This window comes from Condylura cristata, unplaced genomic scaffold (assembly GCF_000260355.1).
Source record: "Condylura cristata isolate star-nosed mole 26May11 unplaced genomic scaffold, ConCri1.0 scaffold00006, whole genome shotgun sequence".
Classification (NCBI taxonomy): Eukaryota; Metazoa; Chordata; class Mammalia; order Eulipotyphla; family Talpidae; genus Condylura; species Condylura cristata.
In genome coordinates, this window is record NW_004567107.1 from 23,504,806 (window position 1) to 23,576,894 (window position 72,089).

General features: G+C 37.3%; 2 protein-coding genes across 3 annotated transcripts in view; one reads left to right on the forward strand and one right to left on the reverse strand.

The window, feature by feature from the left end:
- The window catches only part of ERP44 (endoplasmic reticulum protein 44), a 64,600-nt gene extending 50,795 nt beyond the window's left edge, over positions 1–13,805 (forward strand). Inside the window, exons 8-12 of the mRNA XM_004677479.2 lie at positions 1,198–1,314; positions 4,809–4,920; positions 6,071–6,212; positions 11,523–11,625; positions 13,225–13,805. Of these exons, the coding sequence (XP_004677536.1) occupies positions 1,198–1,314; positions 4,809–4,920; positions 6,071–6,212; positions 11,523–11,625; positions 13,225–13,326 (576 nt within the window). The 3' untranslated portion in view covers positions 13,327–13,805. The remainder of the gene's footprint in view (positions 1–1,197; positions 1,315–4,808; positions 4,921–6,070; positions 6,213–11,522; positions 11,626–13,224) is intronic.
- An 11,143-nt stretch (positions 13,806–24,948) lies between these two features.
- STX17 (syntaxin 17) lies at positions 24,949–56,286 on the reverse strand. Of its 2 annotated transcripts, none has more exons than XM_012721129.1 (8): positions 56,257–56,286; positions 50,662–50,785; positions 46,855–46,920; positions 40,803–41,028; positions 32,067–32,182; positions 31,923–31,973; positions 27,247–27,333; positions 24,949–26,558 (listed from the first exon to the last, which is right to left on the reverse strand). In XM_012721129.1, the coding sequence occupies exons 2-8, from the start codon at positions 50,782–50,784 to the stop codon at positions 26,319–26,321; spliced, it is 909 nt and encodes a 302-aa protein (XP_012576583.1). In that variant the 5' UTR covers position 50,785; positions 56,257–56,286; the 3' UTR covers positions 24,949–26,318. The 2 variants fall into 2 exon arrangements, with proteins under 2 accessions (XP_012576583.1, XP_004677537.1); XM_004677480.2 differs by having other exon boundaries at positions 50,662–50,847.
- Between the last annotated feature and the right edge of the window lie 15,803 nt (positions 56,287–72,089).

A 72,089-nucleotide genomic window follows, 5' to 3' on the forward strand; every position in this document is an offset into this window, starting at 1 on the left:
ACTTAAATCAGACCAGCTACACTTCTAGATCTTGGAATTAAACTACACTGGTATTTGCCAGTAAATAAGGAAGAAGCTAGTTTGCTTTTCATCCTTGGGACAAGAAGTTAAATATATTTCTTAGATGGAACTGCTTAGGGCCAGACACTGGTAGCCACAACATTAGGAGGCAAAAACATCACTGTGTTTGTTATCCTGAATTGACCTAATAGCCTGTCATTGTAGTTACACACACACCCACACCTACGTGCACACAGATTTTTTTTTAATTCATAATTTTCATTTTAATGTTTGTAAGTTTTTGACACACTGAAATTTTTTATTTTATGTAGTCAGATGATGAATTTTTTACTTAAGTCATTTCCTATTCTGAATTCAGACAAATACCATCTACAAATGCATTTCCTTAATAGTAGCTGACATAGTGTTACCATCTGAGATTATCAAATCTTGTACCATGTCTCACCATGTAGTGTGGTCATTACATAGATTGAAAATGACTTTTAATGTCAGAGTTGCTACCTTCCTAGCTATGTAACCCTGGGAAAGATTTTTAGCTTCTTTGTGCTTCAGTTTGTTAATTGAGCATATAAAACTAGCCTCAATAATAATAGTACCTGCTTTATAAGAATGTTTCAAGGATTAAATAACACATGCGTTACTTATGATAGTGCTCAGACAGTAAATTTATTCAATGTTAGCTATTTTAATCATCATTTTAGGTTCTTTATATTGATTTTGAGTGAATTTGAAAAGATACTATAGAAAATTAATATTAGAGAAAGTCATGTCTTATATTATATACAGTATCTTGTATTTTCCCAGTCAGTCTCACTGGAAGTCTCCAGTATTTCTGCTAACATTTTCAACTCTAAGGGATTGCTAAATAAGAATTCTTTTGGATAGTTTCCCCCTCATAGTGCATGTAGCATACCATTGGTGTAGATACACGTTACTTGACCCAAATTCAAGAAAAACAGAAGGCTCAGGCATCATAGTTAGGTAATCAAGTTCCTGATAATAACATAATAATTAACTTTGTTACATCTGTGGCCCTCTTTCTAAGCAATTCACCATTTTTGTTTCTTTGGTTCTTTTGTATCCCCTGTAGATTATCTGAGTTCATAAATGGCTATAAAAATGCACTTACAGTAATACAGGTAAAAAAAAAAATTTTTTTTTTTTTTTTTGTAACAGCATTCTGCTCCAGATATGGTATACTTGGGATCAATGACAAATTTTGATGGGACTTACAATTGGATTCAAGATAAATGTGTTCCTCTTGTTCGGGAAATAACATTTGAAAATGGAGAGGTATGAGCCTTCTGATAAGTGTTACTGTAAATTCAGATTTCTGAAAGAGCAAAATTCCTCTGCCTCCCTGACTATTTTACCACAGATTTTTCTAAAATTATTTGACTCTACTCTCTTTCCCCCAAATTTTATTTCTAGAACTGAATAGTGTTGACAGCATTTCATTCTCATATCACAGTTTAACATTTTAGGACATGCATAGTGACCTGAATATTTTTCTGTTTAATAATATTATGTTGGGTGTTTTCATTGTTGATTTAGAACTTGCTTCCTAAAATAGTTATTTTCCTTTATTTAGGATTCTAAGTCCTTACTGCTCTTTAAACTGCCATCTTGAAACCCATTGTACTTGTCTTATATATGCAGTTTTGTGAAGCTGTCTAGCTCCCCATCTGAGCAGATAAAAGCAGCCCACTCTATGCTTCTGTGAATGTCTTTCTCAGTAGTGTGTTATTACCATCCTTGCCATACTGGAAGATACAGGACTTAGCCAAAAATATGCATTTTTTTATTGCAAGGCACAGTAGAAAAAAAATGTTCTCTAATATATACTGATAATCAAAAATTTCATGAAATAATACTTATCTTTGTTTTTAATATACAGTTAACTGTACATTATTGTGAATAAAAACTTTGTTTTCTTCCCTTTTTTAATGCTTGTTACAGGTTGGAACTATCACACATAATCTAGTCTCATGTCCAATTGTTATCACTTGGTACTAAAAAATAAACTCTTAGAAGTAGGTACATCCATAGAATTTGAGTACTACTACTACAATTTGAGTGTTTGGCCACTAGGTGTTGATGATGTGCCATAGTCTAAGTATAAGAAATCTGGAAGAGAATGGGAGGTTAAGCTTTTTTATGCACATTCATAATTAGGGCTTAAACTTTTAAACAACATTTATTAATAGAATAGTTACAAATAATGTTTTAATGGGCCTTTAAGCCAAAGGTTTAAAAAGTAAACATTTGAAGATATTTGTGTCTTTATACTTGAATTGTTATCATTCTTAGTCTTTTCTGTTTGATCTTATACTTACTTTCAAAAGAGAGAGTAGATTAGAGTTTTCTGCTTACAATTTATTGAATGAAAATATTACTTTTCTCAGTTATCTCTCAGACTTCAGGTGTGTTTAACTCAATTACTTACATTTTTATTGCATTAGTTCATTTAGTCTTCAGAAGCACAGGCCATTTCACCTGCTTTGACATTTCTTGCAGGAATAGTTTCAAATACAGAATTTAAAAGTATAGACATGGAAAAATCTTAAGCAATTAAACAGTTCTCCACATATTCTCCCCCAGTTGGCACACTTAATCATTCCTTAGATTTATTACATGTTGTAACCAACCACTCATAAATCATTTAAACTATGAGGAAAGATTTGTTAACTTGTAAATTCGGGTGTCTTGATAATACTTCTCTTGAATCTTTTAATACCTGCTTGGTAAAGAGTATGTTATGTGATATAGGGAAACTTGGACCCAAGCAGCATAAATTACCAGCCACTATGTTAATGTATTTAAATTTATTTAGCAAACCAGTTGACATACTTTCAAAACAATGAAGGTTTATTACTTCTCATGTTTTTGATTCATCCATATTTTTGTTAAATATAACAAAAAGTAATATATTAAATGTGTTTCTACTTTCAGCTTTCTAACTTTTAAATTTTCTAAAAGGTGTTTGCTGAGTCTTCTTTAGTATATATTCAGCAACATTGGTGTTTTCATTTATTTAGTCATAAGTTAATTGTACATTATTGTATATAAAAAGTCTGTAAGCAAAACCATAAAATATGATTCTTTATCTTAAGGAATTTTCATTTTAGTAGTTCACAGATACAGATAATACAGCATTAATTCATGCCCCACCACATGAGGGGAACTGAGAAAATGTTCTGGTAGTTCAGAGGAGAGAATTCACTTCTACCTTGGGAAGAATTATCAAGTTAATAAAAAAGATTTTTAGAAACAGAAGGACTAAAAGAAAAATACTCAGAAAATGGGGAAGAAAAAAGGTTAAAAGTGAGGGAGTTGTACACTAATGTTCCACGAACTGGTTTTATTTTGAAATGGAGAAATTAAATAGAAAATTTGAAATGTAGGCTTGGATTTTAGGTAGGAGCTGGACTTAGAGATACAGTAAGAGGTTATTGAGATGGGTGATAGTTGATATTGGCAGGCTAGTGCACAGAAGTCCAAAGACAGAACCATGGTGAGTAGCAGCAGTAGGGAGTTGGGGACTATGAGCCCCAGAGATAAAAAGAGAGAAGCAACAACTTTTAAGTAAGCTTGCAAGGTGCCACTGGGAAGGAAGATGGGGAAATCACTGCTAACAAATACGGGGTTTCCTTTTGCTGTGATGAATATTTTGGAGGATTAGATAGTACTGGTAGTTTCAAACTTGTGAATAAAAGCCATCAAATTGTATAGGCTAAAATGGAGGATTTTATGGGGTGCAAATTAATATTTCGATTTTAAGAAGAGAACTATGATAATAAGCTTAATAACATATATGAGTGAAATGGGCTTTAACATGAAGATAGGGACTGGGGGGGGTGGCGCGGGGAGGGTACCTTCTATAGGATAGGTTCCAGTTTCCATTTGTTTTGTTTTTTGTTTGTTTTTTTAGATAAAGGACAATAGTGCTTTCTGCTGAGGCAGTTCCTAAATTACAGGGAGACACTTGGAAATAATTTGATTATTCAGTCCTTTTCAGACATTTTCTTATGAACCAGAACTTACCATTTGTCAGGGAGATTAAATGATTAAAATCACTACTACTTAACCTATTTTTTATTTATTATTCTCTGAAAACAATTTTAAAAAGCACTTTAATTTTCAAGGTGCTTTTGTATATGTATGTGTGTGTGTGTGTATATATATATACACACACAATGTATATATATAAAAATACACATGTAATTGTAAATATTTGATAATGATACTGATAAATTATGTATTGGTGGAAAACTGTTGGGCAATTGTTATCTTTTGCTCTGAATCACACACTTTTCACCTTTGGGTGTAGGTCACTTGTAAGTGAAGTTGATTTTGCAGTAAATTTTAGAATACACACACATTTACAAATCATATTTTTTAAAATCGTTGGTCTACTCAGTTTTTGTGAAAACTGAAAATGGTAATCATGTTTGCCTCGCTCTAAAATCAAGATCTTGGTAAACAGCATAGTTTTCCCCTTCAGCAACTCATTTTCTAAAACTGGATGTCCCTTGGTACCCCATGTGCAGTACCAGCTAACACATCAGACAAGGCAGATCAAGTCTCACTATAAAGCTTTCGGTGGGAACAATGAATTCTTTTTTCAGTTAAGGCTACTGTCTATTAACACAACTGGACCTTCATTTCCTGGGATGTTGCAAGTGTTACATGTTACATGGTTTAGATTCAGATTTATTTGTACCTGGAAGATAGCTAGAATTGAATGGAAAGGTCTAATGATTCTTACTGAGTATTTCTCTATATAGGAATTGACAGAAGAAGGACTGCCTTTTCTCATACTCTTCCACATGAAAGAAGATACAGAAAGTTTAGAAATATTCCAGAATGAAGTAGCCCGACAGTTAATAAGTGAAAAAGGTAGTCGGCTTAAGGTGTTGATTTTCATCCTTTCTTTCTCTTTGTTTCTTTCTCCTCCTTCCCTACACTATTAATGTTATAGTCACATAAAGATATTGGTATTAAAAACTTAAGATACTATAATTCTTCTTGCCCCCAAATTTGCATAGAAATATGGAAGTGGGGAGTACTAGTAGAGAGGAACTATGAAGTAGTGGCTTAAAAAAAAAAAAGCCATGACTGGACCTCCCTAGTGGTGTAGGGGTTAAGTCTCAGCATTATCATCCTTGCAGCCTAAGTTTGATCCCAGCCAGGGAGCTGACTCACATATAGCACAGCAGATCTCGCCTTGTCTCGTCTGCTGCTCCCCTCAGCAGTGTATTTCAACAAATCTACCTGTTCTGCTCCCCATTCTGTCTCTGGTGAATCCACCACTTCCCCCACCTTTGGCCTACAGCCCACTTCTGTGCATAGATGAGTCAGTTATCAGTCTTAAAAAACAAAAATCCATGATTGTTTTAGTTCCCTAAAGTCAAATAACCCATAAAATCCAATATTATAAAAGTTGAAATCCTTGATGTAGCATCTTCTAGCATCTTGATATATTTGTCTGGTTCCTTTCTAATAAATAGTATTTTATTTCTAAATGAAAGAAAATTGAGTAGTTTTTTTCCACACTACTAAGTGTCAAAAGGAATTTGAGGTATCACCAGCTTTTTTTCTATGGTTAGAAATTAAGGTCAAACAAAATAAACTAAAGGCATTGGGATCAAGCTATGCCCAAAGTATAGTAAGTATTTGCGACTTGAATTAGGTTAAGCAGCCAGTAGGAACTGGAAGGGCATTCCTGATGAAATGAAGATGATGACATAAAGAATCTCTGTCAGTTTCAGGAATTTATTCCCCAGATCTGTGTAATCTGCAAAGCAGACAATAGCTGTCACTATAGCATTTGAATTTAGTTTGAATTTATATAGTTTCTAAGGTGAAGTTATGCTCTGCCCTAAGAGCTAAAAGCTACCTCCTGTCAGTGTTGTAATATTGAGGTGTTAGTTTTTGTGATCTTTTACTCTAAAGTATGCTGAACTTTTTAAGTGTGTCACTTCTTATGAACTGAGGACATGGTGAAGGAAATTGTAATCTAGCTATCCAAATTCTATTTCTTTTAAAGGTACAATAAACTTTTTACATGCTGACTGTGACAAATTTAGACATCCTCTTCTGCACATACAGAAAACGCCAGCAGATTGCCCAGTAATAGCTATTGACAGCTTTAGGCATATGTATGTGTTTGAAGACTTCAGGGATGTATTGTAAGTATTCATTTCTTTAATTACAGTTTTATATATCTCAAAAACTTAAAACAATTGTTTGAGTATTTGAAATAGTACTGTGTTGGAACAGTAATTCTTTTCTATTTGGATGGAAAAGTTTTTTTTTTTTTCACTCTACAATATGGTATGATTGACTACAAGAATTATTGGATATATCCTTATAGAAACATTTGTAAAAGGTGATTTTAATGGCTAGGGATTCATCTCTGAAAGAAACATTCTAGCCTATGAGAAATTAGTCCTGAGTTGAGTTTATTTATCAGTACATCAAACCAGTTATAATCCTAGGAATGGGAAGTAGTCCCCTCATATCCTGCAAGTGTGTAGGGAGTTGGGAGGGTGGTAAGAGAAGTGACTATATTTGAAGCTCTTTGAAAGAAATTAATTTTTACCTTAGGTGTCTGTTTCTGTTCCTAGGCACTGTTCTTCTAATATTTTTTAATTGTAAGGAGGGCACATGCTGTGTGAACTACAAACTGAGCATGTGTGATAGAAGTTAGTGTTAAAAATCAAATCATTCATCAATGTGAATCTGACACATTTAATGTCTTGCATAATTGTTATTGTGCTGCATGGTAATTAAGGCTTAAATGATAAGCAGTTTCCATAAATTACTGTGATTTCTATTATTTTTACTTAGTAACTCAGTATTTCTAGGGTCAACTGGAGGAAGTATGTGGTTGTGGTGAGGAAAGAAAGCAGATTTGCTGTCTCCTACCATGCCAGAGGTGGGCATTGATGCGGGGTGTAGGGGAAGGGTGCAGTCAGTGTTCTATTTGCCTATTCCCTATTTCAGAGAAACTTGAGACTTACAAAGGTAAAATAACCAGCTAGGCCACACGACTAAATAGTGGCAGGGCTACGATTCATATCAGAGTATATTTAAACCCAGAATCCTAAACTTAAAGCATTAATACCAAAAAAGTAATGTTTTCAGTACATATGAAAACCAGTGTGTTGTGATGTGACTTTTTCAGCACCCAGTGCAAGTATAAGATTTTAACTACTGTGAATGTATCTAACTGTTTACTTGGAATCTTTCCTAGTATATATCAACTATGGACCTGTGGAAGAACTGAACTCTCGTATACTGTTCATTTTTGCACAATGTATGATTTCTCCTCTCAGGTGTGGCCACCGTGGTTTCCCCACCACCAAAGCACCCACAGTCCATCACCATATTCCTTTGTGCTCATATTCTTGTTTTCACCCCTTCTCATTCCTTTCCTTAGCTTCTAGCATTTATCTTTGACCATTTGTTTGGTTTTTCTATATTCCACATATAATTGAAAACACCCAATGTTAATCTTTTCCCTTCTGATTTAATTATCTAGGATTAGCCCTTCCAGCTCTATCCATGGTGCTGCAAATGGCATGAGTTTATCTTTTTTTTTTTAATTGCTAAGTGATGTTCCATTGTGTATATATACTACAAAAAATGCCATTCTTATGGTCAAATACTATATCATTCCATTGCCATGGTTACACAGTATATGATTGATTCCAGTATATGAGACTTTAGATAAGGGAAACTATAGGAATAGAGAACAGGTCTGTAGTTGGCAGGAGTGTGGTAAAGAGGAGGGTCTAGTTCAGAAAAGGGGGTCTGATAGAACTTTTTTGTGTCCTGTTTTTGGAGGTAGCATGTATAGGCATATGTTAAAAATCCACAAACTGTAATTTTAAGAGTTGAAGTCTGTATTTAAAGTTAAAAAATTGTACTTCTCTTTTGGGGATCGGCCTCAACACACAGGGGGAGCGCAAGAGTTTCAGAGATGTGAAGTGTGTGCAAGCCATTTTGGGGGGGCGGGGGAGCAGGAATGAGGAGACAGGGAGTCTAGGGTGCAAGTGTCTCCTGCCTCTGGTCTCAGCAGGACTTTATTTATACATTACAAGCAAGCAGTGGGATAACATTAGCATATGAATTAAGCAGAAAGATCACAATCATCCCCTTTTTTCTAACAGTTTGGGGTCATTTTGACCTTCAGCTAAGATTATAACATTTATTATTCTTAAAGTCAATCTATTAAAGTTAGAACAGGCACATAAATTCATAAAATTTAAGACTAACATTCCTATATTTACCACAATGAAAGATTTGCTAAAATGAAGCCCATTTAACCCTAGGTACTATTTAATGACCTACATTCTCTTTGAGACATCCTATAGGTGAAAAGAGATGAAGTAAAGCCAAGGGCTGTGGTGGAAAAGTTTCTTGTGAATCCACCACTAAGAGAGATATAGTAGAGCTCCTCATTTAAAGACCAAACAATAGAAAGCTTAAGTAAAATTACTCATTTAAAGACTGAACAATAGAAAGCTTAAGATAGTAGAGTGATGGGATTTGGGTTATCGGTTCTGGGCAGAAAAAGGAGTTCTGGGTTATTTTTTTTACCATGTTCTTAGTGCTGCCTTGTTTTACAATGCTGATTTTACTATAACAGCCAATTGCTTTTATTAAACAGCAAATTGTAAAATTATTTTTTACTTCATCAGATGCATTTGAATGAAGAAGTTTTTACAATTACAGGAGTGGCAAAAAACAAAATAGAGGGGCCCAACAGGAGCCAGCTTTGGGGCCCCCTAACATTTTAAGAATGTGTCCCCACAAGCTCGGACCTTGTCAGACAGCATGTGTTAGCTGGCCTGCACCACTTCTCAACTTACATACATTTGTCACAACTCATTTAATAATACAGTAAATATTTTTGCATTTCACTGTGTCTAAATTTTTCATCAAAATAAAGATGGTAAATAAGACCAAATAGTGTTTAGAGAATGGGAAATATCTAAGTGTTCTAATTACAAAACTCAAACCTTAATATGTGAAAATATAATTGAATTTATTATGGCTCACGTCCATTTATTTTTCTTTTTAGCAAGTAAGCTTGTTGTCTGTTTTCCTCACATTGTTGATTTCACTGATTGTTACTGATGGATAGTTTCTGACGGCCAGCTAGTTAGCTGAGTTTTTTTTTTGGTTTTGTTTTGTTTTGTTTTCAGATAAAAGAGTTTTAATCCTCATCTTTCTCTTCTCCCAGATTAAACCAGATACTTCCTGTCTCCCTTGTCTTTGACTTTTATTCACAATTCTTTCACTCCTCTCATCTTTTGACTCAGGAAAAATCTGTTTTGAATATTCTCCATAAATTTATTACAGTTAAAATTTAATTGTAAATTATTTCTTGACTAACAGAATCAATTCTCACTGTATTAGTTGTGATCACCTTTGGATTTTCTACAAATTAGCAAGGCTTTATCTTACAGATAAACCATTTGCAATTCTTTGGGTTGAATGGATATGTTTTAGCCACTTTGCTGTGGGTGATTGTAGATGATGTCAGATTAAATTTAAATTGATCTCTCACTGTTTATCTCTGGTGTTTGTGCAATTTCTTCAGCACCAAAGAACCTTTCTGAGGCATTCTGTCAATAGAGCTACCTGACAGTCATTTGTATTTGTAAACTGTGCATTTGGCACCTGCTGATCTCTGTTGCATTGGAGCTAGTGGGGAGCCAAAATGGGTGTACAATGAAGTTATTGGTTGGTACATCTCAGTAGGAGTTATTGAAAGGAAGAAACAGCACTTGCAGGACCTGGGAGAGAATAAAAGAAAAAAGAAACTGGTAATATTAACACAAGCCAGCTATTCTTTGCTACCAAAAAAATAATGATTTTTAAGTCAGTCAATTGTATTGAAATTAAAGTAGACCTGATTTTAATTGTTGTAACAGATATGAAAAACAGAGGGTTTCCACTTAAAACATATAATGAACCTTAAAATTACCAAGATCTCAGTGACATGTGGGCAATCCAAGCAAAAATATAAATTAAAATAAGCAATAGAAAAATACTGCTACCTTCCAAAGAGTAAATTAAAATGCACTAGTCTTTTGTCAAATTAACAAAACAAATTTTAATAATAAACAGTGCTGGTGAGACTTCAAAGAATAAACATGTAGACAATAGTAGCAAAAAATGATGTTTTGTAGGTGCAATTTGCCTACACTTTGTTGAAAAGTTCACATTCTATTTTATCAGATACAACTCATAGGAAGAATAAAAGGAAAAGAGGCTGATGCATAAATTACTTAGCACAGGATGGTCTGTACTGCATGTGTCTACTATTGACCTATGAATACATGATTGGTAATCAGAGAAATGAAGTGAGTTGTGTTATTTTCCTCAGAATGTTTTGAAGCCGTCAAGGGAAATTTTCATCATGAAAGAGAATGCCGCAGTGGTATAAGAAGACCTCAAAAACAAAACAAAACACTACTTTCAAAGCCTTGAGCAGTACTTTGCTTTTAACAGTGTTAAGCTATCCAGTGTAGGTATGCATGATTGAAGAAATTATAAAGAAATTTCCCTGTGTTTAAAAAGAAAAATAAAATGCTACACCGTAGTTTAGATTATTTTGATACAACTATCTCTACATGCAATGAATGCCTTCAAGGACCTGTGTCTCAAAAAAGGACTTGTAAATTCCCAAGTTAAGGCTATACAGGGTCACTTGGTTAGTGAGACTCAAATGCTAACAGAAGCTGAATAGTACTAATATATACTTCAGACTCTTAGTAGCACTCTGGTCACAAAGCTACCAAGTTTTTGTAATGGTTGGCCACTAACACTGTTTTCCCCTTGAGCATTGTTATTTTTTAATGTGGTTTTGCAGAAACATACTGGTTTTTGGTGGTGGTTATTCCATATGATAAGTAAGGAGAATATATAAATGCCCAACAATAAGGAATGATTAAGTAAGTTTTAGGACAGCATCATTGTAGTCTCTAATGTATCTGTTAAAATAACCATAGAGGGCCCTCCCTTGTGGCGCAGTGGGGTAAAGCACAGCACTAAGAAGCTTAAGCCACTTGCACATGAGTTCGATTCCCACCTGCCCCGGAGGAGATCCACATGGCGTGGCAGACCTCTCCTGACCCGCCTGCTGCTCCCCTCAGCAGTGTACTTCGTCGATCTGCCTGTTCTACTCCCTGCTCTGTCTCTGGTGAATCCTCTCACCCTCCGCATTTCTGTCCTGTACCCCAGTTCTATATGAATAAATAAATCTTTAAAAAAAAAAAAACCATAGAGAAATTTCTTTGAAACAAGTGTGTGAATTAGACCTCATGATTCAGCTGTATAAAAATGTTCATCATGTATCTGGTCTGTGATAGCTATGAGAAGATGGTGGAGGTTACAAGTAAAAAAAAGAATGACGTCAAGTTGGTAAAAAAAAGAGCTAAGTCTATTTTAATAATTTAATCTAAATTTTTTTTGGACCATTTTAGAATTCCTGGAAAACTCAAACAGTTTGTATTTGACTTACATTCTGGAAAACTGCACAGAGAGTTCCATCATGGGCCTGACCCAACTGATACAGCCCCAGGGCAGGTAGGTCTCTTGTTTTCTAGAGGGAGTTTTGTTTTTCTAGTTTGTCTTGAAGAGGAGCTAAAGCTCTTACATAGACTTAGAGCTTCTGCTCCTGAATGTCATTGTAAAGAAATTCTGAACAGACTCTAGAATATACAAATTTTCTGTTAAGATTCATTAAAATTGTTTTAGAACTTCAGAGAACTTGCAAGAATGTTACAGTATAGTTTCTTGATCATATAAGTTGAGGTGGTCTGGATATGTATGTCGTCTGTAGACTATCATCATAAAAGGGTTAAACACAGTTGCTTTAAAAAAGAAGTAAGGGGTAGAATTTGGAAGCTGACAGATGAGTGAAGAAATCTGTGGATTCCATTAATTGCTCAAGCCTTGTTTGTGATTGATATGTTGACCACACTGGAGAAAGAAAATGATTTGGTATTCCTGCTAATTACCTGATAAGTCTTCACTAATACAGTATTAATAATGTTAGAAACTTAACAGTTTAATACAACATTTCCACTTGAAATTTAGAATGCTTTACAATAAAGCCAGTATTTTCTATTTGCTCTTTAAATAAGTATATATATATATATATATATATATACTCACACATATATAAGCTATATAATATAGATATATTTACCTGAGAATTTTATCTTTACCTGGTAACTTCTAGTAAAATTAGGTTCAGAGTCAAGCGTTCCCTTTAGAAATCTGATGACACTCTTTTTTTCCTTGGAATGTGAGTTCAGATTTTCTTTGATAATTAGGCAGCTATAAAAGCAGGTGAACTTTTGTTGTCCTCAGAAATGTAGGCCTGCTTAGCACTTTATCTGATTCAGGAAAGATGTAGCTTGTCATTGTTCTTATTTGCTTCGACCTATCTATTAGACAGATTAACCGGATGTATTATCTCAGTAAACAATAAAAAATGTTTTGGGGGAGGGGAACATGTGCCATTACATGTAGTGTGTTGTGTGCCTGAGTTTAACACAGTCATATTTCTCATCAGGAACTTGGGTGGAGATAGGACTACATTCTTTGAAATTTTGGGAAGTCATTCTTAGATAGTTCCACTGTATTTTTGCTCACTGTTAGTACCCAAGTAAACTACTACAGAAATTAATTTCTTGTAGCATTGAAGTACTTGTTTTATGTCCATTAAGCTTTAAAATTTCTGGTATACAGGTAATTGCTAGGTCAGAGCTCTAGCTGCAGAGAAGTAGGTATTTCATTCTCTTACAAATGACTGTTACAAATTAGAGAACTAAGAGTTTGGGCTAACTTTGACAGGGTTGTACTGCATCTACAGAATATTCTAGAAAGTATTCAGGTGAGGCCTCTTTTGTTTTTTCCCACCATGTCTCAGAAACTGTCAATAAATCCATAATTAATTACTCTATATGACAGCCCTGTTCTGGAGAATGTGACCTTGTAAGGGTATTGAAAATGGGGACAGCCAATTTTCAAACTTAATTCTTGTCTTTGGCATAACTAACTTACCAATTATTATGCAAATAATTATAAGGTAACAGCCATTCATCTCAAGTTCTTACTAAAATACAATGACAATCTAAAATATGTTGAAATAAAGATGTTTTATTCTTTCTTTTGTAGCCAGGTGAAGATGTAGCAAGCAGTCCACCGGAGAGCTCCTTCCAGAAACTAGCACCCAGTGAATATAGGTATACTTTATTGAGGGATCGAGATGAGCTTTAAAAACTTGAAAAACAATTTGCAAGCCTTTCAAACAGCAGCATCAACTTACGTGGTGGAAATAGTAAACCTATATTTTCATAATTCTATGTGTATTTTTATTTTGAATAAACTGAAAGACGTTTTGGGTTTTTAATTTTCTTTCTCCCCCTGACTCAAAATACAATGTCAGTTAATATAGCCTCTTTTTAAAAAGCCTAGGGTTAAAAAAAAACAACAAAAACAGAGGCCTATCTTTGCTTTAAATCTGTCCTGTAAAATTTTTATAAATCAAGTGAAAGGTGACATTGCCAGAAACATACCATTAACTTGCACTACTAGGTTAGAGGACTTAGGGCTGTTTCCCATGTAGTATGTGCTTTTCTTTCTTTTCTTTACATATGATCAATTCTGTCGGTATTTTCATTATCACATTTCTCAAAGCTAAAGGGTATATATTATGGATACTTGGAAAGGGAATAAATTAAAATTTTCACACTGTGTACTGTGTTTTACTGATTGGTCGGATATTGCTTATGAAAATTCCATAGTGGTATTTTTTTGATTCGTAAAATGTGTAACTTAAACATACTATGAAGAGGAGGAGAGCCATAAGCCTGAACATTTGGCAGGAATTGTCCTTATGAATTAAGAAAAAGAAAATGAAAAGCATTATTAATTTTCTGTGAGTTTGTCTGACAACGTGGCATTTGGATGGCATTTAAAACTGAATTTTACCTAACTCTGGGAGATGGAGAGGCTATTGAACTAGATGACTTTTAAGGCTCCTCCTATCATAACACATCAGTTTCCAAAGAAAAAAACCAGCAGAGAAATTGTACTTCAATAATTCTAACCTTCTTATGTCTTGTAGAGTCTTGTTACAGTTGTATAGATAAAAACAATAAGGCACATATGTTTTCCTTTCTTTTCCACTGTAAAAATTGCTAGAATACCCTAACCTCTAGAGGTCCCTGATTTCCCAGGCCTGCAGTGTACAGTCGAATGGGTCCCTGTGCCAAGCCACAATACTGCCAGGGAACAAAACCAGAGGGAAAGGACCCTCGTGTCATATCAGGAAGCCCATGGCCAAAGGACAGACAAGTTCATAATTGGCTTTCCTCTGGGCCTGGGTTGGTGCTATAGGCCAAGAGTCGTTTTATACTTGGAGTCTAAGTCAATCCCAGTTTGGGAAAAGATTATTTTTAAGCTTAAAAGACTGACATGTGCCATTATATGTAGTATGTAATATATGTAACATCTTCCAATTCTTTTAAAATAAAGTGAATATTTATAATGGATATTTAATGATTGTTATTTTTAAAATCAGCTTAGAATTCTTAGTTATGCATGACTTATCTGTCATTTCATTCAGAATAATGAATGTTGCTAATAAGATGGTAAGGGGCATGTTTAGTATATTTTACCAGATTATTAACTAGAAATAAAGGAGAGAACTTCCTAAAGGTTGGGCCTAATTCTGTTCTCTTCATTGTTTGTAATCAATAAGTTGAATAAAGTCAGAATTGTATTTTCAAGGTCTTAAATTGGACCAAGTCTGAGGCAATCAGAATGAAAATACATAAACATTCAGCAAGCTGGCACACAGGACATGCAATTAATTGGAATAAATGTGTTACCAGCTTTAAAATTAATAAAAGATAATACTTACTAGTTTAAGGAGAATTGGCCTGAGGGTAGTTTTCCAGAAGACCTTGAGGAGCATGTTCCATGTGTCCAAAGATAATGGAATGGCTATTAAAATTGAATGGATTGAGGCTGTGTTATTTAGCATTTGCGCATATTGAAACTCAGGCTGTAGTCCTGTCCTGCCCCTATCATCTCGATTGCAAAGCTAGTGAGGAAAGCAAGAATAGGACTAAGGCTGTTTTGTTTGAAGACTTGGATCTATGAGCAGTCTTGGTGTTTGAAGGACTGTAATTGTCTAGATTCTGAGGTGGAAGTAGGATTGGAGGAAGTCAGGAAATTTCATCTGACATTTGTTCAGTGCAAGTTTTTTGGTGGTGCTGTTTATGATTTATACAAAAATAAATAAGCATATTTCCTTCCCTAGAGTTCCTTATGGTCTCACTAGGTAACTAGATCTGTAAACAACAAATGTAACAAGGGTTATAGCTGTAAAGAAAGAAGAAAACAGTGGCTAATGGTGCATAAAGGAGCAATTAGTTTCAAAGATTTCAGTGTGACTTTTTATGATGAGCTTTTAGTAGCTAATAGGTGTTTTTCAGGAGGAAGGGTCTAGGTGGAGAGAATAAATCTAGGCAGATATGAAACAACAAAATGCAGTTGAGAAAAGTTCTTGCCATAGGGCTAGTGTATGGGGAGAGTAGGGAGGCCTGTGGCTAGGGAAATGAGAAAGTTAGAGAAAGAAGTGGGAACTGATTATGCAGGACCTGTACACCAAGTTGGGATGGGGCTTGGACTATATCTTACAGGCAGTAGAGCTCCATCAACAGATTTTAAGCAGGAAACAGGTTTATTTTTAAATTTGAGAAAGAATACTTTGGAAGCAGATGTAGGTGTGCTAAAGTAAGTCCAGAAGAGGTGAGATAATGGCCTAACACTGACAGTGATAGAGAATGCAAAGAACAGACACGGAAAAGGTGTAGATTCTACAGGAAATTTGTCACTTCCTGGATATATAGAGAGAACTTCAGAATCAAGAACTCACAATTTAGACTTCCCCTCTGAACGAGGAGTCTCAGAATATTACAGGTAGTGTCTTCTCATTTTACCCAGTTCACCCTGGACCTCGGCTCCTCAGCTGTGGAGAGAGGGGGTACAAGACTAGACTGAAGGACACAGTTGAGTCACAAAATGAAAATCAGACGCAAACTTTTGGCTTATCAGCTCACTACATTTTCTATTTTTTTAAAAAGTGTTCTAGCAATGATGGGGACCAAAAGAATATATACTTTTTTCTAGGGGAACGTTTTTTAAAAAAGGTAAAATGGACCTAGAGAACAAGCTAGAGAATGGGTGTCCAGATCATCTCATAGAGAGCTCTGATGAAGTCAGGTTGTCCAAGATTGGATAGGAGAAAACTGGTACGATGAAGGCCAATCAAGGACAGTGAAATAGAAAACAATGCTGGAAATTAAAAGCTGAGAAGCATGACCTTAAATTTTCAGAAAATGGTGAAGTTGCCAAAAAGTCTTCCCAAAAACCCTGAGTTAAGGCAAAAAGAAAATGGGTAAATGAGTGTAATGGATTAACAAATTAGGGAAATGGAGTAACTCTGTTGTCTAACTTTGCAAAAAGAAAATGATAAAACATGCAAAATTGAGAAGTAAAAAATAAACCTTAAATAATTTAGGGCAATTAGGCCCAAACTTTGAAGTCCCAGAGAGCTGCTGGAAATTGCAAATGCTCTCTCACCAACTACTGGAAATGATTTCAAGAAACCATGGAAGACAGAAGGTGAGAGTAGACTAGAAATGGATAAAGATCATTCCAGTTCTCAAAAAATACATAATTAATGGCTTTATCTACTGATTTAAGTAACACATCTCATGTGCCCACACTGAGATGTTAATTGTGTGTATTTAGGAGAAAGATTAAAATAGGATAACTTTTAAACCCATTTATAAAAAGACCGTGAAGATAACAAGTTGGACTTAATTGTTGTTTTATGCTGGTTATAACTGTTTCATGTGTTCATTAATACAGGTTGGATAGGACCTCTGCTTGGCAACTGTTTTTTAGCTGTGTTTGAACTTTTGTATGTATTTCCAAGTAATAAAACTATATTTATAAAGTATTTCTATATTGAGACTTTTTATTAATTTACTTTGCCATAAATAGTATTATATATTGTGAACACTTTGCTCAGACTCCAGATAATCAGAGAGAGGTTTTTTGGATTTACTTTTAGATTTAATAGTACTTGACTTAGAATGGAAAGTTACATGAATCCATGTGCTAATGGACTCAAACCTAGCCTTCAGTTGAAGCAACAGAGCTCTCTAAACTCATTTCTTTCAGATAATTATTCTTGGTACTAAGACATGGGTGCTAGGTGTGCCATGAACAATGTAAATAAATTACTTGATTCTAAAAATAGTAGAATGGGATAGCTGGTCTACCCTTAGACAATAGGTTTGGGAATCAAAAAGAGAAAAGTGCAAATTGGTTTTCTCCCCTTCCCATCTGCTCCCTTACCTTCTAGGGAACTATTCTATCAACGCCCAGGACAACTGCCATCCTTGGTAGCCCCACAACCCTGTTTTTTAGAGTGTCCAGTCTAACCCTAAATTGAAGCACATCCTTATTGCTATGTGGTGCCCTGGAAGCAGGGCATTCTTCGTATTCCTAACAACCTAGAGCACTGCAAGTAATCAGTAAACCTCTGATGGGAAAAAGTAAGCTGAGAAAGCATCGTCATAGCTGAAGTGGATTCCAATCATCTGATGGTTTTACTAGTCACAAACATGATTGGGAAAGTCCAGTCACCTGGAATTATATCCTAACTTGCTGTGGAGTCCTAAGACTTCTAGCCTAGAATAGGTGAAAATCTTCCGCCAACTCAGATATATGCCTGGAGGGCCCTTTTGGGCAGTGTGGGGTCCTGCGGGAGTGTTGTAAACTTTCCTGTGAACATGACACATTTTCTGTGAGATGCATCTGACGACCCAGTTATCCAGCCCTGTGGACAGGCAGACACCAGTGTGGTTTACAAAACGCATTTACCACTCAGCAAGCATGAGTTGTCTACTAGTGACCGGCCCATGCAATGGTGAACAAGAGTGCCCCTGCCATCATGGAACTTGAAGCGGAGTGAAGGAGCAACCAGGAGGAAAAAGGAGGCTGTGATAGAATGTGGTAGGTGCTCTGCTGAGGTAAGCACAGGGGTGTGGAAGCATGCATACAGCCTTGGGGTCATGAAGCAAGTTTCTTTGCCTAGGAACAGATGAGCTCTATTTTCCTAAAGTGCATCAGACTCCTGTTTCTACTCCAGGAGAATTTATAACAGAGGCTATCTTTATTCGCCTACTGCAATAGCAAACAAACAAACTGCTTATGCAGTTGTTTCTGACAACTGTAGGCCTCTCAGGTAAAAAGACCTGGCTTGTTTACCTGTTTTGTGTGTTCTTTTGAGAGTGAAATGGAGTGTTCATAATTTACCAGGAGGACATATGCGCCTTAGGACTGATCCAATCTGGGATGTTGGATCACTCTAGTCCTGCCCAGCTCTTACACATGTTCATGGTTGGGCATCATTCTTACCAGACACGAGATGTACTCTTCCCCCAGGCACCTGTCATCATGGTGCCACCTTAATAACCACCTTTTAAAAATGTCATTTTAAAGATTTTTGATATTTTCACAAGTCTTTGCTCATTTTAGGTGTCTCCTTAATGCTATTTTTATATATACTTGTTCATTACCTTTTGAGAAAAAGATAATAGTAACAAGCAATCATGACAGGAGCAACTAACAAAAATGTACAAAAGCACAGTTATGGTAAAAGAGAATGCCCATTTGAGGCGATTAACATACTCATTCTTTTAATCTTTAGAACCATCCTGTGAAACAGGTAGAGCATAAAGGGGATTGGAGGTTCCAGGATGGGAAGGTTAAGGAAGTCCTGAGATGTTGACCCTGCCATACAGAACAGGGACGGCAATCTGTTATAAAAAATAAAATCTGAAGGACCTAATATCTATGGAGGATTGGTAAATGCCAAGTACTTCTTTTCATTTTGTCAACTCACTGAAAGGCTGTGTGTTGGAATAAGTATATGAACCTGGCTATCAGAGACTTGTGTTTAAATCCTGTTAAATGCCCTCCTTTTAACTTAAGCCTTGCAGTTACCTGATTCCAATCTCTGCTTGCCACACAGAGATTCCTGTTGCTACCCTGTTTCAATACTAAGTCAGCAGATTACAAATCATTAGGTCACTCTTTTTCTGGCTCCATCAATGCTATGTATGAGAGAAGAGAAGATAAACCAAATTCCTCACATCTTATCTTTAGTTATTCAGGTCCTGTTGTGTCCTCTCCCGAGTCAGTAATTTTAATTGGGAAAAATGATAAAAATACCTTTTACCTCCAAATTCTGATATTTTCATGTATGACTTCCAAGTTCCAGAGATGTCTTCTGTCATCCTTCATCCCTTGTTAACATATAAACAGGAGTACTGAGCAGAGGTTGGCTATGTCTCAGAAAACCTTTTCACAGCTCAACACATGGCCTGACAGCAGAGTGCACGTGCTATGATGGGAGTCACAAACAGAACGAAATTTCCTTTCCCAATTTCCTTTCCCTTTTTTGTACACTTCACATCACAAAATACTCCAAGCAGCAGGTGATAGGGACTGGACCTGAAAAGTCTACAAGCCAGTTGGGAAAATCACTGCACCTCAGAGGGAAAACTTTTATTCCTATAAAGTCAAACTTACAAAGTGAAAATGGGAGCCACTGAATTACAGTGGTCAAGAAATATTCATGTAAAGAAGGAAAATTGGACCATGGAGATCCTGGACACTGAAAGGGAAATTTCATGACTTTCTCAGTCGGTTGTCAATAAATTTGATGGAATGAACAGCAGGACAGGAAGAAAGCAGACATTCAAGATGAAGCGGGAACCTCATCGCAGAGAGGTCAGATAGCACAGATCATTTCTTACATGTAGGAAAAAGCAACTATGCCCAACCTACCGAGAACCCAGGTTTATCACTAACTTCGTAGGCAACAAACGCAAAACAGAGAAATCTGGTTATATATTTCATCTGACACAAAACACGCCAATTCCTTTTCACACAGAATCATTAAAATGTAAAAAGTCATAGCGACTCTAGTCTCTTCTTCCACCCAGCCTGCTTATCACTCAAACATTTACTTCTTGATTTTCTCTTTGTTGTGCACTTTCCTGTGGAAAAAGAGGCATTTGTGTGCACAATGCCTCTTGCCCACAACCTCGTCTTCAGTCATGCATGTTGTTCTTCAGGGTGTGGCTTACATGCCACATGCTCTACAGAGGCCTCCCCTCCTCTCCAGGTGGAGCTGGTCATCAGCTGCACCCTCACATCACTTTGGCCAGCCCTCATTTTGGGTACTTACCACATTGTACTGTGACTTACCTGCTGTAGGGATCTGCATTCATCAGCCTGAATGGTTCACAAGGAGAAATTCTAGAGGTCTAACATTTTTCTGTGTATTACCCTGGCACGCAACACAAGACAGGCATTCAATTAAATATTAAATGAGTCAATTTATTGCACGTTTCCTTATATAATCATCATTTAGCAACATAATAAATAAAAGAATTTGATAAGCTTTTCAGGGTTTGTAGTAATTCTCACCACCCGGCCTTCTCTGACCCTTGCTAACACCAAAGGTTTTAACTATAAGGGCTTCAGCTAGTGAAACTCTTTTTTAGCAATTGACCTTAGCACAGGAAAATATCTCAAGTACTGAGGAATACATGGATAACACAGACTCTTACATGTTTTTCTCAAATATTAGTCAGTTTCTCATAGGAGCTGAGCAAATAATTAAAACCAGAGCACCTGCCAATTGAGAAAAATCACCATGCTTTGGCTCTCACACGCACAGGTGACAAGACTGACATCGGGAGGTTAAGGGTCGAGTGTCGTTTCTTTTGGTTGGGGGATCTCTTTTCCCTAACAAACAACTTCTAGGTTTGTGAAGAGTTTAAACAAATCTCAGTAGACCAGTTTTGTAAATAAAGTATTACAGAAATTATTTTAGCTTGGAAATACACAAATAGCTTACCACCAGTGTGTGCTTTGCCATGGGAAAACCTTAAAATCGTTCCTGAGGAATGTCTAGTTTTCAGTGGCATTGTCACATGGTGATTTGGGATTTTGAAGAAATAAAGCTGGGGCTAGAATATTGAAGGTTGTGAATGCCAACATAAGCATTTGAACTTTACTGCATATTCAGTGAGAGCCACTGAAAATATTTCAGCAGAAAAATAATAGGCCTGGTTCTCCTTGTGGCTGTGATGTGAGGAATGGCTGAGAGTTGGGGAAGAGGAAGGAGGGATGTGAGGTAACAGTCTTCCACTTTTTCTTGAATAATATTAGACATTACTTCTTGTCTCCCATAATTTCTTTGATGTGGATCTTTTATCACTCATCATTTATAAAATACCCAAGAAGTTTCCCTGTGAAAGGGTGTTACTTATTGAGTACTGCAAAAACTACCTGTTAGAAAACAAATGCTGTTAAGGAAAACAAACCACATGAACTGTTTAATGTAGGCTTGTAGGAGCTTCCCTACCTTTGTTGGGCCTCTGACTCTATGTAAGAATATGGTTTGACATTCAGAAACAGCTAAGAGCCACAGCCACACTACACTTCACTACAGCGGAAGAAAATGCCCCATTTCACAGGAGAGTCTTTGTCCTTGGCTTTTCCTCAGTACCCCTCCCCCATTCTTCCTCCCAAAGATTTCATTTCGCAGCAATGAAGAGCAAAGAGGACCCTGAAAAAGAGCTTTCATTTTTAAAGTTAACATTAAGATGGCTTGGTTTGGTTTTTGTACTTTCACTGGAGAAAAATATACACTGTGTGTTTCTGTCATGGGTTTGCTTAGTTTCTTGTGATTGGTATTGCCAGTATTTGGTCCTTGTTCCTCTGCAAACTACTTAGGGACAGGCTGGTAGACACAGAAGGTTTTAGACTCACAGGATTCTCCCTTTGCCACACTCAGTGTTAGCATAACCTAAAAGTTCCTGCTCCAGAACTCTGGCCAGAAATCCCATTCTTGGGCATCCTCAAATGTTTGGCACCAGCATAAATGAGAGTTAAGTTGGCAGAATAAAAGCAAAACTGAGGAAGGAAGAGAGGAGAGATCATAAGGATAGGAGCGTAGTGAGTGACGACTGAGCTCTGAGATGGCTTTTTCATGTGGTTTGAAAAGATCTTTGGCAGCAGCTCCAAAAGAGAAGTTTCAAAAAAGCTCTAAGAAATACCAGTGTCACTACTGTAAGTGTATGGCCACCTCAGGGTATCATTTTAAACGGTAATAATTTGATTCTATGACTTATGATGAATTTTTTTTTTAAAGATTTATTTATGCTTCCACTGGGGTACAGGCCAGAGCGGTGGTGGGTGAGAAGATTCACCAGAGACAGAGTGGGGAGCAGAACAGGCAGATCAACTGAAATACGCTGCTGAGGGGAGCAGCAGGCGCATCAGGAGAGGTCTGCCATACCACGTGGGTGAGCTCCCTGGCAGGGGATTGAACTTGTGCTGCAGTGGCTTCAGAGAGCTTCATAATGTGGTTCTTTAACCCATTGTGCCACCAGGGAGAGCCCTTGATGATAAATTTATTTTTTAAAAGCACTGCTTTAATCTTTCAATTAAATATAAAAAGCACTCTGAAATGGTCATAAACCAAAAATATTACATATCTATAACATAGGTATCACTCTCTATATATGCAGATATCACTATATATCTATATTATATATAACATAGATATCAACAATAAATGTAAGCTATGTAGGTAATATGAAACATCTTAAATTTTATAGTCTATTGACCGAATTCACCTAGATAATATTTCTGCACTGGCCACCATTAAAAACTGAAGCAGCTGGACTTGGTAAACAAAGAGGATTTTAAAAAAAGTGCAAACGAACACATGAGCAGTCTCAGCGTAAGCATGCCTGAAAGAAAGGATGGCTGAATGAGCTGTGTGGCTCACTTCAGTGCAGTGCAGAGAAGCAGCACTGAGCGCTGGGAGTTGTGCAGTTCAGCAGACCTGGCTAACATCTTAGCTGCATCCTCTGTAGTTGAATAACCTTTAATAAACTAATTTTTCTGAGACGCATTTTCCTTACCTGCAAAAGGTATGTCTGGCAAACAGAAGATCCTACTACCAGTTCTTCTCTAACAGTTATCTCAAACGGAGGGTAGTAGCCCATTGGTAAATCATGAAGCCAGGAGTAATGAGTTGCAACCAACACATTTTTGAAACTGGAAAAAATCAAAGTGTCCTAATCCCAATAGTGAGTACTCTATTCTTCATATGCTGAGTTTTAATATAACATTTTTTCATTATTGGTTACAAGCAAAAAGGTTCAAATTCTCAGCTCTAAAACGTCTCAGGTCATTACACCAAATGTCTTTAGATGTGCTGCCTTTCTCTAAAATGAGCCTCTATAAATTTTAAAACCTTAAAAATGTTCCTTACCTTCAACTTGTTACAGTAAAAATGAGACATGAATCGTAAAGAAGATTTAAATTAAATTAAATTTAATTTAATACTGCAGGGCATTTAATTTTAAGATCAGTTGCTATGTCATATTGACTAATGTCTACTTTTAAATACTTTATCACTTATGGATACGATCTGCAGTTGATTAAACACCTACATTTCTACAAAATTTGGCTATTGGGATCTATTATCGGGAAATTAGATATCATTTCTAAATTTTAAATCATAAAACTTAAAAAAAAATCATGTCATTTACCTAAGCACAGAGCCTACTGGAATAGTATTTCAGTCCTGATGAATAGTAAAAATAAAGGCCTCGATGAGCACATGTAATGGTGCCTCACTCTGGCTCGATAGAAACCGGAGATCCCAAAACAACGCATGAGCTTCAACTACAGGCCTTTGATTTTTTTCCTCCTTTGGGTGCTGACATATAACCAGCCTGACGTTCTAATGAGTCCCCAGTCCTAGGAAGACGCAGGCTAAATGCATGCTCAGGCTTGGGTGGGCAGCCTGGAAGACTGGGTCATGCCGAAGGGTGGAATATCAGCAATCTCCGAAGTCAACGATACAACTAATCTTGATGTAGCAAATTTCAAGTTTATCATTTCAGTTGACTGGGCCATTATTAGGATCTTACCTACTGGACTGCACTTAGGAATCCTGTTTTAAATAAGCATCCTGGGCGATTCTGATCCTCATTCAGCTTTGAACACCCTTTATTAGAGGTTCAGAAAACAGAAAAAAAAAATTGAGTTCAAAAGCAATTGTTGCAACAGGTTGTCAAACACTGAATCAAAATGAGACACTTAGTCAAAATACTTTCTTCTTAGTATCATATTAAAGATACAAGTCAGCGAGCAGCAAATAACTTTGATGTTTTCTAGTTATGAAATGACAGTAAGAAATGATGCTTTCTCTCATTGAAATTCATTGGTGAAAGTCAAAAAGTATGAAAGAGAAAGGTCTTTTTAGATTAGACACAGAAGTAAAAGGTAGAATCAATAAAAGTTGTTAACAGTGAACTCAACAAGAGAGCAGTGATGAGCCATTCAAATGCCTGACTCAGGTTCAGGGTGAGAAGATTCACCAGAGACCAAGTGGGGGAGCAGAACAGGATTAATGAAGTACACAGTGGGCTAGACAGGAGAGGTCTAGCAGAGGCAGTTCCTGCCTTCTGTGGTACAGGTGCCTATTCCACGTGTCCTCAAGACAGAGGAAAGAGGGTTCTCCCTGGTGGTGCAACGGGTTAAAGCACAGCACTACGAAGCTATTGCAGCCACTGCAGCACAAGTTTGATCACCAGCCAGGGAGGTGACCCACATGGCGCGGCAGACCTCTCCTGTCTAGCCCACTGTGTACTTCATTAATCCTGTTCTGCTCCCCCACTTGGTCTCTGGTGAATCTTCTCACCCTGAACCTCTGTCCTGTACCCCAATTCTGTATGCATAAATAAATAACAAAAATCTTAAAAAGTAAAAGAGAGGGTAGAGTAAGGCAGAGGGTGCTTCCTTCCTATTTCGAGTTCAGGTTACAGAATGATTTTGCCTCAATTCTTTTCCCCCTTAAATTTACAAGCTTTCTGTTGTTTAAGTAGGTATTGTGTTGGCTGGACCATGCTTGCTGTCAAGGTCAAGGGTTAGGATTAGCACCAGAAATCCTTCATCAGCACTGAGTCTTGGCACCAGGTTTGGCTCATCACCATCTTGAAAGTAAGAAAAGCCATAAATGTCGTTCTCGGGGAGAAGCAGCACTGTGAAATTGAAGGAAAGCACAGGAGCTAGCAAAGCAGCAAGAGAGGGTGGTAGTTACAGAAATGAGGTAGTTCTCAGCTCCTGCCAGGGGCCACTGAAAGGACTCAGGATCAGAAACACCCAGTGTGGTAAGGAAGAGGCCCCAAGAAGTGACCTCAGAGCTCCCCCCTCACCTGCTGATCTTTTCACTCAAACTCTAATGATGTTGGAAGTATTTGTAGCTTCGTTCCCTCCTTTTTAGTCCTCTCCTCTCCTCTCATTTTTTTCCCTACAGGTTTTGGGAAAGGAAAGGATGAACACAGATGGGAGACATCGGAATAAATAGATTACGAGGAAAGTCCTCATTTCACATGGGTTGATTTTACCCCACAAATCAAAGAACTCAAAATGGCAAGGGAGGGAAGGCAAAGAACACTGGATCTTCGAAATCAGGACAGGTGGACTGAGCAACCTTAACGGCTGGCTTAATAAATCTTCTGGCACTTGAGAGTTTGTGTTCTTTATTTAGCGAGGCAGAAGAGCTGAGAAAACAAGCCGGTGTCGCAAATTCAGATACCTAGAAGAAAAGATAGGCCTCACTTCTCATTTTCTTACTAATTTCCTTCACCGGCAAATACCAAACTGTTCACCAAACAGACTCCATTATGTGGTTCCTTGTGCCCCTCACGAAATCCTGACTTCACTATCTGATAAGACGGGCTCCTGCACTCTTCTCCTCACTGACAAGCCTAAGTAATCTTTTAGGAAGATAATCAAGCCTGAAGGTGTCCAAGTCTACATTTTCACACTCAAGTCTTTAGCAAAGTTATGGGTCAGTCTTCACATTTCCAGGCAGAAAATCAGCTCCCTGGCAGTCTTTAAATTTTACCTGATAAACATTATATATCTTCAATCTCTAACACCCAGCACACAGCAAAATGTATCCACTCGTCACAGTTCAATCCAACTTGAGAGTCTAATCCTGCTCCAAGAGCTGGGTGAGTGTCCAGCAGCCGCACAGGTCCTCCTTAGGATAGACATGTTGGTGCCACTAAAAACGAAGTGTGGTTTTAACTGCATTTCTTGTCAGTCTGGCTGGGGAGATCTGGACAGCTGGAAGTGAGCTTCTCCATCATTTTCTGTTTCTTTCTTTGTATCAATTTTCCACCTGTGAAGCCCAACACCCCACCACCAAGTGCAGCTGCAATTCCTGCCACTTTGAAGCCTGCAAGGAGGCCAATCGGACCCCCTACCACTCCTCCGATGAGTGCACCTGCCACAGGCAGAGCTGCCAGCTTGTATTTTGCAGCCTGTAAAAAAAAAATTCAATTTAGAAATTGAGTTGAGAATATCTGCCTGTGGTGATGTGCATTTTCCTCTCATTACTCCTGGCAATGCCTCTTTAACTCTTGGTACATAATTAACCTTAGAGACTGTACTGGGGGTGGCTGGGTAAGGGAAGGGAGGATTCCACAGGTAGTAGAATTGCTCCAGATCTCAGAAATGAGAAAAAAAGAGGTGAGACGAGCAGGCTGCAAATTGATTTTACTTGCAAAACAATCAATCCACTAACTATCTAGCTGGCTTATTTAAACAGGTTCAGCAGCCACGGATCCTTCAAGCTTTTATGTTGAACGGAGATCATTCCATGCGATGTACCTGGGGTTAAAAACAACATTCTGTGGCAAATAGCTGGTCCCACTCCACGAGTGCTGTCTCTCTCTCTCCTGCTGCATTCTAGCCCTTCTCTTGTAACAGGAAATGCCTTAGAGTGGGTTTTGGTTTGCTGTCTGAAAAAACCCCTCTCCCGACAGAATGAACCTTAGAGTAGAATATTACAACAGCCATTGATTTCTTGCACTACCTATGTGTCATTTCTTCCTTATTTCCTTAATTGCTGGTTCCCTCAACATTAAAGAGAGCGGATCAATTGGGTTAATACTAGAGATTCCTGGGAGCCAGAGTACCATTGATTTGTCAGCGGGAGCAGAATCTTACCTTCCCCAAGTTTTTGGTTCCCTCTTCAACATTCACAGCAGCACTGTTGACATGGTCTTCAATGCTGTCAATCTTCTCCTGCTGAGACTAGATGCAAAGGAATTATGAGTGAGCGGTCCTGCTGGGGAGCAGCAGTCAGCCAATACACACTATTTTAATTCCTGTAATCAGGGCTCCGTGTACGGCAGTCTTGCAGTCTTAATAGCAGTTCATTAATAGCATCTGATAAACCATGTCGAAAGTACAAATTCACTTGCATGAAGAAAAAAGAGGGCAACTTAATTATTAGGTAATAAAAGGGTGGCACCTTTATAGTGAAAAGCATCTCACATGAAAATTCATTCAAACGTACAAACATAGTATTCTCCAAATAAATGTACTTTCTAGGAGGAAAAACACACAAAAAGCTTTTACATGTCATGTTGGGGTTGATGGAAAATAAGAAAAAGAAATACAAAACCAATCAACCAATCAAAAATCTTCCTAACTTTATTTACTCCTTTGAGTATTCTATTTAATACACCCTTGATCCTATAAATACAAATTACTGCATTCCAGGAGTAAGAATGCAATATGGTTTGATTTACCATGAACTCTTTCCACTTCTGATAGGTAGTAGGTAGCAGTGAATGGATTGACTGTATTTCACACATCACGATGTTACAATGCTCCAGCTCAAGTGTTTTAATAAAGCATTGTACACAGAACAACAGCCCCTGCACTGATACAGCAGAAACTGGCTGTGACTGCAAGGAGAGTGCACAAGGTTAGTGTGACTTCCCCTCGGGTGTGTGAAGTGTCCCCACTCCATTTCTCAAGTGGCTCCTGAGCTTCTGCTAAAATACCTTCAGTGACAGGAACTCATTATTTGTCACAGGCTCACATTCCCATTTTAAAATAAGCTTATTTAGACAGCACTTATAGGATGTATATACAGTGACATCCATTCACTTTTAGGGTAGGGTCTCATGAGCTCTGACCGTGTGTGACCATCATACATGACACACAGAGCACTTTTTTAATTCCCAGGGAAAAAAGAGAGACTCTCTTTGATCCCAGCTTCATGCCAACTTCTACAATGACTGTGAAATAATTAAACTTTGATTTTCAGGTATGTGACTGCTCTTATAGAAATATCTCTTCACTTACACTGAAACAGATAAAACTAGCACTCATCCTAACCCCAGTTATCTCCTGGGAAAATGGTGCCCAAATAACACCATTCATTCCCCTCAGGTGCCTCCTATGGGCATCCCCGACTCCTTCCCTCTCCACCTGTCCAGAGTGTTAATCGTTCAGGGCATTCTTTCACTCCCGTGTTCCCACCACTAGCTTCACATCTCCACACAATCCCTAAGCAGTCCTTTTATCAGTTTCCTTCCAACTCTAGCAGAGGTTCTCTGTTGAGTGAACACCACAATCACTTTGAGGACTCTAAATACAGGGGTGGGAAGTAAGACAGCATTTCATTTAGTCCTGCCATGCTTTTTATAAAGCTTGGTGCAGTCAAATAACAGCCTAAGGACACACAGGCAGTAGATGGAGGTGTCGGATATAAGCTCCGGGTCTCCTGGACTACAAGTAAGGCTGGTTCTACAGTGAAAGGAGAGTGTGCTTTAAGAAATGGAAGAAAAATGCCAGGGAGGCCTAGCAGACAAAACTCATTGATATCTACTGGGTTACACCTGTACTATCAATGGCTTTGTAGATTCTTTTATAAATGTGGTAGAAACTATAGACCATTTAACCATTTTTGTAGTTTGCAATTTAGTGACATTAAGTACAATCACAGTGTTGTACACTATCACAGCTGTCCCACAGGTTTGTACTGTTCTTCATTCTTCATTGATTTGACTTAGCATGGTATCACACTCCACAAATACATGGTTAATTTGTCTAGATGCTATCAAGTCCATGTGATGGTAATGAGAGGATGTGGTGATTCTAGTTATGTTCCCAAGTCATTTGGGGCCTAAATGGAGCTTCTGTGAGTCCTTGACCAGATGGTCATGAGAACTCAGTCACCCTGGGAATAATAATCAGGGGTTCTCCTTTGAGCTTTTGCTTAATAGCATTGTTTCATGTCCTTACACAGATTCTTATAAATGGGACATTTGTATACAGCTATGGCGATAGCTAAAGCACTTCTGCATGAACTGTTCTTAGATGAAATGTTAGAAGATGCTTACAAAACCCAATCAGATAATAAACTGCTAAATGACCATAAACATTCAACTTTCTTTCCACATACTATCCTTTTGGAAGGGAAATGTGTTTGTCTTGAATGAAAAGAATTCTCTATATATCCAATTTATTTTTAATCAACTTTCTTGAGGTATACTTTGCATGCATTATAACTCACACATTTTAAAGTGTACAATGCATATATTTGTGTAACCTTAGATATACAGATTTTATAAATGCATGAGATCAGAGATGATGAGTTACAATAATTGAATAAATCTTGATACTACTCTGGGATTCTGATTCTTGTACCTTTCCCTTTTTATATAAGTACATTAATAGGCTATGTGGACAGCTAATCTAGAAACTTCAAATTTTTTATTCTCCTGACTTAGAGGTATCAAAAAAGAGAATGCTTCAAATAATTTACTACCTCAACATTAAATATTACACTTTAAGAAAAAGAATCCACAAACTAGAACACAAGCTTTTCCAGAAGGAAAAAACACTTCAGAGAATCAAAGGTTCACAAGAGCAGGAAATATGGTGAGATGGGGTATTGTGAACAGAATGTTTACAATGAACTTAATGTAAAATATGAATGTGCTGATTCCCAATGATGAACTCCTGAAACCCACATGATGTTGCGATGCAATGTTACATAAAAAAAAAAAAGTTGAGGAAAAACCCCAACTTTTATATGGAAAACAGACAAAACTTGTTTAGTATATGGCTCCAGAGAGCAAAGGTACCACAGGGAAGTTACCAGCATTTAGTTTCTGCAAGGAAAATGTGTAAGAGAGTCTTCAAATGGAAAGAATAGAGTATGAATTATTCCTGCACCATAAATGTCAAAGAGGCAAAAGACAGAGTAGAGATCTATTTTGAGAAGTTGGGGAAAGAGGAAGAGTTTAGGTGGTTTCTTAAAACCTTTCTAATCCCAATTCTGAGGTTTTGTGAACTAGGAACTTGCCAGATGTAAAGCTCCCAGATGGCTCGATCAAGAACACGACCTAGATAGCAGTATAAGCACAAACAGGTTTGTGCCCATATGTACACCACGCATCCAACCTTCTCACAATTCCAATGAGGAAAAAATGAAAATAATTCCACCTTTCCTACTGAATCTACTTTGTGTTCCTTAATCTGTTAACCTTTTCTCTGGTTCCCCAATTATGCGATATAAAGCCTAATGTTTCCTATGTGACTCGTAAGCTTTCTACTAAGTGTACCCCAGAAAAAACCCTCAGCTCTCCTTTATACTTGTTGGCATTGCTTTCAGTTAAACTCTTGAAATTAATCTCTAACCAGTAGTTTTGCTTATAATCGCCCCCTCCCCAATACCTATTTTTCACACTAACAGTGATCACTCTGAAGCACAAATTGTATCACATTAATCTAACCTCCTCAAAAATCTGTACTGGCTCCTTAATGCCTGCAAAGTGATGTTCAAATTAGTACGACCTCACTGCAGCAAAAGTTCAATCCCTGGCCAGGGAGGTGACCACATGGCGCGGCAGACCTCTCCTGACCCACCCACTGCTCCCCTCAGCAGTGTACTTCGTCCATCTGCCTGTTCTGCTTCCTACACTGTCTCTGATGAATCCTCTCACCCCCTGTATCTCTGGCCTACACCCCAATTCTTGAATGCATAAATAAATAAATCTTTAAAAAAAAAAACCCAGGAATAAAACACCTCCACAAATTAGTGTGGTCTCCAATTTCATCATAATCTGACCCTTCACACCCCTTGCTTTGCTTTTCCTTGGTGTCTTGTGCCATGGACACATTCCAGTACTTGTCATTCCTGAGAATCCATATATCCTCTGCTCTATACCAAGTCTTCTTCAGTTGCACTTACCTGCACTCCCCCCTTCCCACCTGTGGACATTTCACTCATTTTTTCAAGGCTTAAGTAAATGCTACCTATTTTTTGACACTGTCCTTAATAGTTCCACCTCATAACTCCTGCCTCCCTCTCCTGGAGGAAAAGCGTTTCCTTGGAGCTGATAATATGTTCTCATACCATTTTTGCTTAATAATGATTTTGAAATTTCCATTTTTTTTAGATACAGGTTTACCTCCACCAACTAAAATTTTTTTTATTATTAATAATATAATAATTTATTTTTACATCATTTTGTGCATCTCAGTTGTAATCCCTGTGGGCTTCCCTCCCATCACCAAATCACCTGTGTGCCATCACCATAGCCAACTAAAATTTCTGAAGGCAAAAAGCAGGCTTCACTTATTTCTATATCTAACCTCATCAGACCACAAACAGCAGAGATCTAACACTGTGCATGTTTATATAATATGTGCTTAGTACAAGTTTATTAAACTGATCTGGAATTTGAGAACAATTACACTTTCACCTATGACTCTATACTAGTCTGAGAAAGTGTAACTTCTATGAAAGTTCTAAAGCCTAGTGACTAATATGTCTTTTATCTGATTAACCTAATAGTTTTGAGTCCGAGACAGATACTTACCATCACTAGAAGAGAGAAATCAGTGACCAGCTGGCTAAGTTCAATTAAGTCCTTAAAAAAAAAGAAACGGAAAGGAATTACTTACTTCTATGCCTTTTATTTTTCCAAAGGAAAAAAAAAAGAAACAAAATGATGTTAACATACTGCTTCTAAGTTTTCCCATGATTCTGCAGCATTTTGGTCTCGGGGAATTTCAGGCAATGCATAGATCTGAGTCAAACTCTGGGGTTCAGCTTCAGCCTCAGTGGTGTCAAGTACTCCTGGAGGAACACAGCCCCATGTTTGCAGTTTATTTGCTTTGTTAGAAAGTCAATAGTATGAATCAATTTCATAAAACAACCGCTATGCAAAATGCCTACCAACTAAATTCAGACTAAAAGCAAATTGATCTACAAAAATAAATTCATCCACAGGCAGACCATACTGAGGTTAGTTAACAAATATTTTTTTCTGTAATTATTCTACAAAATCAACTAAAAAAAAAGGCTACAAATGCTATCTGTTCATTCTGAATAACTCAGGCTATGTGTAGAAGAAATACCAAAGTCTGGCTAATGTCCTGAAGAAATGTTCAGTAGTTATAGGTTTAATAGTTTTTCATGGCTATATCATTAACCTCTTCTTTGACTGTTTTAGTCATAAATAAATTAGCTTTACAAATTGTTAAAAGTAGGGGTGGGGTATGTTGTCAACAATGAAAGTTAGTACTGGTAACAATTTGTTATCACACTAGGCCTCTGGTCATATGTATCTTTCTGTGCACATTGTCACCCTTTTTCTGGTCCACGCCTCCACTACTTCTCTGCCTTTTGAGTTTAAGAACGTCATCAACCCAACAGGGCTTTCCTCACCAAACACAGCCTTGATGATGAATTAATTATGCTCCAAACTCAACCTCAAGGATTTCTTATTTTCTTGAATTGACTTTATCAATCATTCATTCATTAAACTGATAGTTATTAAGTGCCTACTCCATTGCCAAGCAATGTGCTAAGGTGCTGGGACACGAAGGCAAACCCTAAAAGCTGTTTCAAGGAGTCAACATGCATAATGATTAGTAGCATGAGCCTCAGCAGAAAGACCAGAATTAGAACTGGTTTGGTTATTTAACTAGCTCTTTAGCTCAGCTATGGATTCAAAGTCAATGACCTTTTTGACTTATTTTTTAACAAAGTGGTACTTTACACTGGGCCTGGCTTACCTATCAGGTAAAACTGTTAATTACTGCTATTGCCATTTAATTAATGAAACCTACTACATAATGTGTCCTATAGACAGGTTACAAGGTAAATTCAGTATAATAATTGTGATATGGTTACGTGTGGAATGCTGTGTAAGCACACAAGAGAGTTATTTAACAGACTTGTGGAGAAGAGTGGCCTGAGAAGGTGGTGAAGTTGAAGCTACTCTAACCAGAAATTATATTGGTGAACTGGGACAAAGGTGCTGACAGAAGCAGAAATCAGGGAGAATAATGTGTGCACGGGTTGAGAACTGAACAGAATTCAGAAAAGCTGAAGCAAACAGATTATATCCGGGAAAATGCAAAGGTTGAGGCTAGAGATCTAAGGTGCCATTATTCACAGCCCTGTATTATGTCTCAGAGTTTTGTCTTTCTCATAAGATCAGTACGGAATGATGGAAAGGAGTCGAAGGCTATTTGGAAGCTGGAGGGTGCCATAATCAGATTTCAGACTAAGAAGGGTAGCACAGCCATTTTGTGAGATATAGTTTAAGGATGGAGTTGAAAGGTGAAAACCCCGTTGGAAGGCTTTGCAGAATGTCCACTGCAAACTGATGACGGTCTGCTCTGAGACAGGAGCTATGGAAATGGCACGAAGAGAATAGCAGGTCTTTTGTTTTGTCCCTTACTTTAAGCTCAAAACACTCCCCATTTGAACGTTTTCTGAGCATGCTGGGTTCTGTGCTGGGTACCAGGAAAAAAAAAGTAGATAATACAAAGTAGTTGCTGAAGAAATTTATATTCTATTAGAGTTAAACAGAGAAGGCAACCCTAAAATAATCAGAAAGCACACTGGTATACAGATGTGGACATGTACAACATTTAGTGGGCATTAAATGGAGGAGGCAGCGGACCTGCTGGTATGCAATTTAGGGTACAGCTTCCCAGAAAGGTGATCTTATTAGGCAAAGCAGAGAGAAACAGAAATTCTAGAGAGACCATTATAAAGATGCTCTCAAAAAAGAAACACTATAGTTTAACATAAAACCAACAGTTTGGTCTTGCCAAAGCATAAAGTGAAAGACAGAGAATTACAAATATAAGACATTACAGATGGTTAGGAAGGGCCCCGCAGGCCAGTTAAAGACGTAGGGCTTTATCTGACAGACAGTGGAGTAACGGAGGGATTATAAAAAGGGAAATGACAGAGATATCTGCTACTTAATTTATTCCTAAAAAATAAATTATTATAACCTTAAATTCATCTCTGTCTCAATTTTTTCTTTCATCCTAGCCTACAACTGAACAGTAATTTATAAAACTGCACTATTAGTTTACCTTCAAGATTTATGATTATTTTACCTATCCAGTAAAAATCTGTTTGAATTGTTTAGGCAAGGCATAGTCAGTTGACTAAAAAGCAACTTGTAAGCTTATGAGAATGGACAATGTCTTTTAAATTTGAATTTCAATTTATCTGAAAACATTTCTTTATCTTAAATACCAGGTACACAGTAAGTTTCATATTACATTATGGCAAGTGTCCAACTTCTTTTTTTAAGACTTATGTATTTATGTACACAAGAGCTGGGGTGTAGTCCAGTGATGCAGGATGTGAGAGGAGTCAACAGATACAGACTGGGGAGCAAAGCAGGCAGACTGACTGAAATACACTGCTGAGGGGAGCGGTGAGCAAGACAGGAGAGGTCTACTTGCACCGTGTAGGTCACCTCCCTGGCTGGCGACTGAACACGTGCTGCAGTGGCTGTGGATAGCTTCATAGTGCTGAGACTTAGCCCCTTGTGTCACCAGGGAAGTCCAAGAAGCCAACATTTCAAAAGTTCTTTCTGATTTTAGCAAATGCTTAAAAGTGTTATTTACCCTATGTCCTAAGTTAACACAGAAGGGCTTTCATTCTTGCTTCATTCAAAATAAATTAATTATATCCTAAGACCTTACTTATACTTAATATTCTGACAGTAGAAAGAACTCCAGCATCTTCAATATCATGGTGAATAATGACAACTTTGTTAACTGATATCATAAACAGAAGCAGAACTTTATAAAGGTTACATCCACCTGAAGATTTTTTGGTATCATTATCTTTGTACTATTAAAGAGAATTTGAATGAAGTATTTTTATATAACAAAATAAACAGATTGTCATGCAGAAATTCTTGATCTAAAAAAAAAAACAAAGGGATGGGAAATGTTTGACATTTTAAGCAAACATAAAAGATTTTCCTCAGTGAAAATCAAGAAATGTTTTAAGTCTTTCACATCTCACTTGAAACCAAACTGCGTATGCATCTTAGTTCAAATGGAGTCTTAGGACAAAGAGATCTATTTTCCTTCATGGAAATTCCTGCTGTAAACTTACAACTCTGAACATCACTAATCAATTCAAGGCATGACTAATAATAAGAAAGGAAACCCTTTAATTTCTGCAACTTTCATAAATTATGCATTCCAGCCTGTATTAGCAACTGGTTCTAAACTTTCATAAAGTGTTACATTCATGAGGTGGCAAAACACTGAAACAGATTATAGATGAAGAAAACCAGGATGAAGAATTCTTAACCTGTCTATATTTGTCAAAGTCTCCATTGTTTTATATGATGTATTTTTGAATAATTCTGTCCATATGCAAATAGCTTAATTAAAATGAAAATGACTTTTAAGTGAAGGCTTAATTTTTGCTGCAAAAGCGGACATTTATGAAAATTAAAGCCAAAAGAAAATAGATATTCTGAATAATACACAAAACCTTTTACATGTTTCACAATCTGCTCAGTACATGAATATACTTGTGATATAATCTAATATCTCATCAAACTCAATATTCTTGACTGTAATTCCCAGCAGTATTAAGATTGGATTCTCTTTTGTGAATATTTGTTTAAAATGCAGTAAGATTCTGCCCCTATTGCGCTGGTGAAGTGTGTGTGCTGGATGGCATGCCATGTAAGAGAGACAAAGATGGAGAGGAGCACTTACTCACAGTGGATGACTTTATACACCTTTCTAAACACAAATCAGATCTGTAGGCTCATCACTTCTCTTGGTGGGAAGCAATATGCTAAGAATGAAACTACACACACAAGTGAGACAGAAGGGAGTTTCTCAGATCAAACAAGATTGGCAGAAAAGATTTACTTTAGGAACTCTCAGAATCTGGACAAAAGAAACAGCAAAATCATCACAGCTTCCCTCTAAGTTTAATAAGCTGCTTTCATTCTGCAGAGAACATAAAGCATCCTATTCCATTTGTTATTTCTATCTGTAAATGAAAAACTATTTTTGTATTTCACTCATGGAAATATGGCAATACTGCTTCGGAATCTTTGCTGATGTTTCCAATCAATTTATTTAGAATCAGATTGAATTTTTAAAGGAAAAAGTATTTTAAGGCACCTCTATGCAAATAAAATACATTTTTCTGTATAGGCTGTCACTACTATAATGAGTATCTAAAGCAAAAATAAGGAAAACCAGAGAGCACAGGATAAAAACACACAAAATGACGGAGAAGTCTACAGCTTAGAAAAATACATAGGAGCGAGCCCAATTCCTACCCCACTATTAAAGTCCTTGTATATTACTTTCCTTTCATTGTTCTTCTTTTCCATTTTTTCAATCATTTGTTAATACTATTTTGGAATTAAAGGCACACTAGAGAAAACTCTCACCCGTGGTAAGGCACTTAGGCACCTGATTTCTAACTGTGTTTTCTTGGGAATAGATTCAAAGTCAAAACACAATCAAACCACATATCATCTGGAATATGAAATTATACCTACTGTTTCAGGGGTAATTTGGGTGTGTAGTTTTACAAATGAAATAACTACTTTCATCAAGTCAGCAGTAGTGTAGTTTTCTCTCAGTGCCAATTGATTAGGTCTTTAGCCAATTTGGGGTTACATGAATCGAGAAGTATGAGATGAAATAGCTGTAAAGTTCAGCTACTATTTCTTCTGTCTTATCCCTTGGCTCTGACCCAATTTTTTTTATTTCCTTTGTACATGTTTCTTCAAAATTTCCCAACAATTTTGTCATGGTAGTCAGCTCCTTACAGGGAAAACTGATGGCAGAGTGGTAGACTGCCTTCTTCTAATAACCCTGCAGTTTCCCTGAAGATATACATATCCAAGTTAGCTGAGCCCAGACTGGTCTGTGGATGGAAATACAATTTTAAAAAAAAGTATTAGATATCACAACATTGTAATAAAACTCTCAGAACACAATATTTTTGTTTGCTAAATAGCAAATGAGTGATGCTACAGACTCCAGAAATTCAGCTTATCTTCACTATGATTACTGCCTTGACAAATGTCACAATATCTGGGTAGTTAGGATGGCCTTTCAAGTCACACAAAGCTGTAAATAAAAAGGCCATTTTCTCTGTACATCCACATAAAGAGTCAGTTTTCACCAAATGAACAGAATAGATTTCAGCCTCGTCAATACAGTGATAACTATATGAACCAAATAATGTCAACAGTAGCTCTAACCAATTGAGTGTTTACATTTCCTTTTCCCCAAAACATTTTATGGGTACTAGTTACACACAGAGTGAAGTGATTAGAGCACATCTGAAATTACCAAACTGATTTGGAAAAGATGCATTCATCCATACTGGTGAAAAATTAATGTTCCACTATATGCCAAGCACCATGTATTATGTGCAAGGTGCTTTGTATACAATAAAAGCAAGATTACCCAGAAATTCTGGATGATGGCGTAAATGCTTTTCCATTACTATTTTTTAAATTTCCCTGTGAATGACTAGAACATCAGCACTGAAAATAAAAGTTGTAAACACCTGGTTTTGGAAGGCAGAAGTAGTATAGGAGCATCCTGGGTAAATAAAAACAGAAAAATTGGACAAGTACAGGATCTCTCAAATTCTATTCTAAGCTGTAATTTATTTATACCCTACCTTTCCCATTAAGATTTAAGGTAACTTAGATTTATGAAATGTTAACAAGATGGAGTCCAGCAAGATGGTGGCAAGACACTAAGTTAACCTACCAAACACACAAAATGAACATAAAACAAGGCCCCAAAACCCTGGGGGAAAACTGACTACCACCACACATACTGGGAACATCCACCTGACGTAAAGGGTTAGGAAACATGTTATGTGAACTCCGCTTAAAGTGACAACAGATACTATCACCCATAAGATGGAGCAATGACTGTGGTGCAGAGCCCACTAGAGTCAGTCACTTGGGCACATGCCAACACTGGGTCTTCTAATAAATGGTACTGGGAAAACTAGAAAATGATACATAAAAGAGTGAGGCTGGATTACTTGCAAACACTATACACAAAGTAAATTCCAAATGGATTAATGAATTATATATAAACCTGCAACAATAAAATACTTTGAAGAAAATACTGGTGCTATGTTCTGTATCAATAATAAAGATATTTTGGTGATTCAACCCTTATGGCAAGGGAATTAAGACCAAAAATAAACAACTGGGATGGCCTCAATTTTGAAAGCTTCTAGGCAGCAAAGGAAAATACAAGATGATTAAGTAGACACCCTGTTGGATGGGAGAAAGTATTTATACAATATGTAAATATTAAGGAATTAGTATCTAAGATATCTAAAAAACTCACAAAATTCTACAATAAAAAAATATAATTAACAAATGGACAGCAACTATAAATAATTCACCAAAGAGGACATCCAGAGGCCAAAAGACACAAGAAAAAAAATGTTCAACATCATCTCTAATAAGAGAAAGGCAGATAAAAACTACAATAGATACTACCTACCTCTTACCTGTGAGAATGGCAAAGATTAAAAAGACTCCAACAACTAGTGCTGGAGGGGATGCAGAGAAAAAAGGAACCCTACCACACTATTGGTGGGAATATGAACTGGTGTAACTATTAGAGAAAACAAAAATGGAAATACCATACAACCTGGCAATTCCACTTTTGGGCACATATTCACAGAATATGACACATCAACAAAAACCCATATTCCATGATATCTGCAACAACATTATTCACAGTATCTAGAAGAGAGAAGCAGTCTGAATCTCCTTCAGATGAATGGATCAAGAAGATGTGGTACATACACACTACAGAATGTAATATTGCCACAAGAAAGGATGAGATGCAGCCATTTTCAACAATATGAAGGGAATTTGCGTGAATTAAGTAAAATAAAGTAAGTTAGAACAATGAAACAAATACAGGATATTCACATAGCAGCTCTTATAGCTTACATTTGATAGCATAAACACTTTTAAAAACTATTTAACTTAAATAAACATCCTGAGGGCTCTGAAGTTAAGAGAGGTGGGAGCGAGGGAAAAGGAGAAGAAGGCACAAGGATAGTGGTGGGAGGAAAAACATTTATAGCAGAAATTATGGGGTAGAATGTAAGCATCCTCATTACATTGCAATAAGAAGTTGGTAGATGAGAGATTTATATATTTATATACACAATGACTGTCAATGATCAGTGGTCTAACAATTTGCTTTATCAAGTGGATCATAGCCTCATTTGCATACAAAAAAGAAAAAAAAGTATCAAAGACTTTTGGACTTGGAAGGAGGAGCAGGCTTTAATGCTGTGCCAAGGATCATTCTAAGAGCCTAAGCCAGGAAAAAAAATGTTAAGTAAATGACAAAAAATCAAAAATAAAACTTTAAGACCAAAAGGAAAAACAGAAAACCACAATATTTTAAAATTTTAATTTCTGGTAGTTAAATTTAGATTAAGTATTCTAATAAACAACTCAAGGAAAGAAAGAAACTTTTCTGTTATGCCATACAACACGTCTAAGGTTAATTTAAAAAATCAATTGCTTTGAAGGACTACTATGATTACACCAGCAATTATTTTTCGGGTTCCTTATAATAATGTATTCATATAATACAATTAACTATTATCAACTACATATTAGAATAAACATGAAAGCAAACTCATAGGATAGGATTTTCTCTTGGACTATCACTTCATAAAAGCTGACAGCATGACCCCTGAAACACTTTTTTTTTATGTGATTATCTAAATTTCAAAAACTAAGCATGGAAACAGATTTAACACGCCAGGTGAAAACTAGAATGCCTAAGAAAGAATTAAGTCTGTACCAACTAGCAATTAGGGAGGAGTACCCTGTAGACAAGGATGACACTCACCTTAAAAAAGACTTAAATTTTGGGCCCTCCCTGGTGGCGCAGCGGGTTAAAGCACAGCACTGAGAATCTAAAGCCGCTTCCTCATGAGTTCAATTCCCGCCTGCCCCGGAGGTGACCACATGGCGTGGCAGACCTCTCCTGACCCGCCCGCTGCTCCCCTCAGCAGTGTATTTCGTTGATCTGCCTGTTCTGCACTCCACTCTGTCTCTGGTGAATTCTCTCACCCTCCACATCTCTGGCCTGTATCCTAGTTCTGTATGCACAAATAAAATAAAATCTTTAAAAAAAAAAAAAAAACTTAAATTTTATTTTCACTCTATAAATAAAAGGCACTTGAAGGCTGTACTCTATACTCATAGTCATACAGTATCCTGCAGAACTTCATTGGTATGTATTATCAGGCATTCTCAGGGTCCAAGGATTCAATATACTGTTACAGGAAGTGAACCCTTGAGGTTTATATGTCCTCTACAGCATCTATACAAGGAGCTTAGCTTTATTTAATTGAAGGGTAAGACAGAATAATACATTACCACCAACAGTCATGGATCTGGTTAAAGAAGGCTGTAACAAAGTTTTTTCATCATTAAATTGTTTCTTAAGTTCTTCTACAGATTCCAAATGGAGTTGAAGAAATTCTGCTGTTGCTGCTGATGCTTCTGCCTTAACAGGATCGATCATTCTTTTCAGAAGTCCTAGGTCATCCTTTCGGACTTTCAAGCAAAGCTTCTCCATTTCTCGGATATTGGAGCGGAGTTGCTATAAAAGAAAAAAAATTATTAAGGCTACCATCTCTTTATTTTCAGAGGTAATTTATGACTATGGTTGTGAATGGAAATGATTATAGAATTTTCTATAATAAAAGGCATGTATAATACTTTTTTTATTTTTCACATCTCTGATAAAGTGCTTTTTTTAGAACTGACATAGTCTACTTTGAATTTATTTAGTATTTTTTCCTTTAATCAATTATGAAAAAGTATCAAGCTTTATTCATAATCAAAGGAATGGGATGGTAAAACCAGATACAGAGAATATAAAACAGGTGATTCTGGACTGGCTGGTTGTAATTGGGAAGGGGTTATGTGAGTTTTTAGGATTTCAGTAGTTTATTTCCTATCTGAGTAGTGCTTACATGAGTACACACAGCATAATTTGTTTAGGTGTGTGTTTTATTCTATAATATGTCACATTTTATGAAATAAAGCATTTAAATAACATCTCTACAAAAGAACATTATATTAACCTGAGTGGACAGTTAGACTAAGGAGAGAAGTTTGAAAGAATTTGGGTAGGAGGAAATTGACTAGCAATCTTACTATGGAAGTATACTAGCTACCACTTTGCTAGATACACAAAATCATTCATTCATTTCACTGGGAACAGAGACTATGCATAATTTCTGTGCCATTATATATGAAAGGTCACATTTGACCCCGATACACAGTTTAAGTCAATAAATGTTATATGAATGAATGCTTTCTTAACATTTTCACAGAGTGGCAACAACAGTGATGTCCACCCACCCTCCCCTCCTCCAACTATCTAGAATTCTTCCCTGGAAAGCATAAGTCACTAGCATATGAACAATTTGTGGAAGAAATAATGAAAAAAAAAAAACCTTATTTTGGGAATTAATTCTGACATACAAATATAAAACAGTGAAGTAGAAATCAAACTCATGAGAGAAAGCAACCTTGCCATCTTGGAAGTTCATAATAATTATAAAAAGGAATACTGGAAATAGTGACATATTATGGAAGTAAATCAAGTTTAGAGAAAATAGTTGTATGATGTTGTAGCAGAAATTATACTGTGATAAGATCATTTTTAAGACTTTCTAAAAAGTGAAACTCTGACACTATAAAAACAAGTAAATCTGATAGAAAGAAAAGAAAGTGGCATCTTAAGAATTCAATATGGTTGTATAAGAATGCTATGATAAGCTCTGCATTTTAAAGACTTATTTTAAAAAGGGGAGGGGGTGATAAAAAGAAAGGCATGTGAACAACCAGTCTGAAAGAGGGGTGTGAAGTGAGGAGAGCATGTAAGTAAAGAAAGCCCAGAATGAGCGGAGGCTGGTGAAAAATGTTAAGAACAATAAAAAGGATTTTAAAAACACATGCAGAGCAAGAAGAGCAAGAAAGATGGTTTGGGCCTACTGCTTAGGGCAGATGGTATAATGTTAACAGATGATGCAGAAAAGTAGAAGTTACTTGACTCCTATTTTATTTTTGATTCTTTATTAAGGAAAAAATACTCAAAATTGAAAGGAGCATAAGACACATGCTCAAAGGAAATCTGAAATAGCCTATAGAGATCTAGACAATCTTCATGAAGGAGGTGAGATTTATCTGAAAATTAATAATGGGAAAATGTAAGATACTAAGTAGGAAGAAAATACTGGGAAAAGATAGGTGGAATAAAAGGGTAGAGCTTTCTAGGAGAAAATATCTTTCCACATTTTACAGCTCTGATATTTCAACATATCTAGAAATGTATATTTTAAAAGAAAGACACTGTGCCACCTCATTGCACTTTTTCTTTCTTAAAAGTATAAAACAATGATGAGTCTTACAGCTGATGGTTCTTTAGATTTAATCTGCTCCCAGTGATTCTTCAGTATCTGCGTGGTCTGGATTTGGGTGTGAACTGGTTCCTGAGGTTCTGGTGACTGATTGGGGGTTAGGGAAATTTCCCCAATGAATGGGGGCCACTGTCAAAGACTGGGTCCCTGTGCAGCCCAGACTGGGACCTGCATCTGCTCCGGAGGTGCAGGTGAGTGCAGAGGGGTGACGGATTCTTACTGAAGAGTAGCTGGGGCACCAGTGACGAGTGGTCTCTGTGCAGCCCACACTTGGGCCTGTTACCTGCTGTGAGGCTCTGGTAGCTGAGCCAGGGACTGAAGGAAGGGGAGCTTTTCAAACCATAGCAAGTTGTCCCTGTTCAGAACCTCACAAAGGCTTTCTATCCAAAATTCAAGTTATTCCACTCTCAAAAGCCTTCTGTGACAAGATTCACCTGATTTCTCTGATTTCATCTGCTTTATCTTCTTGCTCACACCAGCTACACTTAATTTTCTTACTACTTCTTGATTATACCAAGCATCCCCTTACCTCAGAATCTTCACATTTGATTTTCCCTCTGTAATGAAAACTTTCTTATGCTTATGCCTTTACTTAAAGTTTCTAATTGAATGTCATCAAAAACCTCCCACAACCACCTACATAAAAGAACACCACTTTCTTTGATTCTCTGTTCCCTTTAACCTGCTTTACTTTTACGACAAGACACTTACACCCATCTAAATATTTATTTACTTTAAAAAGTTATCTAGGTCTTTCCACTCACCACTTTCAGAATATAAGTTGGATGAGAACAAGAATTTTCTTCTGTTTTGCTTCTAGCTATACCCCTTTGTCAAGATAGTATCCGAAATACAGTAAATGTTCAAGTGTTTCTGCTCTTCTAATAAGCAAGTCAAAAAGGCAGATTTTATGCCAAGTTTTAAAATATTGTAGGAATATATATTGTAGGAATAAATGAGTCTATAACCAATGAATTAAGTCTTAAAAGGAGAGCACACTAACTCAGGAATGAACAAACTTTATAGTATTCAAGTAGTTAACTGCAAACTGTGGTCAAACTTTCAGTAACAATAAAATGAGCATAATACTGCCCTTATACCCTTATGGCATCGTAGTACTTATTAATCTCCACAGTATACTTGACCATTAATAATCTCTTTAGTTTTGTTACTAAGTTTAATAACTAGTTATGTCTTTTCCCTCTTCCTACAGAAATATCCTGAAATTTTTTCCCCAAAGACTAAGGATGTTTAAAATATAATTGTCTATACTGATAATTGTAAAAAGCAATTATTCTGAGTTAATTAAAATTCTGAAAAAGAGTTAATTATGTATTTAATGATTAAAAGAGTGGCTATGCATATATTTGCCTTTGTTAAATATTGATTTAAGGATTCCTAATGTGTTTTATAACATGCAATTTTGAGAGTAGATTGTGTACAGCAGAAAACATTTGGTATCATAATAATCTGATTTCTTTACAAACACAGTGCACAAGTCCACTGGTAAACATTTAAATAACTTAGAGTAAATATATTCTAGACATCATATAATTTATTACTATGGGCTCCAGGCTCATAACTAATTAAATTTGAATTTACTAACTACTACCTAACTACTACACTAAGGTATGAACTTCACATGTATTTCAACTTCAAGAGGCAGCAAAACTGAACTACCAAAAGGAGTACAAATAAAGGCAGAAAAAGATTTCCATTTATTATTCAACATACATTTCATGAGCACCAACTACGTGGTTATTAAGTACACTATTCCAATTTCTATCCACCTGAGTTAATTAAAAGTACTTCCAGATTAAAAAGAAAACACTAAGATACCCACATGGCACAGCAGACCTCTCCTATTTCCCTGCTACTCCCCTGAGCAGTGTACTTAATTGATCTGCTGTTCTGCTCCCCATTCTGTCTCTGGTGAATCCTCTCACCCCCTGCACCTCTGACCTGTACCCCAATTCTGTATGTATAAATAAATAAATCTTGAAAAAAAAGATACAATGTTGAATTCATTATCTTTAAGGATTTTCACTAAGTGCCAGCCAAGAGTATTGCAACTGTGCTAAACTGGATTCATGTAGTACCACGTATTAAGACCTTGCACTAACTTAAACACTGAGTTTCTCTTTCTTCAGGGTTCGTTTTTTTTTTTTTAAAGATTTATTTATTTATTCATACAGAACTGGGGTACAGGCCAGAGATGCGGAGGGTGAGAGGATTCACCAGGGACAGAGTGGGGTGCAGAACAGGCAGATCGACGAAGTATACTGCTCTTCAGGCTTCTTTTACCTGAAAAATGAGAATACTGCCCTTATGCTGGAGAGCTGGTATCATATCGCTTATTAATCTCTATAGTATACTTGACTATTAATAACAGAGACTGATATTAGCTTTTTCACTAAAGTTTTAAACTATTATTTGAATAACTTAAGTTTTCTTGAATTCATATCTAAGTAAATTCCTTCAAAACAGAAATTGTGATATATTTTTCAGAACCTTCTATTAATAGCTTACTGCATTAATGTACCGTATATTTGGGAAGTAGGTATGAAGACTTAACTTTTATAAATACATAGTTTCTACTTTTGTGTGAAAACCAGTTGAAATTGGTAAGAGTAAGATGATGAATTATAATGTGTTTTAAATTGAACTAATGGAATGTCAACAAATTATAGCTTGATCTACCAGTTAAAAGCCGGAGTATCAAATCAAACTCCTTACCAGTTCCTCTTACTAAATGAATGTCTATTATATGACAGGGCCAGTATAGGCATTTTTTACACAACAAACTGCAATCCAGTAGATGAGATTTTATTTGCAGAAAATAAGTAACAAATGTGCAAAATAGTACTGTGAATTCTTTGCAGAGAGAGCTGTTGTCTTATAAGGTCTTTTTTCCAAAAGATAAATTTGAACAAGCTTGTTTATAACCAACTGTTTTTTTCCTATAACCTGTGAGCCAGATTGAAAAAAGTCACAAGGAATCATAACAAGAAATCAAAAGAATGGGGGGATATTACAAGAACTATATTACTATAAAAACTATAGCTAGAAAATCCAAAGAGACTTAGAGCAAATATTAGAAATAACAATTTGAAGCTAACTGGCATAAGACCTACATATAAAAATAAACTATAAATCTATCTACAGCACCAAAAGTCAGAAAACAATTTTAAAGATAACATTTAACACGCCCCCCAACACACATGATGGTTGCACACATGTACAAACTAACACACACACAATATTTAGTAGATTAATGAAATAGATAAAATAAATGTGGGTTGTATTTCAGTCATCTGTTGCTATATAACACATTCCTCTAAAACTTAAGAGCCTAAAACCACTATTTGATTTTGTAGATTGAAAGTTTAGAAAGCCCTCAGTTGGGTAGTTTCCACTTAGTCTCCATATGGTTGAGTCAGCTGTCAGCTGGGGCCACAACCATCTGAAGGCTTGGATGCACTGGATGTCCAAGATGTCTCACTCTGACGTCTGGCACTTGAGGCTGGTGGTTGCTAAGAGCTGAGCTGTGGCTGGGGCAACCTATTGTGTGTGGGTCTCAGGCTACTTGGACATGTCACATGCCAGCTAAGTTCCCCCAACACAAGCATCCTCAGAGAACCAGTGGAAGCTAGATGGCCTTTTCTCACCTTAGAAGTCCAGCAGCATTACTGTTGGCTCAGCTCAGATTTAATGGGAGGAGACGACTTTGAAAACACCCATTATTTTATACTGCTAGTGTTGGTGTGATTTTTAGAAAGTTGACTGCTAGAGGATAAGCCATTATATCATTTGGCTTACATAGAGGAAATTTTGATAAAAGGAGTCAATACCTTAAAAATATACATGAATTTGATTCAGTAATTCTTGCTAAAAATGTATCCTTAAGGAAATAGCTAGTAGGGTATTTATCTTATCAAAATTTTCTTAAAGCTGTTATTTTTCATATTGATTTACTAAAAACAATCTAATAGCCTTACCTGAACTGTCCGTCCTGCATTGATATGCTCTTCATGTAACTTGTCCCAGATTCTGCATCTTTGATACTATGTAAACAAGAAGGGAGAAGGTTTTTGAAGGATTTTTAAATCACTAGAATGATTATTTTTAGTTATTGCAAAATACCCACTCACCTAGAAAATTTAAATGGACTCAGTAGTGGCAGGAAACAGTCTAAAGGCCACATAAGTAGAAAGTTTTCAAAAACATTACATACATTATTCTAACCCAAAAAAATGGCCATCCTACCCAAAGCCCGTACAGAAAAAAGTATGGTAATTCCTCAAAAGACTAAAAATGGCTTTGCCATATGACCCAACAGAGTATATATATATATATATATATATACAGCACTATTCTAGAATGACTCACTAGCCAGAGTTACCAGTGACAGGTAACCAGGTGGATGTGTAGGACAGGATCAAAGGCAGAAAGATTTGTTGAGAGTTTATGTAAAGAAGAGGTACTCTGCCAGCCACCCTTTCCACGCGCCTAAGCAACTGCATAACCTCTAACACCACAAAAGACAAGGCTTCCAAAGAATGCCTGATTCCTCATTAAAATAAATCTTCGATTCCAGACACCAACACCCCCTTTCCTACCATGGTACCCATCAACCCTCCACCTCCCCTCCCCCACACAAATATTTTCCCATTAGCACTCTTAAAGATCAACAACTGGCCAAGGGAAGTCTATGACGCTATAGTTTTAACACAAAAAAAGAAAGGAAAGAAGAAAGGGAGGGACAAACAGGAGACTAAGAGAGAAGAGTAAAGAAACACAGACAAGGATGCAGAAAAAAATCGCAAAAAATAATACCACTACCACTGAGAGATGATATGATACTGTATCATCAAACAAGAACAGGAATGATTTTGCGTATTTATTTATTTTTAAGCTGTGGAGTGAGAAGGCTGACCCATGGTGGTAACTTCTAGTCCTGGCTGGTCTAGGGCAGTAGGCAGAGGAAGGTATCTTTTTAAACCAAGCTCTCATTTCAATGTACAAAAGAATCTGATCAATATTAAATTAAATTGAAAACAGGATGAAGTAAAAAGCAACAACTATTCTACAGTGGGGTGGAAATGGGAGGAAGGAATGAGTCCTTCGAAGGCAAATGGAATAAACCAGAGAGCAGGCCTGTGGCTGTGGTCCCTCATGTTACCCCATTCTCACATTTGGTGGTCTTTCAAGGGAAAAAAAGAGAATTAAGGAAAAGAAACATAGCAAGAAAAAATATAATTCTGATTATTTCATCTCAACAAGTAGCAGGAACGTGGACATGACAGGTGGACTGAAGCAGTCATGTCACATGCAAGGCAGAAATGAGCGGAGGACCACAGAACAAGAGAGAAAGAGCCTGGGTCTTTACTGCCTGTTGAGCTGCCACTGTAGCACTAGATGACCCCTAGAACTATGAGAAAGTAAAAATAACAGCAAAATAAGAAGCCAAAAACTTGTATTTAACACATTATTTTGGGTTTTTCTGCCACTACCACCTTAACGGTACACTAACCAATACAGCACATGCTATACAAGTTTTTCCTGGACACCTACAATATGAAACAGAAAACTGTGTGCCACACTTACTGTCTTGTCATTCTTAGTAACTATGCTTAAGTCTTAGATTTGCCGGGAGAGGGGGGTGGGGAATGGTTGGATGCTAACACTTCAAATTTCAGGATTATATTCTAATCAAGTCTATCTTGTGTAATAAAGTGTAATGCTGAAGGACCTATGGAATATAGTCCCAGGTGTCCACAGCACACTGCTGTCATTGTTTTCAGATAGTGCAGAATCACTCCACTGAGGCTTACCTTCAATTTCCCTTCAGTCTTACTTTTTTCTTTTAAATTCATATTGGATGACTGATGGCTAACATAATAAATATTTTATCTTTCTACACCCTTCCCCCAGGAAGAATATGCCTTTTTGAAAGTGAGGTATTGTAAGACACCTGGAGTCCAAACTTAGTTCTTAGCTCTTTTGTCCTGAGTAAGCATAGCAGCTTTTAAATATTTTTACATTGCCATAAAGTAGCTATTAAAATATGCTATTCAACATTATAAAGATTAAAAAGTCACTTTATAATTAAACTAGAAATCTTAGGGACAGTAGAATGATCACAGATATGGAGTAAAACATAGATCAATGTGAGTTTTAAGTGCTTAATTTCAGAGATCACCTGTACTATAAGTTACAAGTATTCTAAAATAGTATGGAAACTTCACAATAAGTAAAAATTTCACAAAATGCTAAAGGAAAAATGTTCTGGCAGAGAGATGTCAACATAATTCTGGAATAATTTTCTTACGATGTGTAGACCAACTAAATCAAACACGAATAGGGCCATTCTCTATTTCCAACCCACTCTTTCCCTGGGTGCAGGCTTTTCAGTTGAGTGATTGGGTGGTATACATGGCTCAGACCTGAGGGTTATGGCTTTTGTATGGAATAAATATAACACAAGGGAAATCTGAGATATGGCAACTCTCAAAGGTAAAATAGGACAATAAAGGAAAGACATGATCTTAACAGGCCACCTCTTATTTTTAACTCTGTGAATAAATTCACCTGTCAAATTCTTGTTATCATTGTGACTGAGCACTTTAATGTGAGCTTAGGACTTTGAAACACATCTTATCAAGCTTCTTACCCGGATATTATCAATTGAAAGCAAACAACTCTACTGCTGTATAGTTATAGAGCTAAAAGAATAAGTCCTCCCATTAATCAAAGTGTGAGACTCTTTCATTTGTTTATGTTCATGACAAGAATAACCAGTTTACCACAGAACTCCTACATCTTTAAGAGTCACATACTTACTGCTTATGGATAAAGAAGAAAAAAATTAAGGCAACATGTTAATCTTGAATTCTTAATATTCTTGGCACTTATTTCCTACATGTTTTTAAAAATACTTAAATTCTCAGAAGACTGATGGTATCTATGGGGGTATAAATGGGCACTTATTGTATAAGGTGATAGTGTTTCTACTGAAAAGGCTGAATGACCACTTCTACACCCAAGTCCGAGAAATCAGTTGATGGACGTACAGCTTCAAATTTATTCTGGAGAAAGTCCTTTTGAAGCAAATACCACTGACTGTCCCGCAGCAAGTATAGCAGCATAACCTGCCAAATACATGCCTAATACTCAGCATACCTGATGCTTACACATGTGCCACAAACACTCCACCAGACTCTGGCCAGTGCAGTTTCTATGAAATCTCCACCACAGGCCTTGAAACTAATTCCTCCCTCACCATTTTCTATACTGATGTCTAGGCAATATTTCTCACTTTGAGGGTTTCCTTAAATGGAAGCAGTGAAGTTGGGGATTTCTTTCATGTAACACAATGATTTCTCTCTTAAATCTATGCTAACCTGAAAAGGATATGAGTTACTGATAGACACTCAAAATACAAAAACCTTGCCAAAGTGTAGATAAAATTAAGGTAGGAGTCTTAGCCAAAGTTCTCCCTCTTTGTATCATGGTGCACTGTCAAACAGTTTATGTTTTAATGATTAACTGCCTAATAAGACAGTATATACACTGAAAAGGAACATATTCTATTCTTCTATTCCACCGTTAAAAAAAGGAATGAGCAACATATTTGTAGAACATAAAAACTGGATGAAAAAATAACTTGCACTGCTAAATTACAGTGGAGCTAGATATTTAGCAAAGGCTCTTATCTGTTCATCTCAATTTAACTGAAACTGCAACAAATGTAAATCAGATAATGTAACTAGTTGTTGGAACATAAAATGAAAAAAAAAACTCACCTTCTCAATATTTATCTGGTGCTTTCTTAACCTCTCCAGGTCTGTTGGAATTACTATTTTGGTAAACTTCTGGATAGCTGGCTCAAGACGGCGTAATTTCACTTTTTCTTCATCTTCAGACATCCTAAAAAAATGTTGTGTCACTTCTACTTGCAACAACTGACTTCTCCACTCATATAGAAAAATCTAAAAGGGAAATATTTAAGACTATTTTTAAATCAGTTTACTTTTATTTTTAAAAGCCAACAATTAGGCAATTCTATAATTTATTCTAAATACAAATTCAACTTAATGTTGAACTTGAAGGACTTGCTTTCTGTTTATGAAGTCTTTTTTTTTCTCTTTACAAAAGTAAGGTATGTTTACTTTACAATGTTTAGAAAATGTGAAAAGGAATAAACAATTATCTCCTCACCCATAGTTAATGATTCTTCCCACTTTGATGTCTGTCTTTCCAGGTCTTTTCTACGTAAGCGTGTACATACGTATGGACTTTTCTCCTCCCAGTTTTCCCCCCTTTGTTGAAGTAACCCTGGTTTACAACATAATATATGATTTAAAGGAAAAGGTTCACACTTCTTCAGACGTATGTCACCCTCCCCCACCATCCTAGCACCCACACTCCTGTACCATAGGTTGTCAGACTCCACCCCCCCTTCTGTCTCTGTTCCTACCCCACTCCCCCTTTCCTCCTAGCAGCCTCATTTCTAGGGTTTATTTGGGTTTAGTTTTGTCAGCTCTTTTTAGTGTTTCTGTTGTTTTTTCTATGTTCCACGTGTGAAACCATCCAGTGTTAGATATCTTTAAAAAAAAAAAAAAACCGGTAGGAGTCTACTGTCTAAGTTTTCATTTCTCAATGTAGCTTAGACACTGAGACATTCTTTTAAAAAGGTATCAAGTAGTAAAACTGGAAGAAGAAATTTCATTCTTAGTGTTTTGGCTTGTATCATACTCCACTTCCAGTGTCATCATAATGTAACTATATACTTCACACACATTGTAACATATAACTCTTCTCATTTATGTTAAGTTGCCTCTCACTGTCATACAAAGTGATGTACTGTGATGTACTGTCTACAAATGATACAAAAAACAGTGAGTAACAGGTTATTTCCCACTACTATAAACTGTATCATGGTATAAATGCCCTCTTATACACAAAGCCACACTATGATTAGTTCTTTAAAATAAAAATCTGGAAACAGAACTAATAGGTACACATTATTAAATAATTTTGACAGGAAATGTGATTGTGCCTATCAGTAAACAAATGTGGCTCACTGTTATTTTAAATTATTTACATTACTAATGGGATCGCTGGACTAGTCACTTGTGTGTCTTTTTCTGTGAATTAGCTGTTCATGCCATGATTCTGTTTACTATACTACAAGGTATGTCTTTTTCTTATTAATTTATAACATGTTAATATATGCTATATTCAATTGTTTGTGTAACATTAATGTGTCCAGGTTTATCACAGTCTCTTGCATTTTTTTCCTACTTTGTAGATTACATACAACAGGAAGATATCTTCACATCTGCCACCATTACTACTATGTTTCTGTACATAACCAATGCTTAAGAGATGTTGTCTTTTCTTTACCATTAAAATGTATATTTTTTAGATATACTCTCTCTCTTTCTCTGTATATGTGTGTGTGTGCGTATCACATCAGTGTTCATTTTTGTACACAGTTTGATTTTTCCTTTAAGGTGTAGTCTCCATTAAATTCCCACCACTAAGTCACTGTGTTCTTCACCATTTCTAATCCTATCACTCCAGCCAAATAGCACAATGTTAATAGCATATTACAGCAGTCTTAGACACGACTCTTCGCCATTCCCCCCCACATTATCAGCAATTGATGTATCTAAAACATCAATTAAAATATGCTCTTCTGAATAAAAACTTCCAAGCATTCCCTAATATTTGTGCAGGAAAGTAGAATGTTCCTGAGAAGATCCACTCTATTATTACCGAATCGCTATTTCTGTATTGATGCACTCTGTTTGCATGCTCTTTTATATCCATCTGTCTCTAAACTTTATGCATCCTTTAAGATACAACCCGTTTAAGTGTATTTAACAAACCACAGTTATTGAATATTTGGCTTGTTTTCTCTATTCCCCTGTACAATGAATAATGCTTTCTTTTTTGAGTTACAAAAGTGCTATTTCCAAGTCAAAGTCATGTATGACTCTGTCCCTCACTTCCCATGGTCCAGAAAAACCTGCTGCTCCATAAAGGTCATCTCTCAGGGAAGACATCCTGTACCAAGAAGCTCCCAAAAGATGATTCCAACTTTTGGTTTCCTTCTAAATCAGTATTATTTTCTATCATTTCTGTTTTCATAAAATTATAATAAAATGTCTATATAAAAGAACATAACATCCAAACATTTGCATAAATCATGTTATTGAAACAGAAAGCTGTCCCACAGCGGCTCTAATCATAAAATAGATCCAATGTTTTGAAGCTTTTATGGGAAGGTCTTAGCTCAATATACAAGCATGGTTTAAACCAAAAATATGGTTTAAAAGAATGAAAGTGTACATCAACATTTCTTAATTTTTCAGTCAGAAAATTGCAACATATTTCTGAATAAAATTAAAATGTAAAATATCTACATTAACTTTAACATCACAACATAAAGTATGCATATGAAAAAGACAAAACACACAAAAGCATTCTTTTCCCCAAACTTCTGTAGAGCTGCTGTATTACTTAAATATTTGGAGTGATGGAATTATTCTGTATGATAACAGTGGTGTTGAATACACAATTATATGCATTTGTTAAACTCAGAACTAAATACCACAAAGACAACAGAATGTAGGGGAGCCCAAAACGGGATAAAAATTATAAAAAAGAAAATTAAATGTATTGCAGATGAATAGCATCACCACACTGAAAGAAGTGGTGGAAGAAAATAATCTAGGTAACTTTGGAAAACAGTATTTTAATTGGATACTACAAAATTAAAGATAAAAAGAATTGTCCACAATTATACTCTACTTAGTAAATCTGTTTCTCATAGACATATGGGTTAGAAGCTCTGAAGTTACTTTATACATATACTAGGGCTGAACTAATCCTACCAAGGAAATAGCTTATAGCTCACGTAAACCAGATTTTTCTTTGTCAAAGAAAGAAGCTACCAATAATGGGCAAAATTAGAATAAATCTTGTAGCACTAGATTAGAATTGGGGGGTGTTAGATGAAACTTTGATTATTCAAATATACAAGTGTATTTCATAGGTATACAGATAAACACAAAAATAAATACAAATCTTCACATAAGCATAGATATATTTGTGATTGTATTTCTGTTGAGTATGTAAAGATATAGATCAATAAGAAATGTGTATATGTATACACCAAAAAGACTAACAGCCACAGTGTATATGTGTGAATACAATATGTATATATATGTGTGTGTGTGTCTTAGGTGGCTTCTGTCAGCCACTAGAAGCAATGAAACTCCCATAACAATTAACACACTGAGCACCCAGACCTTGCAAAAAAGGAGCAGGGATATTTGAAGAAAAGCATGACTCTAGGGCAGGGTTAGAAAAAAAACACAAGATAAAAAACCACAAGATAAAAAAAACACAAGATAAGCTTGGAGTATCAGAGGTCAAAAGGATGGGGACCTGTTGAGAGGACACTCAATGAAAAAAATTCTCAATGATCAAAGCTGGGACAATTTGAGACAGAAAATAATGAAAGTGTAAAGCAATCATCAAAACAAATAAACATAAGTCCATAGTGATACAAATAAATGAGTAAATAAATAAATGGGAAGAGGCAGTTTTTCCTTACAAAACTCCAATAAATAAATGCGATAAACAGAGAATCACCATCAGACCATGTCAGTGAAAACTACCTAGCACAAGAGCCATCAGTGGATGCTAAACGTAGCAAATAAAAATTTGAGACCAGGACATTGACAGTTTGAGTTCTCCCTAAAAACCCTAATTACAAAGGGAAAAAACTGTAACTTTACATTAGAGAATCACAGCAGTTCTCATCTTAACCAAGTGATGGAGAATATCAAAAGCACTAAGTCATATCTTTTTTGATATAATGAACTGAAAAGTCACCTAAACGTCCATTATATGGGCTTTTAAATGCATGACTTAGTCTATCGTGAGAAAATATCAGACAAATGCCAACTGAGGGACACTCTAAAAAATAACTGACACGACTTTGCAAAAATATAAAGGTCATAAAAGATAGAAAAAGACTGAGAAGCTGCTAAGGAACAGAGGAGACTATGAAGCCAATACAACTATAGGCAAGATGAAAGATCTTAGACTGGGCAAGATCCATCAGTTAATATTTCCTTCTCAGCATTCTTCAAAGCAGCAATAGTTTCATTTACAGGATCTTACATGCTTCGCAAATATAGGTAAACAAATGGAAAATCAATACAATTTGAGAGAACATGAAAAAAGAGCAAGGCGGTAGTCTTTATGAGCTGATACAGATCACAGATCATTGATGCCATCTCACCCCTTAAACAGTGATATTTTCAAAGAGTCGATCACAGGGAATGATGTTATTTTCTTGGTTTTGATTTTAAGAATTGTTATATAACTACAGTTATATAAGGTGTTAACATTAAAGGAAAATGACACTTTCATAACTTTTCTGAAATTTATAAGCTTTTTTAAAATGCATGAATTGATGTATCACATATGACAGGTCAAACACTTTGAAGTCAGAACTGCAATCCCATTCACTTGCATGGAAGGGGTAGGGTGTGTGCCAGGTGCTTTACAAACTTTATCTTTGGGTGCTTATAACTAGTATCAGCCGAGTATCATCACACTCAAGTTTCCGAATACGAAGAGGTCAACTAAACTACTTAAGTGAAAAGCCATATTTCTCAAAATTAAGAGTCCCAAATCGCTGGCAACCCCACCTTGCAGCACTCCCACCGGCCTAGAGAGCCCACACTTCGACACTGCCGGTACCGGATTTCCTCAGGCCCGTGAGTCTTGGGGGACAGGGTCCAGTACTGAACTGAGAAAGTAGAGGCAAAAGCCCTTGGTCCTACCGTATGTTATGTTCTCTTCTGTGAGCCTCCCATCCCGAATTCATACAAGGAGGGAGTTAGATAAGGGACCTGTCGCGAATCGTCGCCCCATCTGGTTGGCGGGAGTCCCAACCTCTCGCGATCGGCCGTCCCCCCAGAGTCCCCAGCCTCGAGGTCATCCCTTGAAGAGTCCCAGGAGCACCTGGGCCACACAAACCAAACGGCACCTCCAGCCAACAGATGCGCGGCCCGGTCCCGGGACGCGGAAGCCGGCAACCCTGACGAGCGAGGGTCAGTAGAGCAGGCGCTGCAAACTTTCCACCCCAGGAGCCCCGGGGACCCTCAGTCTAGTCCCACCGCAGGCTCCCAATATTCGCTGCCCAAAACGAAACCGCCACTTCTTGGAACTGGGAGGAGCCCCCACAGCGCTAGCTCTTCGACCTGATACCCCGCTTCTCACCGAGCGCCTACTCAAAGCGCCTACTAGGCGCGATGCCCACAGCGCCAGCCAGGGCCTGATGCCCCCGAGGCAGCCGCCCCCGAACCCCTTACCTCCCGCCGGGCCGCCCCAGGCCGGTCGGTGCGCACGGCGCAGGCGCACGCGCGGCGGGGCGGGGCGATGGGCGGGGCATCCAGGGCCACGCCCCCGCCCCGTCCGGTCGTTCTCCTGGAGTGGCCCAGCCTGACGTGAGTAAGAGCTGTCTCTCTCAGGACCTCAAGAATCTTTTAAAAGTGTTTTTAATTTACTTAATGGTGCTGTCGCCCTGAAACTTGGCGGCAAGCGACTCATAAACTCTTGTTAGGCCTGTTTGTTGTGTTTCAAGTTAGGTCTGTTGTGTTTCAAGTATGAGACAGTTCACACTTCACTTCGCGAAACCTTGCAGTTCATTTTCCTCTGTTCTAACAGGAATTTCATTGGCAGTCTAGACGGGTTTTCTTAGCACTTTAAACCTGTAGAAACGGAAAGGTTGTGGCTTCTGTCTCAAGCACCCCCAAAATCTCGTGAGTTGAACAACGCACAAGCCTTCCCCGAAATAGGCCCAGGAAGTGAAGCTCAAATTGTGATAGCCCCAGCAAAATCTTGTGGCGTCCTTATACTAATGATTTATGCCAATTTTATTGAGAATGACACGGAGGAGCAAAGCTTTAAGTGACTCACTCCCGTCCAACCGGTTAGCCACAGAGTTGGCACTCCAACTGGGTTTAATTTCCGTCCCAAGTTCTTCCAGTTAAGCCACCTGTTGCCAGTGAACGAGCAGATGGCTAGCTTTGAAGCCCTGTCCAGGTCACAAACCCTCCTTTCTGAATAACCTAACTCCCAGACCCAGTCTGTTCTATGTGTTTGAATAGTCAGGTGATTTATAGTTTTGTCGTCAGAAGTCATAAGGATGTTCACGTCAAGGCCAAGGAAACTCATTTCTTAGGGTCTTCCAGTAGAGTGGGAATAGAGATAGAAATTGTGCACCAAGGAAGATTAAGGGCCTGTAACAATGCCTTGAAAGTTCATTTTTAAAAAATTATTATTTTTTAATTTAATTTTTTAAAAGGTTCTTAGTGTTGCTCATTTTTGTACAGTAATTAGTTTCTCCCTTCAGAATGTAGCCTCCATATTTCTCATGCCACCTAACCACCCGTGAACCATCATGTATTCCCTGTAGTTTGAAAGTTCATTTTTAAAAAATTATTATTTTTTAGTTTAATTTTTTAAAAGGTTCTTACAGTGTTGCTCATTTTTGTACAGTAATTAGTTTCTCCCTTCAGAATGTAGCCTCCATATTTCTCATGCCACCTAACCACCCGTGAACCATCATGTATTCCATGTAGTTTTCCCTCCCTTGATGCCCTCCTCCCCTTGCCTTATGCGTCAGATCTATGGTCAACTTAACTGGTGTTGTCTTTTCTTGACCTTTTGTTTGTTTTCTCTATATTGTGCATATAAGCGAGACCATTCAATATTTATCTATTTCCTTCTGACTTATTTTGGCCAGCATTATCCCTTCTAGCTCCATCCATGGTGCCACAAATGGCATGGGTTTGTGTTTTTTGATCACTGAGTAATATTCCATTAGGTATATATATATACTACAACTTTGGATCCATTTGTTTATTTGGGGGCATTTGGGTTGCTCCCAGATCTTGCTTGTTGTAGATAGTGTACAATAAACCTAGAAATGTAGGTTCCTTTTGAATTAGTGTTCTTGTGTCTTTTAGGTAGATTCCTAGGAGTGGAACCACTGGATCATGTGACAGAAACATTTTTAGTGTTCTGAGCATCCTCCACACAGCTTTCTAGAGTGTTAGACTAGCTTACATTCCCACCAGCAGAGTAAGGAGTTTTCCTTTATCTTCACATGCTCTGCAGCATTTGTTGTTTCCAGCTTTTTAAAATGTGTTCCACTCTCACTGGTGTGTGCTGGTATCTCATTGTGGTTTCAATTTGCATTTTCCTGATAACTAGTGTTGTTGAACATTTTTTCATATGCTTGTCGGCTACTTGCATATGAAGGGCATTTCTAATATAAAGCACTAAACAACTGGGAGGAGGGAGTAATAATGAATGCTGATGTGTTACAAACTCTAGGAACTAGCTCTAGGGATGAGGTGCTCATAAATTTCTAATGTCAAGGAGAAAAATATAAAACACTAAGGGATACCCTGGGGAATATTTTTTAATGCAAAGATTGGTTAAACAAGATCTAAAGTACAGGCCATTGAAGTTAAGTTCTGAAAACGCTTCCACAAGTGAAATAGGGGGGTGTGGTACATAAGAATTCTAAATTTGGGTAGAGTCTTATAGGTTATTATGTGTATATTTATTATAAGTAAAGTGCGTCAAGATAGTAAGATAGACACACCTCACTGTTTTTAACCTAACAGTTGGTTAGCTTGATTTATTATCTTTAAATATTTAGACATATGGTGTGTGGCCCTCCCTGTGTACTCTTGCCCGGGCCCTGAAGTTGTTAGGGACAGACACACTCTAACTAGCCAATATTTTCTTGAGATCCAAATAGTAAAAAGATTAAAATATATAATAATAAAATTTTTGTAAACTGTAAATATAAATACATATATGTAGTTATTATTTTGTTTGACCTTCCTGATTCAGTGTTTAAACACCACTTTCACATATATACAGACCTACGGGGATGAATTAAAACAAATTCAGAAAGAATTAGCTTTCCTAAGCAACAGTCATCACTTTAAAAATATAGTGGGAGAAAAGAGCACATTCAAATCCAGTGGAATGTATAAAAGAAATAAGAATTATAAATGGGGGAGGGAAGGTTGGAGGGACTAAAAAGGGCATTGTGGTACTGGTCTCATATGTCAAAATTTACAAAACTGTACATTTAAAGTATGTGTATATGTGTTTAGTGACAGTCAGTTATGCTGGAATAGTGAATTGCTCCAAGAGCAGTTGATTCAAGATGGAAGAAAATAAGATACCTTTTCTAGAAGTTTGGGATCAGGACTAAGATTCTAACTTTAGTCTGGTTGATTCCTTGAAAGTAGAAAATATTTATGGCAGAGCTCTGTGTTTATCTATTTTTTTTACTCCATATTTTGGTGAGTGAGAGGAAGGCATGGTGCATATAGATCCCATTTGTAAATATAGAGAAATACAATTTGTATGTCCTTGGTCATTGTGTATAAAGGAGGAGAGGGCTCTTTACCATAGGTTTTGTTCAAGAGACATTTAGAAGCTTCGCTAGGTTCTTTCTTTAGTCATGAATTATTGAAATATCTACTGCAGTTCTGAATGCATTCTATTTCTTTGTGCATCCTATCATTCCAACCATTTTGTGAACTGAAACAAAGTTAAAAATAAAGTGACAATTGTGATTACTTTGGTGATAGGATTAACTGGGACAGGGAGTCAATAGCTTTCTGGATTGATGAAAATATTCTATGTCTTGATCAGGTCTGATTACATATGTGAAAATTCATCAAGCTGTACACATAAGATTTGTGTGCTTATGTTATATATCACAATAAAAATGGAAAATAAAGAACCAGCAATTCTTGATTTAAAACAAACAAAACCTCTTAGTAAACTTCCTTAATATAGTTAACACTACAGGAATACTTCCTTAATATAAAGTATGTTACCTCTCTGAAGTAGTGGTAAAATAGCAACAGTAATCTTTACCCTTTGGCCCCTTTGAAAAGATGGTGAAAAAACCGTGAAAGAAAGTGGAAGGAGGTGAGAATGATTAGATGCACAAAAAAAAAAAAAGAAAAAGAAAAGAAAAGAAACAATATGGTGCACATTGAAATTCTTCATTCTAGTAGGCTCCTGAGGCTTAGCTGCATCCCAACATCCAGTCTGGTTACACACCCAGGCCTGCTAGCTCCTCCTTCGCCCCCACCTTTGCTTTCTGGTTAATTGCTTAAACGAGCTCAGGTGAACTGTTGTATGACTTTCGATCCAAAGAACTTGAATTGTTGTAGACACAAAATCCCATTTATTTGTGCTATCTTATGATATGATTTTAAATTTATATGACTGACTTTAGTACTGAATCCTCTCCACTGTCTGTTTTACTGTTTGTTTACCCCACTCTACACACACAGCACCACTATCACCGTCATTACGCAGTGCTTTCTCATATATTAAGATAATAGAGACCTTTTAACAAACTAAAAGGGGCAAACTCTGCAGGCCAACAGTAACACCAGAATATTCCACTCATCAGCCATTTACCACTTAGGAATGAATGCCCAGGCATCTGTCTACATACTCTCCCTCACCTCCCCCTTTTTAATTTTTATTCCTTTAATTACCCTCAAAACTTTGCCTAATTATGATAGCACTGTGTGTGCAATTTAAGCAAATTTGAAGAGTAAGTTTTACTCTAAAATTTTCTTTATTAGTGACTTTATTTTTCATGTTTAGTGTCATAATATTAGTTTATAACATTATCACTCTCTAATTCCTCACACCCACATTCCTCACCATCCAAATTGCCTTCAAAAGGCAATTACTACAGCTTTACTACACTTGCAGTTAAAACACATAAGTTGTGTTAACTTTGGCAATTTATAAGGCGCCTTGAATGTTGTGATGTTATTATCATGAATGTCAGTATCACTTGATAGAGATACAGACATGCAAACTGCTAGATATTCTATATGGGCCCAGTCTCTAACTTTATCTCTCACTACTCAGCCTCACACAACCTCTAATATATTCAAACTCAGCTCCTCAGTATTTTTCATACCAGCCCTTTTCCCAGTCTTATCCTTTTCTTCCCACTGGAATATTTTCCGCCAGTTGCCACTTTCTGTCTATACTTCCAAATCCTACTCATCTTTCGATGTTCACTCCAAATGTCATCTCTCCTAGTATTTTTAGGATTTTTAGACTTAATGCCCTTTTCCTCCAAACACCTGCTTTGTAATCTGATCCTTTTTTTTTGACATATTCTCTACATTTTATTACAGTAAGTTGATATGTGTCCAGATTGCCACCTCCAGTGCTTTTCATCCTTTTTCCTGTCATGGCATAAATAGAAAATGATATGTGCAAAGCAAGCCTAAGGGAAATCTGCTGTCAGCCTTGCCTCTGGCTCAGTCACACAGATTGCTGGGGAAGAGATTCAAGCAATGGTGTAACCCCTTGTTAGAATATAGCCTCCCTGAGGGCTGTATCCAGGTTTTCTTGTTTCTGCATGCACGTACAGGCTCTAATTCAATGACTTGCATCTATAACATGTGACTGTAAATTGAGAACATGACAGTGCTATTTAGTTTGCTTTTGTAGAATTCTGAGAATCTCTAGTTTGAACTCTGACATGTAAAAGACTTTAAAGCTAATTATGTTACTTTTTCTGGACTCAAAAAACCAAAGGCAATGAGAACATCTTGAAAGAAATGAAAGGGAGAAAAGTGCATTACTTAGCAGAGTGACAAGAGTAGGAGTGACATCAGAATTCTTGTTCAAAACCATGCATACAGGAGAGAGTGGAGTGAAATATTTGAAATGTTGGGGAAGGGGAAATACAACAAAACACATGTCTAGAATTTGATAGCCAACAAAATGACCCATTAGAAGTGAAGAAAGAATGCTGTTCCAGACAAAATGGTCAGGGAATTTACTTCCAGCCATCTCTTCTGCAAGAAATGTTAAAACAACCTCAGAGAGAAGGAAAATGATATAGATCATAAATTTGAATCTATGTAAAGAAAGGAAGATCCCACAGAGGTAATAAATAAAGTTAAGATAAAATCTTATCTTTTTCAAATTGTTAGAGGAATAGTGAGGCCCAAATTCAGGGCCAGTGAAGAGTGTTCCCAACACACTCCACCCCCCGTCTCCATGCCAACAAGACCCCAGGTGCCTTGGATTACAACTCCCAGCATGTCATGAACTGAGCATCCATAATGGGGTTGCTGGGAAGGAGGAAGGAGTGAAGTGGATATGTAAATGGTGTGGCATGAGGAGGAAGGCTAGAGACGTTGAAGAGGCAGCTTTTGAGGCTTTAGTGCCTTGGCAGGTGGGCTGATGGCAGGCATCATTTTGACCTCATGGTGGAGTTTATGATTCACTGTGCATGCATGTTTTGATTCATTGTAAAATATGGTCTCTCTTCCTGTCCTAGCTCTCTGGGACATACCTACTCCCTTTTTTGTGGTTTCCAAAGGGGTGGTACCTTAGACTTCTGGCGAGGGTTAGGCCTCACTCATGCCTCCTTGTGACCAGTCTGTTTGCCTTAGCATTTGCCCAGGAGGAGACAGGTAATTTTGGGGGCTGATCAGGAGGCTGTTATTTGAAATCTTTGCTTTCTACCCTTTGAACTTCATACCAGGTATTAGGCATATGCTAAGATAGTTGTACTACCTGTCAGTTGGTACAGTGATATTTAAAGATTAGTTGTAGTAGACTTATCCCTAAAAAATGTTTTAAAAGAAGTATAATTGATGTACCAGAGAAGGCAGAATAACGGAATAAATGCAACAAGTAGAAAACAGTTGCAAACACAGTAAATATTAGCCAACTACATCTTTAAACATGAGTGCTCTGAACATACTAATTTTTTTATCAGTACCCAACTTTATGTTTATACAACAAATTGTCTAGACCCAACTTTGTTTATACAACAAATTGTCAGAAAAGTTAAAAGTAAAGAGAAAGATATATCAGGCTTACCTTATTCAAAAGAAAGTATTAACAGCTGCTAAAAATAGAAAAAAAAAATGGCCCAAATGCAATCATTTATGCCAGACATTCCCACCTAGACTTAATATTTAGTCTAACTGCAGTTAATATTTTACCTAACCTCTTCCAAAAATGTATTATTTAATTATGTTCATTGAGGTAACATTGATATACCACATTGTGTGTGTTTTAAGGGTAGAGGTTCCCAACTCTTCAAATATATACTACCCTACCACACTAACTACCAAAACACCAATAGTCCACTCTAGTTCTTTGGGCCTTCTCCCCCATTTCCTCTGCAACCCCTTTCCCCCTTCGCTCCCTACAACCTTGCTCCTCTGGGAGCCTCAGTTGTGCAGTCGGATTTCCAGGGTTTGTTTTCTAAAAAGTCTTATCTTAATCCAGTCAATCTGGAGTTTTCAGATCAGCACCAGTGGGATAATCTACCTGATAAGAAAGCAGTGAGACTTTTCCCAGAGGGAAAGTGACTTTACTGGAAAGATTCTTTTATTTTGCTGCTAACATGTCCTACCTCTTTCGGTCTTTAAAAACCACCCATTTTTGTAAGCCCTTGCAGCACCTAGAATCATTTAATAAAGCCAATAAGATCTTTAAATTTGTGAACTTTGTTTTTTAACAAATAGCTCTATCTGTTTAAAAAAAGCAGACTGAATATGAATATAATTTACAAAATACCAAGTACTTCCAGATTCCTGTTTGAGAAGATGCCAGGAGCTCTCTTTTACAGAATTATAGACTCTATTCTCAGTCCTTTAACAACTGACACTCTCACCAGTAAGCTTCTAATCCTTCAACTCGTGAAATACATTTACGGAATTGAAAATCAACAAAATTCACAAAGAATCCCACCTTTCCTCTTCTCAACCCAGTAAACCTCCAAATCCCATTGTCACACCCCTTAGGGGATTTTTCTCCCAGTCTGTGGGCCTCAGTAAATTGCAGGGTTTTTTTGTTTGTTTTTTTTTTTGAGTGATATTTAGATTTCTTATAACCAAAGACACATTAACTTTGTATTTCTTTGGCAGATTACTACCAAAGAAAGAAATGTTGCTTGCTTCATGGAAATAAACTGATAGGTTCAGCAACTATTGCTTTGCTTGTATAAGTGAACACTGCAGAAGAGAAATGCTTCAAACCTTTACAAATGGTTTGAAATAAGGGAAAAAATATTGAATCTGATACTTCAACATTAAAGGACATAATTGCCAAGTCTGAATCCTTCCCATATATGATGAGTGCTTTCCCTTGCGGTCAGTCTACACCACCGACATTCCAGTCACTGTGCCTGAGTCCTGTGATTGAAAGTTTAAAAAGATCCCATCCTGTCCTCTGGGGCAAGACTGAAAGACAATTCAATAAATACTATAAACAAATGCTATATTAGCTATACTTACAAAAGTTCTATAGAAAGGAGCAAAAAAAAAGGTAGCCTAAGAGTTGAATTGGGCCCTCCCTGGTGGCACAACGGGTTAGGGCACAGCACTGCAAGCTAGCTGCAGCTGCGTCAGTGTTGAGTTGGATCCCCCACCCTGGAGGTGACCCCCATGGTGCAGCAGACCTCTCCTGTCTCACCCACTTCTCTCCTCAGCAGTGTACTTGGTCCATCTACTTGTTCTGCTCCCCACTCTCTCTCTGGTGAATCCTCTCACCGTCCCTGCACCTCTGGCCTGTACCCCAGTTCTATATGCATAAATAAATAAATCTTAAAAAAAGAGAAAGTTGAGTCAATATAGGAGCATCAAAGATGGGAGGAAAGAAAAATTGCAAACAGAGAGGACATATATAATAGGTACAAAGACTGTGACAGTGTTATATTCAGGTCTCCAGAGTAGAGGAGGCAAATAAGTAGAAAGAAGATTGCCAGAAAGCAAGGAGACTAATGAATTTTTGTTTGTTTCTGGAGCTAGAGGACAGGTAATGGAAAAAAAACAAGATTCATCTGAATACAATTAGAGGTCTAATTGGCTTTAATGAATAATTCATGAACTCACTACATTCCATCTAGCATGTAGCAAGGTGCTTAAGGAGTTAGACAAAATATAAGATTTTCATAGAGGGTGAAACTAGAGAAGAAAGATTATTTCAGATGTTGGTGGGAGGAGGGAGTTCCCTCTTACCTCAGATTACCATACTGTGCTAACCAGGGAATTTCTGATTGATTGGTTTTAAATTCCACTTTTGGGAGAGGCTGAAATTGAATTTATATTAGTTATTAAGTCTTGGTGGGAATTGACATAAATGACTCATTTTGGACCTATTGTTCTTTTTTTTTTTTTTTTTTAGATTTATTTATTTGTGCATACAGAACTGGGGTACAGGCCAGAGGCTCAGGGGCGGCAAGAGGCTTCACCAGAGACAGAGTGGGGAGCAGAACAGGCAGATGGACGAAGTACATTGCTGAGGGGAGCAGCGGGCGGGCCAGGAGAGGTCTGCCACGCCATGTGGTCAGGGCCCCCTATTGTTCTTTTAACAGTAATGCTTATAAAATCTCATGTTGGGCCCTCCCTGGTGGCGCAGCGGGTTAAAGCACAGCACTGAGAATCTAAAGACGCTTCCGCATGAGTTCGATTCCCGCCTGCCCTGGAGGTGACCACATGGCGTGGCAGACGTCTCCTGACCCGCCCGCTGCTCGCTGCTCCCCTCAGCAGTGTACTTTGTCGATCTGTCTGTTCTGTTCCCCACTCTGTCTCTGGTGAAGCCTCTCGCCGCCCCTGAGCCTCTGACCTGCACCCCAGTTCTGTATGCACAAATAAATAAATCCTTAAAAAAAAAAAATCTCATGTTGATCTGTTCCCATTTCAGATCTGGTCATGGCACTGTTTAATTTTAAACCTCTCTTGTGAACCCCCTCCATCCTGAGAAACATCATACAGATTCTGTGTGGTGGAATAAAACTCCATCAAGTTTTAATTTTAATTTCTGGACTCAACCCACCATTTTCTGAAGAACCGTCAGATTCTTATAATTTCCTATTATCCCATCTACTTTCTTGTTTCTATGCCTTTTTCTAGCTATATCTTCTTTTTGGAATAACTTCTACCTCCTTCCCATTGATCAATACTTTACTTATCCCAGAAGAGCTACCTCAAAACCCTCTTTCCCCCCGAGAAGTACCCCTTATTCTTTCAGCCAGTGCCCCCAAGGTACCTTGATTTAATTTCTCTCTGCAGTGTAGTTGTTCACACATCTGTCTTTCCATCCAGAGCAGACACTTAGTGAAGGCAGGAACTGTGTGTTACTTATTGTGTGTTCCTGACACCTACTACATGGCCTGGAATGTGGACTTGATAAATATTTGTCTTAAATGACACATTTGTCTTATCATCTTTGTGATCTCATTGGTCACCTCTAGTTCACAAGCTGGAGTTCCTCCAGCTGGAGAAACTCAGTTTGCCGCTGAGATGAGATTAGAGTTAAAAATAGGAAAACCATCTGAGGTATAGAACCTCAACCCTGAGGACACAACAAAGTCACTTGGGAAACTTTTGGAAAATATAGTAGCCTGGATCCCACACTCAGAGATCCTAATTTAATTGTTGTAGAGTGGAAAGTAGCCATGGGTGTATTTTTAAAAGTTGCATAGGTAATTCTAAAGTTCAGTCAGTCTTCAGAACCACTGACTTAAAGAGGAGGTAAAGAAAGAATAGATACTAGGCCCCATATATGAGCTACAATAATTTCAGATTCATTTTTCTCAGGAAAACGTAGCTGAAATATTGGAGACCACACAGTCTGAGTCAAGAGAACAACTTTCCAGAGAGATTTTTGCTGCAAGAAGTCTGAGTTATACTGAGAGAGGAATCCCATTTTGGACATGATACTGACCTTCACATTCATACTCAGCATGTCTAGAGAATCTAGTCATTCCCACTTCGTCATCATTAACATGAACTTGATGCTGAGCCAAAGGACCGCTGCCTGACTCACAGAAAGCCAATATTATGATGTTATAAAATACATCTCCATAAAAGGAGGAGCATCACAGCACAGTGAATTGGGCACCATTTTCCCCACCTCCACTTACGTGCAGCTGCCTTGGATTACAAGTTCCAATAAGCCATGAACTGGACTTCTGGAGCAGGGATGCTGCTGGGACCTGGGGCGGAGCTGAGCATCCATGTGGACCCTTGCAGGTAGGCACACTCTGTTGCTTTTTTAGCTTCAACTTGAACTAGGGACTTGAAGGGGACCTTGGAAAGAGTACTTGGAAGGAACCTGTGGGTGAGAGACACATGGGGAGGCGGTCCTTGGCAGAGATAATGGCAGCTATTATTTTGATTTGTACTTTGATTCTGAATCTTGGTTTCCTTTGTCCCAGGTCTCTTGGCCCTGTGTAATTCCCCTACCTCTCCCCACCTCCCCACCCCCGGTTTTTTTTAGCCAGAGTTATATCTTAAACTTAAGGCAGACTTTCAGGCCTCAGTGACCCTACTTCAGGTTGAGCCTGTCTGGCTGGGCATTTGCTCGTGAGGAGGCAGGTAATTTTTGGAGGTTTATTAGGAGTATCCTTTCTTCTCTCTCTGTATGAACACTAATTCTTTAAACTTCATGAACACTAATCCTGTTAAAAATATAGGAGAGGTTATCATGCTTAGTGAAATAAGCCTGAAAGAAAAGGAAAAATACAGATGGTTTTCTCATAGCAGGAGTATAACAGACCAGGTGAGAAAATAATAATAGTAATGAACAGCTATATACGAGAGACATTTTATGGGGGTGGAGTGGGGAGTGGGGTCAAAACAATGAGGGGAGGGATATGCACTGGACTATGGTGATGGCACATGGGTGTTTTGGTGTTGGGAAGCCTATGGGGATTGCAACTGAGATGGAAAAATGCACAAAATGATGTAAAAATAAACTATTATATATATATGTATGTGTATATATATAGATATATATGAGTGCTCTCCCTCATGGTACAGCGTGTTAAAGCACAGCACTGCAAAGCTAACCGCAGCCCCTTCAGCACGGGGTTCAATCCCAGCCAGGGAGCTGACCCACATGGCATAGTAGACCTCTCCTGACTTGCCCGCTGCTCCCATCAGCAGTGTTCTTTGTCAATCTGCCTGTTCTGAGGCCCACTTTGTCTCTGGTAAATCCTCTCACCTCCCACTCCCCCACCCCTATACATATGTATGTATGTATGTATGTATATGTATGTATGCTTATATATACACATACCTATACATATGTATATGTGCATGTACACACATATACATATGTATAGATATGTGTGTATATATATACATATACACACACATACATATATAAATAGGAGATTTGTGTAGTGGCCTTCACCTTGGTTTTATTTCCTAGTCTTTTTTGGCTTGCACTGTCACTCCTGGCCAAAGTGAGAAATGAGCCATCTCACCAAAATAACTCTACTGGAGTCTTTGTATACCTGATGATGACTTATCAGAAATTCCCCTAACTGGCAGCTCTTATCAACACATGATTAGTGCATGCACAGTGTTACACCATCCTGCTGAACCCTAGCTAGCTTGGTCCCTAAATTAGTCACTGTAGCAGTTTCAGAAAAGGTGTCAGTTCCTCTTTAGTATGACTACCCTTTTTATTTTTCTGATTAGTAGAAGTATCTACAGAGAAAGAAAGTTTGTATTTTGTGTCTAGAATTTGACTGGTTTTTTTTTGGGGGGGGGTGATATGGGAATGAAATTTAATATTTTAAGAGCAAAGAAGAAGTTAATAGCAGTAGTACTGTCTATAAGAAACACCTGGCAGAGAGTAGGGACCTAGAAAAACCGTTAGTTTCTGTTGCCATTGGAGGGTGGTGAAATGAGTGTGGTACTGGTGATGGGTTAGTATAATCTACTGAGTAATATTCCCTTCTTACCTTTTTAGAGAATGTAGAAAGAATAGCTGGGCCCTTGAAGTTAGGAAAGGATTATTTTTTTTCTCTCTATGAAATTGTTGTGAAATGAAAAGGAAATAGTGGAGTACAAGAAAGTATTTTATAAACTACAAGGCACTACAAATGTATGGCGCTACTATTAAGCATCATATGAGATGTACAAGGCAAATACCCTGAGGGTTTGAGGGAAAGAACATAACCCATTGTGGGATTCAGGAGGAAACAGCATCTGCTTCTTAGGAAGGATATTCTTCTACAGAGCTGGTTTCTGCACTGCATAGCAGAAGCAAACTGGTTGTGAGAACAGTTGAAAGTTTGATGTCTGTGCTTTATAAACTATTCAATAGTAAGCAAATACAAGGGGTTATTGTGGTAGCTATTCTCAGTGACAGCAATGTTATCATTATTACTGAGTCTGAAAATATTGGCTAGCATTTAACAGGCAGACTGGCAGGGGAAGATTGCACAGGTTGGAGATGAAGGCTGGGTCGGTTTCTACCAGCATTCTGGGCTGACTGAGAATCTCTAACATCTGTAAGAGATGCTCTCTTTGAGCACCTGTTGATAGCTACTCTGTCACAAGACCTGTGACAATGCTGGTGACACAATATTGAATAAGAAATGTGGCCTGCCTTCAGGGAGCTCAGCTTGATTTGATTTTGAGGTGCACCTTGTAGCACAGAGTGACATGGCCTGCACTGTATTACAGGTACTTCTGAAATAATACTTTAACCAGCTTTCATTCGGTTCAATTTACTACGGGGAAATAGTGTCAGTTAGCAAGTGACTGAGGCTTTCTACACTCAGGATTCCAAGCATAGGATTCCAAGCATATAGACTTTATATGGGTGCAAGAGTGGTTCAATGGACTATTCCAAATAGACTTTATTTTTTTTTAACTTTAGGAATCAAGGAACTAATTGTTTCCTTCTTCACAACAGAATCTAGAAGGCCCAAGTTATAGTTAGCAAGTACAAAGGACTTAGAAGCATGCATGAAAATACTCATTGCTACTCTGCTACTTTTCCCTCATTCATCTTTTTAATCCTCCCTTTGCTTTTGAAAACATTTCACTGAATTATATATAGCTTCATAAATCATCTTTAACCCTTTATGGAAAAAAGGTTAAATAATAAATAGATGAAGATTATTGTTTATTCTTATTTCATTTAATTCAGGTAACTTTTGGTGAAGATTATTTAAAATGTTCACGGGGGAAATTTGTACAAATTGCATAATTGTACAAAATGGCATAATTGGAAAAGTAACATTACAAGCATTACTTTCTGATACTACTGCTGACTCCTACCTTTTAAAATGTACAAGTCATAACCATGTTATATTGGTTATAGTCATGCATAACCTAACACTTGAATATAATGTGGCTCCATCAGTAACTGAATATTTTTGCATTTAAAGTTTGGATTTTTTTCAAAAGAATTCAAGATAAGATACAAACTTAATACAACCTAAGTCTTTGTTCCCGTGTGTTTTTACAATCCTATTCAAGTTTAAATAAAAGAGCTACGATTTCTAGCCTGTCGGAACATTAGAAGATAAAATCTGTTATCCCGATTTTTAAAAATCATACATATAAAAATGCATTTGAAATGAAAAAACCTGTTCTGTTACTGAAAGATATTTGTAATGCTCTGATTACATTCCTAGATCGGAAGAAAATATAGAAAGTCTGTATGCCTTCCTACTTGCAATCTCCCTTATCACTTTAAGCTTGCATATTTAAACAGTTGAAAACACGCTAATTTTTAAGAACTGGAAAGTACTAAGGACATTTCCCCTCTGTGAAAAATCCCCTCCTAGCAATTGTTGCCAGGTCCAGCTTACCAGAACTCCAAGTATATTAGTTTCCTGGGATTACAAGCTTACCTGTCATCTGTGCTGCCCTCAAGTACCTGCTCCCTCAATCAGTTGACTAGGTGATAGAAGTTCATCCTTTTTTATTTCTAGTAGACTTGATTATTTCTGAAAAAAAAAAAAAAATAACAGATCCATTCTCTGCAGGGCAATGATTTTCTACCTGTGAAGATAAAGCAGTATACTTCGACCTGGAACCCTGTAAGAGGACTTTGAAGATGTCCCAAATAAAGGCATGTTATTGGGTTGCTCTAAGGGTGACCAGAGAAGGAGCAGGAGCAGGCACAGGGTTGAGATGGGTTCACTCCCTGCTCTCCTGATGAACAAATGATTGTTGCTAAGTTAACTGATGAGGGGCCTAGAAAATTAAACGCCACTATTTGACTTTATTATTTAAATTTTGGTCTTACCTTAATTCTGATAAGCCAATAAAGAAATATGTCTGCTAAAAGCACCACCCAGATCATCAGTGACAGCCAGACTGAATGACTGGAATTTGTAGTGAACTCACACTGATTCTTGATGATCTCTGCAGGCTTTCTATGCTCAGTCACCTGCCTACACTTTCCCAGGGGTTTTACTTCTCTTTTTAGGCTCAGATCATTTCTCTGTTTAGAAAATCAGAACATTTGCTTGTTTCTAGTGTACAAGTACTACTTCTCATCTCAAAATGTCTCAGAGGGTGATAAATGGTGCCTGGTTTCTTGTACATTATGGGGTAGATTTTATCTGGGTGTAGAGATTAGTCAGGCAGAGTAGTTAGGGGCACTCTTTCTTCCTCTTCATATATCTTAAGCCACAGTTCTCTACTTTTGTGGTTTGTCTGACCCTTGTGAGTTCCTATTATGCTTCCATTTGTACCAGGAGAAAATGGAAATCTAGGTGAAATTGAATATAAAATGTCAAAACCAGAAAAGCTATTAGATCAAGTCCAGATAAAGAAACAAGTGAGGGATTTAATCTGTCTTGTTCCTTATGAAAACAAGTGCATTGGTGTATATCAGAGCTAATGCTGTTAAACACTTGAATCATGCTAACTCCCCTTGTTCTGAGTCTCGGCTGCAGACTTCTGATAATATGTCTTTCTATGCTGATCTGTCTATAGATTAAGAATCTAAGTCTTGAGGTTTCTAGTTTATACATCAGAAATTATTAGTGTGTGTCCATGGTGGAGGGTGGTGTGGTAGGGGTAAGGAGGAGAGAGGGACCCATTGTTGATATACCCATAAATCAGATTCTTAAGGTGCAGCCGCTAGACTATAGAGATCACAGCAGGTCACTGAGGTCTCTGTGGGTACTCAGAAACTCTTCACAATGGGGTATCTTGACTCTATGTTGGTACTAGTTGTTCACAAACAACTGCTTGTGAAGATAGTTCACATTTTGTGAGACCAGAAATAAAGATAGCTATTTCATGAGACAGTCATTGACCATAATAGATTTTTTCTTCCTAAA

What these genes read in the sequence shown, in the direction of transcription:
- STX17 (XM_012721129.1), bottom strand. Translation starts at nt 50,784, where the DNA reads ATGTCTGAAGATGAAGAAAAAGTGAAATTACGCCGTCTTGAGCCAGCT. An exon ending in ACCAGATAAATATTGAGAAG is followed by an intron (nt 46,921 to 50,661) that starts GTGAGTTTTTTT and finishes TTGTTTACATAG; the next exon opens with TATCAAAGATGCAGAATCTG. An exon ending in ATGCAGGACGGACAGTTCAG is followed by an intron (nt 41,029 to 46,854) that starts GTAAGGCTATTA and finishes TTTCTTTTATAG; the next exon opens with CAACTCCGCTCCAATATCCG.